This window comes from Dermochelys coriacea, chromosome 9 (assembly GCF_009764565.3).
Source record: "Dermochelys coriacea isolate rDerCor1 chromosome 9, rDerCor1.pri.v4, whole genome shotgun sequence".
In the NCBI taxonomy this organism is placed as follows: Eukaryota; Metazoa; Chordata; order Testudines; family Dermochelyidae; genus Dermochelys; species Dermochelys coriacea.
This window is the reverse complement of record NC_050076.1, coordinates 59,449,470-59,513,409: the sequence shown is the minus strand read 5'-3', so window position 1 is coordinate 59,513,409 and position 63,940 is coordinate 59,449,470. Positions and strand designations below refer to the sequence as shown.

The following is a 63,940-nucleotide window of genomic DNA, read 5'->3' as shown; positions in this document are numbered from 1 at the left end:
TCCCTCCACTCCCTCTCCCCTTTAGAAAGAACCAAAGGGCAGGAAAGCTTCCTACACCCTCCCCACTATAGGACACCTCTAAAGGTGGGGCATCATTTGGCTGACCACCTCCAACTTCCAGGGGACTCCTTCAATACGAGACACCATTATTAGCACAGTAATACCCACTCATCTCTGCTCTTATTCAAAGAGTTCAAGGAGCTTCCCAGAGTAGTATTAATGGTACCGGATTTATTGGCATCGTTACAGGACCATAAACCATAGCTTGATTACCGTACCCTGAGGGCAAGCAGCCTCCTCAGTTTGCATCTAAAAACCTTGCCAGTTTCACAATGAGAATTTGCACTAATGCTTTGGGATCCTTCCGTATAGTCCTGACTTTCAAACCAATAAGTATGATTTTTTTAAAAATTGAGTTACTACAGCCTTGAAAACTTGTCATGAAAACTTATGAGCCCACATATTTAAAATGATGACTTGTATGGGGGGGGGGGGGACTGTTTCACTGGCCTTGGGGTAGAATTTTGCAGAGGTATCACAATATCTGCCTTGTCTAGGGGTTTTCTGTTGAGGTCATTAAACAATGGCATGATTTTTCTACAATAGGTGGAACAAGCAGAACCCAAGAAGTTTCTATTGTGAGACTCTGTGCCCCAAAGCAATAGCCTGGTACCCCCATATTCAGCACTGTCATGTAATTAGGATATGTTCTGTACAAAGTATGTCTTGTGGGGTATCATTCTAAAAGTTTTGATCTGCTAAACAATTTCTCATTGACTTGTATGTGTTATCATTGTATATGAAGTTATGAAGTTTTGCTGTGCGTGTGTGATGGGTTCGGTTACAGAGATCCCCTTGGGACTGTCACCTGATGTGCTGAAATTACTTCTAGGCCCATTTTCTGTGCCAGCTTGGGACTCCAGAACCCTGCCTTGTTGAGCCAGACACGTTAGCCTGCTGCAACACAGACCCAGGTCTGGTCCATGCCTCCAAAGCTGCAGACTTTAACCAAAAACAGCTCACCAGGTTACCTCTCCAGCACCCAAACACCCAGTTCCCAATGGGATCCAAACCCCAAATAAATCAGTTTTACTCAGTATAAAGCTCATACAGGGTAAACTCATAAACTGTCCGCCCTCTATAAGACTCAGAGAGAGGGGCACAGCTGTTTGCTCCCCCAGGTACTAATCATTTACTCTGGGCTCATTAACAAACAAAAATGATTTTATTAAATATAAAAAGTATGATTTAAGTGGTTTCAAGTAATAACAGACAGAACAAAGTAAGTCACCAAGCAAAATAAAGCAAACACACACAACTCTAAGCCTTATACATTAAGAAACTGATTACAGGTAATATTTCACCATCAGAGATGTTCCAATAAGCTTTTTTCACAGACTAGACTCCTTCCTAGTCTGCGCCCAATCCTTTCCCCTGGTACAGTCCTTGTTAGTTCCAGCAGACATCTCAGGTGGTAAGTAGGGGTTTTCTCATGACTGGCAGACTCTTTGTCCTGCTCCACCCCCTTTCATAGCTTTGGCACAAGGTGAGGATCTTTTGCCCCCCACCCCTCCTTCTAAATGGAAAAGTACAAGATTTAAGATGGATTTCAGTATCAGGTGACATGGTGAGACCTCATTCTTCATTACCCATGGGCTGGCCCACACGTACACAGGAAGGCTTGCAGGTAAATAAACCCATTCACAGTTCATTGATTCTGAAGCATCCTTAATGGCTTCCACTTAATATGTTTACATCAGTAATACAAGTTTATATCTTATTTTTCTTAATTTCAGACATATAATACATGCAAACAAATAGATTGAACACACTCAGTAGATTACAAGCTTTCTAATGATACCTTAGAATGGGTATTTAGCGTAAAGCATATTCCAGTTATGTCACATTCACATTCATAAGCATATTTTCATAAACATATGGAGTGCAACATTAGTGTGTGTGTTAATGAAAGTTGTTGTGAAGTTGGAAACACCAACAACAAGCCTTTCAGGTACAACAATGAAGAAGCTAGACCGGGGTGGGAAAACTATGGCCCATGGGCCGGATCCGGGGGGGCCCCAATGGCGCCACAGCCAATGAGAGCTTCGGGGGAGGTACCAACAGGCAAAGGCAGCACGCGGAGCCCTCTCCACCCGGGGCCGCAGGGATGTAGTGCCAGCCGATTCCCGGAGCGGCGCAGGGCTGGGACCAGGGCAGGCAGGGAGCCTGCCCTACCCTGGTGTGCACCACTGCCACCCTGGAGCCACTCCAGGTAAGTGGCACCGGGGCAGAGCCCGCACCCCGAACTCCTCCTGCACCCCATACCCCAATTCCCTGCCCTGAGCTCCCACCACACCCTGCCCTCCCACCACACCACATCCTCCTCCTGCACCCCAAACCCCTGGTGCACCCCACACTCCTCCTGCACCCCAACCTCTTGCCCTGAGCCCCCTGCTGCACCCTGCACCCCCTTCCCTGAGCTCCCTCCCACATGCTGCATCCCTCCTGCGCTTCAACTTCCTGCCCTGAGCCCCCTCCCATACTCCGCACCCCTCCCTGCATCACTGCCCTGAGCCACCTCCTGCACTCTGCACTCCCACCCCCTTCCCTGAGCCCCCTTGTAAACCTCACACCCCTCCTCTGCCCCAACCCTTTGCCCTAAGCCCCTTCCTGCACCTGCACTCCCTCCCGCACCCTAACCCCGTGCCCCAGCCCTACATTCATGGCCCTGCATGCAATTTCATCACCCCGATGTGGCTCTCAGGCCAAAAAGTTTGCCCACCCCTGAGCTAGACAGTGCTAATGGCTCATCAGCAAAGACAATGAACCATGGAAAAGGTTTGTCCTCACCCGAGTACCCTTCAGCCAGCCTATGAATAATGGCTGCTATGACTCAACAAGGCATACAAGGGCATGTGACCAGACCACATGACACTGAACTCCATTTTGGTACCTGTATTTTTCCACAAACTGGCTGGGAACTTAGCTTGGACAAAGGGTTACTGCCATAGAGAGCGACTATATAAGGTGGGGAGTGACATCATGATTTGTCTTCACTCCCGAGCAACTCAGCACCCGGAAGAACCTCTAAAAGACAAAGGACTTGGAATGGGCTAGGGGAACCCAGGCTGCACCGCAAAGGCAACCTATGCCTCAAGAATTTGCAAGCCTGCTTGCATCATTAGTCAGGGTGAGATATTGCTAATTCAAATCCTATCTGTCTAGTATATTAGGCTTAGTTTGTGGTTTTGTTTATTTCCTAGGTAATCTGCTTTGATCTGTTTGCTATCACTTATAATCACTTTAAATCTATCTTTCTGTAGTTAATAAACTTGTTTTATCTTAACCAGTGTGTTTTTGAGTGAAGTGTCTGGGAAAATCTCAGCTTGTTCCACATCAAGGGGGAAGTAGATTAATTTAATGAGCTTGCATACAGATCCCTGTGCAGTGCAAGGCAGTATAATTCTGGGTTTATACTCCAGTAGGGGTGCAAGGCTGGGGAGCTGGTGCTTCCATAGTTGATCCTTAAATGGCTTCGGTAAAGCCCCCAGGTAACTCAGTTGGATGTTTGGCACCACCTGCTGTTGCGTTGGGTGATAACAGGGCATGGAGAGGCTGGCTGGTAGCAGAGCAGTGTGAGAGGCCAACCCAGATGAATTGTTAGGGCGCACAGTGGTTCCAACAGTTCCCAGACTGCACCCTGGGGGTAACAACACGTCACATCTAAGTGTAGCTAAGTAGCTGGGTATGACCAAAATTAGGGCATTGGGTTAAATAAAAAGTGAAGAGTATGTGCACAGAGTACATGATCTGCAACATTTACAAATTTGGCCTCTCAAACAAATAGATACTGCTGACTTGTGACTGAATCTAAACATGGTAACCGTCAAATACCAGAAGCAAGATTTTAAAATGTTCTGTTCAATAACAAGGGGAATAACTAAAGGAGACACTCATCAGGGAGTGTTGGCTGATTTTAGTTTGTTTTTTCACAACTTAGAAAGATAACCAATTTTTTTTTCTACCACTGAAATGCTGCCACCTCTGGAGTAGTGGGTGATAACTGTACTCCACAAACACCACAATAGAACAAGGGTTAAAAAGAAGACATAATGAAAAACATGGACTGAGTTCACACACTGATGTGATTGTACGTGCTGGAATTTGGATAAGCTAGACCACAACTGGAAACGGCTTCAATTGACATCTCATGTGAAATATAGCACACCACCATGATGCTGGGACATGGGTCAGGGGAACAGCGTCCTCAGTTTTCTTTGGAGTCTCCTGTGCAGGAACATACTCAGCGCAAGCCATTTAGTTGGTGACATCCAGTGAAACCACAAAACCTGGGACCATATGGCAACAATTGCAAGCTTTCAACAATGAGACACAGTTATGCCATGAACTGGAGGGATGCAATCTCTTTAATACCAGCTGAGTTATTTACATTTGATAAACATACACCACTGCTCAAAAGAGATAGCTGGTAGCCCGCAGTGCTTGTGCGCACCCTCTTGGGGGCCATATGAAATTAGGGCCCAGAGCCAAGGGAGGACAAAATTCTACATCTAGCAGTACTGTTACACTTTTCTGAAGGGGGATGACGGAAAAGACTTACGCAGCTTAGTCACAATCTACTGTCCCAATGGAGTGGAAAAGAAAGGAAAAGCTGGAGAAGCCATCTCATGACTCTAGGAGAAACGTCTTCTCCCCTTTTCTGGTGCAATACTGATCCCAGCAGAGCAGGTCTCTTACAGCAACAGTTTACTCTGAGCCCAAATGGTTTCAGCCCCATGGCTGGCAGTGTGCAGGTCAAAGGCCAATGCTTCCTTTGCCCTGAAGGAGCAATTGTGCATGAAGGACTGGAGGTGGTGCTACCAGGCTGGGCGCCCTGCCTTTGGCGCTAACTGCTTTAAAGCAGAAACACGCCACATGTAACCCCTTTCCCTTCTGCAATTAGTGGGGGAAGTACAAAACCCATTCACTTGGACTCAGCTCAGCTGGGCTGCAGGTAACCAGTGACTCTGTTGTTCATGGACAGTTAAGTTAGGCAGTGAATGAGAAAGCAGAGCATCCCAGCTGCACAGCAAGCAAGTTTACACATTCATGGGAGTTTTGAACATTGCTCTTCAGCAGGCACCATGCTGGAAGATTATTCCCTAAATAACCCTTTAGTACCCACGGTCCAGCCTGCCCCTTCTCCCTGTCCCTTTCCTTTGTCTTTAAGAGGCAAACATAACAGAGAAAGAAAATAACTGAAAATAAAAAGTAGTGGTCTCACAATGGCAGCCCACCTAATCTGGGCACATGCTACCACCTCCCCCAGCAAGGTCATGAGCCTTCCATTCAGAATCCATGAGAACTCTGAGGTTCCTACTGAAAGAAGCTGGCAGGGGATACTCACTCGCTCTTCTCCCATCATCGTCTGCCGGAAGATGAGAAAATTCCAGTTGAAAACATGAGCTCGAGCAGTAGCACCTGGCCACTGACTGGAGGAGAATGAGCACTTGGTCCTGGCTGGGTTAGCCTGCCCACGCTGCTCCAAAAAGGAGCTTGGATTGTGTGGGAGGGAGCATTACTGTTCTGATCCATTACTGTTCTGATCCAAACAGGCACCGATGCCCATTGCTAGCTTTTGGGAAAAGGATTGTCTCCGTGTTCCTGCCATGAGGGGGTCCTAGGAATTCAGCGTTATGATTTTCCAGGGCAAACCCAGCCGCCAAAAGTCTTCTCCAGGTATCGAGCCATAGCCAGTGTCAGATGGTCATTGTGCAGGCCTGCCACCACCTGAATTCCCAAAGGAAGTCCCTCACTGCTCAAGCCCAGTGGGCACTGGGTGACAGGCAAGCCCAGGACATTGAAAACAGCTGAAAGAAAGAGAAGGGCAGATCAGAATAGACACAAAGTGCTCCATCCTTGGTCCTCACCCAAGTCACTTGCTGTGGCCTCTGGAGAGTTCACAGGGTAAGCAGTGAGTTTGACCCAGTACAGACTGCAAAGACAGTTCGAAAATATTTAAATCAAGATGGATGTTTTTTCTAGAAGATCTGATTTAATTCCAGTTTGAACTAATGTAGGGAAGTTCTCTATACTGTGTTACACAGCAGGTCAGAATGATGATCACAATGGTCCCTTCTGGCCTTAGAATCTAGGAATCTGCCCATTTTAATGATAAATCTGCATATTGGAGCCTCCAACTAGCAGTGGATCTACAAGTGCCACTAAACTGTTTGTCTCACAAGGTCAAACTACTGCATCACATGAGATGACAACAGTCGCGCAACATCACCACAGTGCATCAAAAGATCATGACCTCGAGAGGCCTTTTTCATGATGATGTTCTATACAGTGTCATGTTATTCCAAAACCACACTGCATCATAGTGCACCACTGAGACAAAGGGACTCAAGACTTGAGAAAGCCATGCAAAGCATATCAATGGGGCAAATCCTGGAAATCTCAGGATGGGTGGCAACCCCTGGATGTTCACTAGAAAGGGGCACATGTGATACAGCTTTAACACCCATCCTGTAAAGAGGATGAAGGTGATCAGTTAGGTTCCCTGATATGAGGATTCCCATGCTATTGCAATCACACTTCAGTCAAATGGCCATCACCAATAGGAGGCCCAAAAATACCACATGGATTTAAAGTGTGGTTGTAGACACTGTCCATCACTTACAGGGTGGTGAGAAGCACCTGTCATAGGCTACAACTCCATTAGCATGGTAACTGCCCCAAATTAAAACGTCCTGTAGGGTCATCCACACTGCTATCTCCACCCATGTCAACCTGGATATAGTGTTGTGTTCAGATAGCACTTACATGGCTCCTTTGACACAGAAGCAAGAACTCAAGAGTTCATCCCAAACATAAGTGGGTTTCTGCTCCCACTCTTCTAAAAGTTTACTCTTCAATTAATGGGCAGATGCAAGGGAAATGCTCCTGCAGAGCATCTGCATAAGTCTCCTGATGCGTAACCAGAAAAATCACATCTCAGAATGAACACTGCAGTAGCACTACTGTAGCCCCTAGAGGTTCTGAGCAGGCCCAAAGCAGCACACAAAGGAGTAAAATGAAAACAGACCTGCTCCAGAGAGCTCCCCATCTAGGATTATGGGCCAAGAGACCACCAACACAACCACTGCTTGGAAGCAACTGCTTTGCAGCACAAGTGAGAGGCGCAGCGCATCCCGCTAGAGGCTATGATTGCCATCTCTCACATTCTCCAGGGTGAGACAGCATATGGCTAGACTGCTCTCTCGAACCTGTGAATACATTTCCCCAATTTTTAAAAGGAAAGATTCTCATGAGACCCACCCCACATTTTGATATGCTTTCACTACTGGGAACAGGCCTTTTGAAATAGTGCTACGCTATCCGATTACTTCTGGCACAGCTGAGATTGCCAGCTTGTCTCCCATCACTCAAGGGCTGCTCACCTGTATACGCGAAGTTGAAAGGCATCCCCAAGGGAGAGTAGTGCTTAGGTGCCACTATGGGGTGGGAAGGGTACAAAAGCATCCCATCAGTCCCCAGCAAGTTCATCATCTCAGTCCGCAGGCTGTGTCCCATGCTCACCAGCTTGGCATTCCCACCAGGGTTGAGTTTCATCAGCTTCTCTGTCAGCGCCAGGGCTATAGAGCAAAAGCAAACATATATGCGGTATTCCAGAGAGGCAAACAAGAGACAGCATATCACACAGTGTAGTCTCTTTTACAAAGCACCGTGGGAAAATATCCCCTTCTTAGCGAGACTAGACATGGGAGCATGGGAATTGCTCCAGGAGCAGGTGGGAGGAGACTGTTTCCCTCCTGGCTTGCATATGGCTAGAGCAAGTGCTGCCCATACATGCAGGATGATTGCATGCGACATTCCTCTCCACATTGACCAAAGAAGCTGGGAAGATTAATATTAACTCTTTGATGTCTAAGAACCACATTTGTTACATGTAATAGCAAAGAATTCAAGGTTGAAGGGGTTCAAACAGCTCTATGTAAGGCACCTGAAGAGTTTGTTTGTTTTAAAGAGAAACATTCTAAGTTGGAGTCAGAAAGAAAATACTCCTGTCTTCTCACAGTGTCATCAGGAGCATGTCATCCCCTGCCCATTGAGATGTGTTCCCAGAAGCATGGACTGACTCAGATGAGAAACTAGAACCACCAGATCTTTTCGTTGTACAATTTCTAGAAGGTTATTGATATATTCTTCCCTGTGCTTCCCACAAAATCTGCCAGTATGAGACTACACCCTACAATACACTGTCCAATGTTTTATCTGATATAGTTTTAAATGACTCAAGCAACGAGGTTTCTGCCATTTCCCTCAGGAGATTATTCCATAGCCAGATAACCTCATGACCTCAGCATTCAGAAGTTTTTCCTAATATGCCACTTACATTTTCCTTTGCAAAGAATCACCCTAAATAATTTCTCTTCATCTTTGGCATATGCATACTTCTAATAATATACAGCAAGTGTCTGCAGAGATTTGAAATAATTTTACCTGCCTTGAGCCCAGAGAAAACCCAAACCAAAACTGGAACGAAGAGGGAACATTCCAGTAAAAAGCTCAAGGGCCAGAAAACAGAACTCCCACCTAACTCTATACCATAGCTCCCAATATTTTCTATTCAGTCATATGCCACAAACATACATATATTTTACCCCCTTCAAGTGCTACATCACTTCTAACACTGTATATGCTATAATATGTGTACAATCACTCATGCCCTGTTAAATGCAGCAATCTTTTGGGTGGAATGTGGCAACTGTGTATAACAGCACATAGCTATTGTTTAGGATAGGATGTGAAGAATACCTTTTCCAACTGGAAGAGCTGGGTAGGAATTTAAGGAGGCAGAATGTATTTACCCAAGTTGGAATCTGACCAAACACTGGCCAAACTATCATAATCTTACAAAGAGAGCTTGTTTCATAGCCACAGGCTGTAAATTAGGATTATAAACAACTGCAGATTCATTTTAACTTGGATTTATTTATGTTTTAAAACAGAAAGCCCCATTAAATGAGATGGCTTGACTTTACCAATGGCTGGGATGGTGTGCAAAGACATCCCCAGGAACCATTTCATCAGCTCCCACAGCGGCCATACAGGCTTCCCATGATCCCCAAGCAGGTCTGTGAACAGCTGTGCTTCCTGCAATTAACACACACATCACATCAATGCTGGCAGGGGGTTGTAGTTAATATGCAGTGAGTGGCAGGATAAGAGAAAGCTCTGAACCCCTCATTACCAGCAGCATGATCACAGTCACCAGATTATCTGCATTCTCTGCTGAGCAGGGTGAGGAGACCACATACTGCACCAAAAGTGACCAATCCCCATCCATAGCTGAACAGAAAAGTATTGTTAAATACAAGACTCACATGGGGCATTGGCAGGTTTCCCACGCACTGCTAAACCAACTGACGGGCCCACCACATCCGGGAGAAAGGAGGAACTGAGGAGGTATATTTTCAGCTGGCAGGGAGATTTTATACTGGTTGTGGGGAAATCCTCATCAGCAAGGAGGGTGCTCAACCACTGGCACTGTCTACTTCTGATGCTGTACCCCGGATGATGCAATAAGAGGGGCAGAAGTAAATATTTTTTATGGATGTTCACTGTTTTTACATGAATGTTAGTGCTTTTCTCTTTGGATCTGGAGAAGAGGAAGATTGATGGAATGGGGACATGGCAGGGCTGCTTGGGATTGTATCTTTCAGGGAGATGAGCCTTTTTGCTATTTGCATATGTAGCCCATTAAGTATGCTATGGGATGTTGACATGAAATACTGTTGTACAGTGCTTGGAGCTCAGGACAAACACCAAGAAGATTCAGAAGTAATAAAATAAAATGAGTGAGAGAGAAGAGGGACACCAGCAATTTAAGCAAACCACAGAGCAGGTAGGTATTATAATACAAAAGCTGTATAACACAGACCTGCCAATGAAAATTAACACTAACTTGCAGCACTGTTGACCACTATATGCTGGCTAGTACATACATCATCCACACCATATATACACATGAGTATGCATTAAGCACAAATAGCATTAAGAACAAATATCATAGCAGTTATATAACCTAACTTGGTTTATACCTATACTATAATCCTGTTCACTTACGGTAAGTATCCCATAACACCTTGCATTACCTGACATAAACCTTAGCTTAGGTAGATAGGAAAGCTGTCAGGATCAGTATCTATGAGGATTTTACCATAGCAACTGATAGGGAGTTATTCTCATGGACAAGTACTGGAATGTGCCAAAGGAAGAGGACAACACATATGATTGTTCTACCCAGGTGCAAACCAAGAAGGTACTTTCACGGACCAGAACCTGGAATGCTAGTATCCAAAACAAAGATAACGAAAGGAACAGAACAAGTTAAGGAACTGCGACAAACTGGTGGGTTGAATTTTAGTGACATCTAAAGGAATATGCAACTTGTAAAATCATCCTATAGATACTAACCAGCATGTAACTCTGGGAGCAGACTTTCTGCGTAAGGTGACTGTAACAACGCTGCACGGGTATGCTCCTGGAGACCAGCATCACATAAAACCCTTTTCCTGTACTGTATTATTATTGGCTCACAGCAATAAACCTGACTGACATTGGTTATTTGGTCTCAAGTATAATTCATATTATGCAAAGTGTGTCAAGCAATTGACTATAGAATTTATCAACAGCATCTTTAGTTTCAGTCCTGCCCATCTCCACTTCCAAGCAGTGTTAATGCACCTCAGTCCTGACCTGCATCACCCCGCTGCTGCTGACAGCGAAAAGAGTGAAAAGAAAGCAAACTAGTGAATTACAAAACCATCTGCTTAGCTGAGTCTGTAAGGACTTGCACAGAAAAGGCCACAGCAAGAATGCTAAAAGGGATTCCTCACCTGCTAGATCACTGGATTTACAGTCACCTCACAAGCGGCTGACAAGTGAATAATGCTTAAAGTTACAGGAAGATAGAGGTAGAAGTGGGGAGCGAGACAGTAGAAGGAGAGGGGAGACATGCAGCTGGGTCCAAAACCTATCCAGCATGTACATGTCCCCCTCTCTGTCTACTGACAAATGACAGGTTTCAGAGTAGCAGCCGTGTTAGTTTGTATTCGCAAAAAAAGAAAAAGGAGTACTTGTGGCACCTTAGAGACTAACAAATTTATTTGAGCATAAGCTTTCGTGAGCTTTCGGTGCATCCATGAGCTGTAGCTCACGAAAGCTTATGCTCAAATAAATTTGTTAGTCTCTAAGGTGCCACAAGTACTCCTTTTCTTTTTTGACAAATGACCTCCTCTCTGCTGCAGTATGCTTGTGTCCTGGTCAGAATTGGACGCACCTGCCCATCACTGTCCCGGGAAGACATCATAGCAGACCAGATCTGGAAAGCATACTTCATCTTGTGGATTGTTACATGCTGAACTTGGATCCCAAACCGAGTCTCCAGGTGCTCCACCACCTTATGGAAATACAAGGGGAAGAGCGTATCCATCATGTTATGTGATATTTCACTACTTTCAGAAGCAACGAGAAATTGGTGGGTCTGGATAAAGCTAAGGTAGCTAAGGCCAGTGGGCCAAACACAGCCCACAGAGTTGTCACACATGATGGGGACCCCCCCCATTTCTAGTATGTAGCTGGGTACTACAAGTCCAAGGCATGCAAGTCTCCATATTTCAAGGCCAACAGGTAGAGTCTGCTCCATTTTATGAAGATCAGATGTTCCCTAGAAAATTCCCATTGCAGCTGTCAACTGAACAAAGTCAGGGTACCAAAGCTAGCATCAAGGGGACCAGAATAGAACAGGACTTTTTTAAATATAGCATCTTTCATCATCAGGTACAGCGGTAGAACACTCTACTGAGCAAAGACTGTGAGAGCAAAAGGGGAAAGGCATTCTACACAGAGCTGTGGCCCATATCTACCCTTGGATTTTATAAACATTACATTTTTATGACTAGTATTATGGCTCTTTCTCTTCTAAAAAAAAAATCCCAAAGAATCTCCACAATATAAACAAGGAGACTTTTATGCAGGCAAAATATAATTATCCAAACTGGAATTTGGCAGGAACATTGAACAACCTATTCTTGTGTAAAGAACTCATGGCTCACTCTGCATGTATGACTTGTCCAAAAGCTAGACATTAGAACTGTTAGATCTTTAAGATTCCACATAAACTGGTACTAGAAATAAGTAAAAAGACCTTAGTTTAACATCTCATCTGAAGGACAGGACCTAAGCAGCAGTGTCCTAGCTCTGTGCTACTGGCTCACCATTAGGTCAGATCCCATCTCTTAATGATGTATGCAATAAGTGTCAAGTTTCCTGTATACAACTCTGACAATGCACTACAATCTCAATTTGTAATATGCCCTGGCTATTTCAGTCCTGCTCTCCTCTGTGCAGATATTGACAATGATACAAATTATTTGGTAGGTTTTATAATTTAATTAACTCCTGGGGGAAATCTGTGCCAAAAAATTAAAATTTCTGCACACAATATTTTAAAATTCCTCAAAATTCTGCATATTTTATTTGTCAAAATAACACAATATAATCATACCAGTATCAATTATTTTGGTAATTTATTTCAAAATACCTGTCAGCAAGTATGTCTGTAACAATACAGACCAAAAAAAAAATCTCAATTTTTTTGACAATTAGATTCCTTACTAGGCATATTAATGCAGAACTTTGAGTAATTCATTTAAATTACAATACAGAACTGTCAGAGAGTGTCGGGGTAACGGAAGAGCTGAGGGAGAGGGAAGGAGCCTGGTGTGAAACAGGAGGGTTGTTGGGTGTGGTTGGGAGAAGTATGGAATGGATTTTTTTTTCAGGGGGCAGGGGCAGGATTGTTAGAAAGTTGGGCAGCCTTCCACATGCAGACCCTGGCTGATCCCAAGCCTCTCCCAGTCTGTCAGGCACATCTGCCCCCGTCCCCACACCCCATATCCCGATGGGTCTCTGCAGTCCCCCATTCCCATTCAGCTCCTGGCTCAACGCTGTCACCCAACTAGCTCTTGAGCCCACGCCCCAGTCTGTCCCCCCGACTAGCCATTCTGAACTCTAGTCTGTGACCCCCCTAGCAGCCCCATATGCCCCACTCTGTCCTAACAGGCCAGGTGCTGTGATGAACTTGTACTCCTGGAGGAATTTTGTGCCACTGCGCGCACACAGAAATTTTTTTCTTCACAGAAAGTGCTGTAGTTCCTCCTTTTGCCCACCAGAGGCCACTGTGGCACCAGAACAGCCCACTGCATTCATACTGTTGGCTGTTCTGGTGCCACAGTTGCCTCTGGTGGGTGAAAGACCGAATTGCAGTATTTCTGGAGCAGAATGTATTTTCTGCAGAAAAAAAAATAAAATTCTGCTGGACACATGAATTCTGCACATGTGCAATGGTGCAGAATTCCTCCAGGAGTATATAATGTGAACAAACTTCCACTGGAGATTAGACAGTCAACCAAATTCATCTGGTTTATGACTTACATCATAGCTAAAACTGCTAGTTGGTCATGGAAATCACGGATTCCGTGACTTTCTGGGACCTCCCTGACTTCTGCAGTGACTGGTGCGGCTGGCTTGGGGGCCGCCTGAGCAGCTTGGACAGCCCCTGGACCAGCTGTACCAGCCACTGCTGGGGCAGTCTCGGGCCACTGCGCCACTGCCCCCACAGCAGCAGCAGGAATTTGGGTGTGGGAGGAGGTTCAGGGTTAGGGCAGGGGCACGGGAGAGGGTGAGGGCTCCGGGTAGCACTTACCTTGCGGGGCTCCCCGGGAGCGGCAACATGTCCCTCCCTCAGCTCCTAGGTTCCCGGCCAATGGGAGCTGTGGAGCCGGCGCTTGGGGCAGAGGCAGCGCGCGGAGCCCCCTGACTGCGCCTCCGCCTAGAAGCCAAGGGACATGTCGCCGATTCCGGGGAGGCACACAGAACAGGTAGGGAACCTGCCAGCCCCAACCCCTCCCCCAAGCACCAGTGGGGGTTCTGTGGCACACCACCCCCCCCCCGAGAACCCGTGATGCCCTCCCGCCAGAGCCCTCAAGATTTAGTCATGGGTAAAAGCCATGGACAGGTCATGGGCTGTGAATTTTGTTTACCACCCGTGACCGGTCCATGGCTTTTACTAAAAATACCTGTGACTAAAATGTAGCCTTAATCATAGCTAATCTCAGGCTTCCTACCAGCATGCTCTTGATTTAACTGATTAGCATCCCATTCAAAAGCACTAACATATAAGGGCCATGATAAACAAGAGATAGAACAGACATAAGTAGAGCAGGTCATCTCTTATCCAACTGACTCTCTGAACCTCTCCCTCCAGGTTTGTCTACCATGCTTCTCACCATGGTATTGAATGCCTGAATAACCAAGTCCCTCTTACCTTTCTCTGGGCCTGAAGAATTTCCCTGTCCACAGGGAACACGAAAACTGAACCCCCATCATGCTCCATGCAGTAGAATTTTACTTTCTCCAGTGACACCTTTTCATCCAGCTTCAGCCTGCAGTGGAAGGAACATTACCTGGGTCACAAGTCTCCATCTCCTGCTGTTCCCTAGATGGAAACACTGCTCACACACTTGCTAAAGTTCCTCAGGATGTTATACAATATCTGTCATGTTAGAAAGGAGACAGTTGCTACGGACATACAAATACATAGGTGTTGGCACTAAATATTTCTGGCTGCTTGCCTCAGTGTCACACAATCACTGGGTCAGCAGTTTCCACATTTCTTTTTTGTTTTAAGAAAATCTTCGCCTCCCAAGATGCCCCTTCATATTAGATCGCTCAACCAACAGCAAGCATTAGGAACAGCATTCAGCATGTGCATTGGACAGCCAGTGCGGACACAAAGCTGAACACAGACATGTAAAGGACCATGTGCAGCAATGAGCCGCTAAAGGGGCAGAAGCAGGGTAGAGGAACCTACAAGATTTCCCTGTTTTCACCACTAGTGCCTCTGCAGAAATAATTGTGGTCAGCTGGAAGTCTGTGCTTGTGTGCTGTCAAACTTTCAGTCTCTTCTCTTCCATACAGGATAGGGAGGCCTCAGGGAGCAAAAGCACAGACCCCCAACTGGCTAGTGTGCTTTTGTCTTCTGGAATTAAAGGACTACACCTGAATGTGCTGACGTAAGGGCAAGGGGAGGGATCCAAGAGCAGCCAGTAAGGGTCATGATGGCTGGGATGAGGTGGAGCGGCTGTAAGAATCTGGCCAGGAAGGAGGGAGAAGTAACCTATAAGATACTGTACAGTGACTTTGCATTTATTTTAAGCCATTTCCCACGTTCTGGGCCCTGTGAGGAGAGCTATTCAATCAGTATTTTTCACTCCCACCAAAACTCTGCAGTAGAGGACTCCCTGTGTGAAGCTTCAAATAGACAGAATGTATACCACTCACAAGGGGGAGGGATGACTGCCTGTGGGGAGTCAATGCCTATGGCACCTGCACACAGGAGATCCGATACAGAGACTAACCCCAGTGTCAGGTGCCAAGCTGGCACCGCTGCTGAAGAAGCAAATCTGTCGTGCAAGATGCTGCACATTTGTGTCCCTGAGTTTCCCTGTGAAGACTTAAAGATTTCTGCAACCTGAATTCTAAGATATCCTCTCTTGATAGACTAGTTTTGAGTCATCAACCAGGTTGGACCAGTTACTTAACATATGGCACATGAAAGGAGTAATCAGAATAATCAAATATTATGCCTTGCTGGCCAGAAAGTGAAGAATGGACTGAAGAATTTATGGATCTAAAGGTAGAAGAGGCCTGGGATTACTTTAAATCAAAACTGCAGAAGCTATCGGAAGCCTGTATCCCAAGAAAGGGGAAAAAATTCATAGGCAGGAGTTGTAAACCAAGCTGGATGAGCAAGCATCTTAGAGAGGTGATTAAGAAGAAGCAGAAAGCATACAGGGAGTGGAAGACGGGAGGGATTAGCAAGTAAAGCTACCTTATTGAGGTCAGAACATGTAGGGATAAAGTGAGACAGGCTAAAAGTCGAGTCGGACCTTGCAAAGGTAATTAAAACCAATAGTAAAAAGTTCTATAGCCATATAAATAAGAAGAAAACTAAGAAAGAAGTAGTGGGGCCGCTAAACACTGAGGATGGAGTGGAGGTTAAAGATAATCTAGGCATGGCCCAATATCTAAACAAATACTTTGCCTCAGTCTTTAATAAGCCTAAAAAGGATCTTAGGGATAATGGCAGGATGACAAATGGGAATGAGGATATGGAGGTAGATATTACCATATCTGAGGTAAAAGGGAAACTCAAACATCTTAATGGGACTAAATCGGGGGGCCCAGATAATCTTCATCCAAGAATATTAAAGGAATTGGCACCTGAAATTGCAAGCCCATTAGCAAGAATTTTTATTGAATCTGTAAACTCAGGAGTTGTACCGAACGATTGGAGAATTGCTAACATAGTTCCTATTTTTAAGAAAGGAAAAAAAAGTGATCCAGATAACTATAGGCCAGTTAGTTTGACATCTGTAGTATGCAAGGTCCTGGAAAAAATTTTGAAGGAGAAATTAGTTAAGGACATTGAAGTCAATGGTAAATGGGACAAAATACAACATGGTTTTACAAAAGGTAGATCGTGCCAAACCAACCTGATCTCCTTCTTTGAGAAATTAACAGATTTTTTTAGACACAGGAAAGGCAGTGGATCTAATTTACCTTGATTTCAGTAAGGCGTTTGATACCATGCCACATGGGGAATTATTAGTTAAATTGGAGAAGATGGGGATCAATATGAACATCAAAACGTGGATAAGGAATTGGTTAAAGGGAAGACTGCAACGGGTCCTACTGAAAGGCGAACTGTCAGGCTGGAGGGAGGTTACCAGTGGAGTTCCTCAGGGATCGGTTTTGGGATCAATCTTTTTATTACTGACCTTGGCACAAAAAGTTGGAGTGTGCTAATAAAGTTGGCAGATGATACAAAGCTGGGAGGTATTGCCAATTCGGAGAAGGATTGGGATATTATACAGGAGGATCTGGATGACCTTGTAAACTGGAGTAATAGTAATAGGATGAAATTTAATAGTGAGAAGTGTAAGGTTATGCATTTAGGGATTAATAACAAGAATTTTAGTTATAAGTTGGGGATGCATCAATTAGAAGTAATGGAAGAGGAGAAGGACCTTGGAGTATTGGTTGATCATAGGATGACTATGAGCTGCCAATGTGATATGGCTGTGAAAAAAGCTAATGCGGTTTTGCGATGCATCAGGAGAGGCATTTCCAGTAGGGATAAGGAGGTTTTAGTACTGTTATACAAGGCACTGGTGAGACCTCATCTGGAATACTGTGTGCAGTTCTGGTCTCCCATGTTTAAAAAGGATGAATTCAAACTGGAGCAGGTACAGAGAAGGGCTACTAGGATGATCCGAGGAATGGAAAACTTGTCTTATGAAAGGAGACTTAAGGAGCTTGGCTTGTTTAGCCTAACTAAAAGAAGGTTGAGGGGAGATATGATTGCTCTCTATAAATATATCAGAGGGATAAATACAGGAGAGGGAGAGGAATTATTTAAGCTCAGCACCAATGTGGACACAAGAACAAATGGGTATAAACTGGCCACCAGGAAGTTTAGACTTGAAATTAGACGAAGGTTTCTAACCATCAGAGGAGTGAAGTTTTGGAATAGCCTTCCAAGGGAAGCAGTGGGGGCAAAAGATCTATCTGGCTTTAAGATTCTACTCGATAAGTTTATGGAGGAGATGGTATGATGGGATAATGTGATTTTGGTAATTAATTGATCTTTAAATATTCAGGGTAAATAGGCCTAATCCCCTGAGATTGGACATTAGATGGATGGGATCTGAGTTACCCAGGAAAGAATTTTCTGTAATATCTGGCTGGTGAATCTTGCCCATATGCTCAGGGTTTAGCGGATCACCATATTTGGGGTCGGGAAGGAATTTTCCTCCAGGGCAGATTGGAGTGGCCCTGGAGGTTTTTCGCCTTCCTCTGTAGCATTGGTCACGGGTCTCTTGAGGGAGGATTCTCTGCTCCTTGAAGTCTTTAAACCACGATTTGAGGACTTCAATAGCTCAGACATAGGTGAGGTTTTTCGTAGGAGTGGGTGGGTGAGATTCTGTGGCCTGCGTTGTACAAGAGGTCGAACTAGATGATCAGAATGGTCACTTCTGACCTTAGTATCTATGAAAGTGGTTGAGATCAACGATGAGTTTCACAAAGTGATAACCTACTTTCTGATTCCAGGACCAGCCATGACCCTCAACATGGGCTCCAGGTCCTCAGCATAGCGACACATGGGACCCGTGCACAGGAACTCCGTTCGCACCCCCCGAGCATTGGGAAACTGACCATCATTGGGGACCACCCCTAGAAGCACAAAGGCACATGAGTTAGTCATTACATGGCAAAGTGCATCCTTGCAAACACAACTTCAGCCAAGGTGATTGTCACAGAGGAGCTGCCCTTTGGATTCCCCCATATGAGAGCGCCATTCACATGTTCATATGATTCACATGCCACTTGGGGGAAAAAAAGTGCTCAGGTGAAACAGACCAGAGCAGCATGCCGCTTGGCTGCCTACAGTCCAGCCACACTAGGTCATCCAGCCAGTAAGTTACATGGTAATGAGAGGCTCACAGAATAATGACAGGCTGCAGCTACAAGAACACCCAGCCATTTTGTTGCTGAGTCAGAAACACTGATTCTGTCAGTGTCCTATTGCAAGGACTTGGTATCTAGTGTGTCAGGTCTGATGTCACCACACTTTCCCTGAGTTTAACTCATAAGAACTGCCACACTGGGTCAGACCAATGGTCCGTTTAGCTCAGTATCCTGTCTTCCTACAGTGGCCAATGCCAGATACATCAGAGCAAATGAACAGAACAGGGCAAACATCGAGTGATCCAACCCCTGTTGTCCAGTCTCAGCTTCTGGTTCCTAAAATAAAGGAGACAAGGTCAGCTTCTCTAACTTCTCAGGCCAAATTCATCTCTGGTGTAACTCCACTAGCTTCCAGGGACTTACACTGGGGAGAAATTTGATTTCCAGCATCCAGCAATAAGCTAGTACTGAAAATCCTCTCTCAAAGATACACATATGTCACAAGGGGGCACACAGAACACCTCCCCCCACACACCCACACTGATGCCTGTGGTTACTCTGCCAGTGGGAAAACATCCAATGTCATGTCTGACTCGGGGGGAGAGAAGATGCAAATTGTCAATCCTGGACACTTGGTACCTGTGGTAGGTTTATGTCCAAAGATTCCATTGAAAAAAGCAGGCATACGAATGCTGCCACCGATATCTGAGCCCACCCCGATTACGGAACAGGCAGCTCCCAGGACGCAGCCCTCACCACCTGCATGAAAACAAAAACCAGAGACTTATCACTTTTCCCTATGTCCACTGCATAATGTGGCAGCCAGCTAGCCTGTGACAGAACAAAGGAGCTCTGCTTGCTCTCCCTGCAGAAAGTCACAGAGTTTAAGACCACAAGGGACCATTTGATCTGGCTTCCTGCTTATCACAGGCTGCTAACTTTGACCCAGAAATCTCCATGCTGAGCCCTATTACTTTTCTTATTTCAGTCCTCAGGAGACTAAAGTGCTGGTGCCACAGGCAAAGACCAGGAGAGACCAAGGTGCCACCAATGCCCAAGGCCCATGTGAGGGCAAGGAATTGATTAGGTGAGATACTCTCAGATGAGCCTAGCAAGTGATCCACACCTCATGCTGCAGCAGCAGGATAAACCTCCCATGGTCCCTGCCAATCTGACCTGGGGGAAAATTTCTCCATGACCCCAAATCTGCTGATCAATATGACCCTGAGCATTTGGGCAAGACGCTCCGACCAGGCATCTAAAAAAGCCGATTCTCTAAACTTTACGGCACTGTCCCACTAGCATGGCACCAACGAGCCGCTACAGAGGCAGAAGCAATATAGGAGAACCTGCAGCTTTCCCCCCCTCCAAACACACACACCCCTGTTCCACCCTGGTGCCTGGGCAAAAATAATTGGTCAGTTGACCGTCTGTGCTTGTGTGCTGCCAGACTTTCACCCTCTTCTCCTCCATGAAGCATAGAGAGTCCACCCAGTCCAGGTGGTCCATTTCAAACAAGTACTCCTTTTCTTCTTTCAACCTAGGAAGAATCTCTGATGCTTCAGAAGGGGAAAAAAAACCCAAACAAAACTAGAATGTACCAACTGCACATTGGAGGAAAAAGTCCCTCCTGATCCATAAAGGCAACTGGCTGAAGCCCTGAAGCTTGAGACTGGATTATAGTTATTTAAATGCAAAACTGTGAGTGTTATGAGTATGCTGAGGGCAATGCAGGCAATCCTGTTCTCCTCAGGAAGAAGGGAATTAACATGGAGACCCAGATTACCAAGCCAGAAGGGACCACAACTGTCCACCACAAATCCCATGAACCTAGCTGCAGAACATCTCCCAGCAGCTGAATTAAAGCATATCTTTTAGAAAGACAGCTAATATTGTTTTAAAGACTCCAAGCACTGAGGAGTCCACCACTCCCACCAATCAGCTGTTCTAACAACCCTCACTGGTATAGGAAACTGCGTCCTATTTCAAGGTTGAATTGGTTTAATTTCATCTTCCAGATGCTGGGTCTTGTTATGCCTTTGTCAGTGTGGTTGAAAAGTCCCCCATTCTCAGACTTCTTTTCCATGTGTAAGTACCTATGCACAGTGAGCAAGCCACCCCACTAACTTGTCTTTGGGAAGCAGAATAGACTGAGTATCTTAAGCCTCATATGGTAAAGTTTGTTTTCCAGCCCCTGGATCACCTTTTGTGCCCTCCTTTGAACTCTCTCCAGTATTTCCACAGCCTTCTTGCAGTTAGGATCCTAGAACACTGTTCTATTCTATTCTAGCAGCAGTCTTACCAATGCTGCGTACAGAGGCAAGATCTTTACTTCTACGTCATGTTTGCCTTTTTATACATCTCTAGATCACTTTGGTCCTTTCTGCACAGCACTGCATGGAGAGCTCATGTTGAGGTGATTATCTACGATGACCCCTAAGTCATTCCCTGAGTCACTACTTCCAAGACAGTCTCCCATCCTGTAGATGTAACTTGCATTCTTGGTAGCCAGATGTATTATGGTGCATGTGGCTGTTCTGCATCCCCATCTTCTCCCATAAGTCAGCCACACATTCATCCTTGGCTCCACCACTCTGACAAGCCTTACGTGTGATTTTTCTGCCCCAGCCTCACCTCCAAAAGAGCCCTGAAGACGAGGATTTCTGGGGTTATCATTACCGTTGTTTACATATATTACAGCAGTGCGTATCTGCCCCAACCGAGGACAGGCTCTATTGTGCTAGGCGCTGTACATACACAGAGTAAGAGACACTGCTTCTGCTCATAACAGCTTCTCCTTCTCTCTTCCACTCAGTGACTTTCTCTTCACTCTTTGCCGACATCTCCTTCCTGCCAGCCAGCACTCCCCCATCTTCCATCTTAATTCACTGCCCTCAAAACTAGACACTAGCTGATCCTGATTTCATGCCCTAAGCTGTTGAAGGCTAGAAATTCTTTCTGTTGAGGCAGCATGTTTTTCCCCCAGAGACATGAGGAGTTCCCCTGAAAGACATTGCATCACTCAACACAACCCCTCTGGTCACTTCTGAATGGCACTGATCACGCTCCAAATACAGTCTTGTCTACACCTGCTCAGCCAGAATGAGGGGGGCCTGAGTGTGGGCCAGAGGAGTGAAAGATAATAAGGTGATCTCTCAGGACTCTGCTAGAACCTTTCTGGCAGTGATAACCAACCATCCGAGTGGGGAGCAATCGCACACAGATGGAACAGGAGCCTCCAGCTACACACGCACAAGGGTACCAGTAGGAGAAGAGCAGCTTCTTGCCCATGTGATTTGCCCAATTTGTGTAAATATGTCAGAACTACTCAGTGATGTCAGCATGAAGCTACTCCAGCAAGGAAGCCCTGAAGTGACGCTAGATAAGAAGCAGAGGAGATATCCGTCATCGTTCAGTGCAACAGCACCTGTATCTCCCCTCAGTTGTGCAGAAGGGGACACACTCTCAGGCTTTCAGCTCCCTGTTTCCTTACATAACCCTTAATTTGAGTTGAAACATCAGCACAGGTCATGTCCCCTTTTTTCTGAACTCCCTGAAACCTTCTCCTACACACTGCAGGGGTCAGCTCAAACCTTTGCAACAAAACTTGCTTACAACGATCATAATCTCTATAGTCCTTCCTTCCCATAAGAGTAAAAGTGTCCAAGGCCTTGTCCTGGACAGCAGAGGAGCCAGGTGCCATGTCCGCCTTCCCCACCTTATTCAATTCACACCCCTTTTCAAAAGGATGTAGGATCCACATCACCACACTCCCTATGTCGAGCAAGTAATTTGGAGACTACACCACCAATGGGGACAGGTAACTGGGGACTAGCTTCACCTACTGGATTATGGTTCTGCTGGAGCAGTTTCTCCAACTCGATCTGATATTGGTGCTCCCTGACCTCTTCTCTCACCTCATGCTGACACTGCTTCTCCCTCTTTTCTCTCTCACACTGACGCTGCTGCTACCAGTCTGCAAGCTGCTGGTTTCCAGACACACTCAATCCCTCTCTAGCTGGAGCTTGCCTGGCTCCAGATGTTGGGCTGTCCACCATTCCTGTTGCAGTGGTGTTCTTGGTCTGGATGGAACACAGTTGCTGTATCTGTCAGTCTCATCCCTGCTTCTCTCCAAGGTGTTGGCTCCAAGACTCTCCCTATCTGCTAGGCCCTCCGCCAGCAGGCTGGAGGTTCTCTTTGAACTTGGCATCATTTCTTGACTGGTCATGAGAATAGAGCAAATCAGATATAGGTGAGAGGTTTTTCGCAGGAGTGGGTGGGTGAGATTTTGTGGCCTGCATTGTGCAGGAGGTCAGACTAGATGATCAGAATGGTCCCTTCTGACCTTAGTATCTATGAAAACTCACTAAGAGTTTGTTTTGTCTTCAGGCTGATCTCCCTTTCTCTTCATCGCTGAATCAGCCGATTTGTCTACAGCTGTTGACAATTCATTTTCCCATCTCTCTTTTCACTATTCCTTTTCCCTAAAAGACTTTTTTCCCTCTCTGTGCTTTTCCTTCTATAGAACTTGCTTTTACTGAACTTAAGCAAGTCACACTGTTACAGTTTCCATCACTGCCACCACAGATGTCACGGGACAGGGCAAATGTCCCTGTATTTCCCCTCTGGGCTCGTGAGGGCATCCATTCTCAAGCTTTCAGCTCCCTAGAAGTTGCACGTCTCCACTGAAGAGAGGCATCTCCCTCCCTCCTGACTGGGGCATCCAGGGTGAACAGTTCCCTGTCTCCACTGTGTATTTCCCAGCACAGTCAACCTAAAAAAAACCTGCTTGCTTTCTCTTCAGAGACTGATAACTGAGGTACTACTAAAGATGTAAGTTAGGACACAGCCCTTCCTATGCAAATCTACTTTATTCTTAAGGCAAAAAGCATTACAGAGAAAACATTACAATCAATAAAAGAACCTTCAGGCCTACTAATAAGCTTACCAGTGACCACCCCACCCTCTGGGTTTCTTTGTGGTTACAAGTTCACCAGAGCTTCAGCACAGAGCAAGCACACATTCTTATGAGGCCTCAAAAGAACAGGTCCTTCCAATCCTCCCTTAAGGGTCCTGGCCATTTGTTGATCAGGCAGAAGGCCCTGAGTCATTTAAAAATCAGGCTTTTATACAGAAATCTTTTCTTTGTCTGTTCATCTCTGCAGAATCCAGTTTGAACCACTATACAGGGAGTCCTCGGACTTACAACACAATTTGTTTCTCAGAATTGCGTTGCAAGTCGAAACCGCTTTTCCCAAAGGAATCAATAGTATAAAGGGGGATTAGTTCCTGAACCAAGGGTTGATACACTATTTTCACCACAATAACGCAGGTTTTTGTACTAAATGAATTATAGATGACTAATGTATTTATTTGGTAAACAGCATTCAAATAAATGTATAAAATCACATATGCTTTGACTTTCCAGAACTTTTTGAAGGGCTCTTGGCTGGGGGCTTCTCTGAAGTCTGGGCTGCAGGTTTCTCTGGAATCTTAAAGAAAGTGTCTCAGGAAGTTTGGACAGATGTTCTCCTCGTCTCCTTGTAAATTTCTCTGTAGCAGCTGTACATGTTGGATATGTCCCTATTCACAGACGAACTGCGTTCAATGATGGGAGACAGGCCATGCAGACAGCCAGGGAGGCAGGCAGCTGCTCAGAATGCTGGCAACATACTTTGCAGAACCAGGCTTGCTTTTTACAGAATTGTTTGTAAATAACTTTGTGGTCATATTATAATGAATGGAGCTGGAAGGAGGTCCTTGCAGTCGCTTGTCTGATTGGCTTCCCCGGCCAGGGTAGCTTGTTGCCGGGTAGCCTTGCTGCTTGTTTTTGTTTGGCTCCTAGCCCCAGGCTCAGCCAATCGGAAAGCCTGAATAGTGAAACTGGGATTGGCTGAGGCTCAGCATGTGAGGTGTGCTGTTCTCCATGCTGGCTTTCATCATAGGAGTGAAACAGACTGAAAGTGAAAAGCTTTGTAAGTGGTGTCCAACATAAGTCCGGCATCGTAAATCCAAGGACTCCCTGTATGCATATCCCCCCCCCCCCAGGGGCGGGGGTGTTCTTCAAGGGCTGATGCCAAAGGAAGTTCATTAGCATACCCTCTCCCTACTAGGGAAGGTACATATAATGCCACACACCACATACACGGTTGCATTTTTAATACAATATACTTGAAAGTTATTAACCCTAATTCAATATGGTTTAACTTAATTCAATAAACTTATCTTATACCCTGAACAAACATTATGGAATTTACAGAATATCATCAGCCCGTCACAATGCCCAACAGCCAAAATGTTCTCCTTTGAATTCCCATTGTATCAGATTGCCCACATGCTATATGACAGCTATGCGTGTGGCTAACCAGTTAACCATCTGCAGAGCTTTTAAAGTACAAAGTGATCAACAAGAGGAATTTGGCAAACTCATCTGTGCACTGCAGTATTGGCTTCCTGCCAGGAGGCACTGGCTCACCTGAGCTGCCACCCACGATCCTTTGTAGGTCATATGGGTTGTTCGTTCTGCCGTAGACATTGTTGCTAGATTCATACCACATGCACAGCTCACTGCAATTGGTCACACCCAGTGGAATTGCACCAGCTTGCTTTAACCGCGACACCACCAGAGCATCTGACGTGGAGATCAAGTTGCAACGGCTAACCAGGCCAGAGGTATTGGGCATCCCTATGGTGACAAGATAAAAACCAGATATAGTGGGTCAGAGATGCAATAACAATCCCCTTGAGATTACAAACTATGCCAGTGCGAGATCCTATGGATGAGTGATCATTCCATATGCTGCCAAGATCCAGAAGGAGGTCTCATCCTCAAGAAATAACAAATGCCTCATCCTGCTTCCATCCCCAACAGACCAATAATGATTTCTAGGCAAGATCACCAATTCCCCAAACCCAGAGAGAGCATGCCTGGTACTCCCAAATCCCGTAACAGTGATGCTTGGATCTACATCCTCCCACCCCAGGCAGAGGAAACCTTTCAAAAATCCGACCTTGGCGGTCCACTGGGAATAAAACTGCTATGCAATTTGTGTCATAATCCTGATGCAATTGGGAGAGCATATAGAAGTACATCTCCTTCCTATGAAGGGCTTATCAGCAATAAGATAACCTTTCAGAACACTATCAGGACACCAGATAGTAACCTTCAGGGAATGTCTTTGCTACTTATTTTGATTAGTAAAAGGGCACCTAACCCTGAGCTCTTACATTTCAAACAAAACAACTATAAAAATATGTAAAGATCAGAATGAAAAACAAAATCTAACTAATCGGCAGCCTACAGAATGTAAACAACAAGACAGCTAAGCACACTTTTAACAAAAATATGCCACTCCCGCACCATAACATTGCGCTTCTATCCAGTGAAGAAACTAGTTAATAATCCGCCAGACAATCTGCACTTCAAAGGGGTTCTGATCTCCTTACATATAATTGGGGTGCTCTGCGCACTTCCAGGTTCCACGCATGGAAGGAGAGCAGAATGGCCTGGAAGACATCTACTGTAGGCACACTGGAAAGGATAAATGCAGTAACTCTTAGAAAAGCAAGTGAGCTCATTTGTGAAGTTCAGCTACATCGGTATTTTACAGTTATTTACAGAACACCTGTAAAACCAAAGTGCCGGGCAAGGGATACTATCCACTGATCTCAAGTATTTTTAATGTGCCCATCTAGTATTAAAAAGAAACAAAGTAAGAGACCAATGATCAACAGCAATGACACAGACCTGACCTGAGCAGCCAATGACTAGCAAATGAGAAATTAGGCTACAACCTCAATGCAGCTGAGCAGGAGGTATTGAGATGGCACTGAAAGCGATGGAAAAAGAGGAAATGAAGTGTGTTCCAGGACGTGGTCCATGGAAGCTCATGATAGGAGAGAGAAAGCAAATATTTAGGGAGCAATGACTTAACTTCAATGGATTAGTTAACATTCCCACACAAAGAAAAGGAGTACTTGTGGCACCTTAGAGACTAACGAATTTATTTGAGCATAAGCTTTCGTGAGCTATAGCTCACTTCATCAGATGCAGACAAGTACTCCTTTTCTTTTTGCAAATACAGACTAACACGGCTGCTACTCTGATTCCCACACAATGAGTCTAATACAGTGCGATGCAAAAGGGAGAGAAAAGAGACTGACAGGAAGAAGTTGTCTGAAGTGCTGTTGAAGCCATACGGGTCCTAGGATATCAGAGAGACAAGGAGGGTGAGGTATTCTCTCTTAGCCCTGGTCTACACTAGACGTTGAGGTCGAATTTAGCAGTGTTAAATCGATTTAACCCTGCACCTGTCCACATGACGAAGCCCTTTTTTTCCCCCGACTTAAAGGGCTCTTAAAATCGATTTCCTTACTCCACCCCCCGACAAGGGGATTAGCGCTGAAATCGGTTTTGCTGGGTCGAATTTGGGGTACTGTGGACGCAATTACATGGTATTGGCCTCTGGGAGCTATCCCAGAGTGCTCCATTGTGACCGCTCTGGACAGTGCTCTGAACTCAGATGCACTGACCAGGTAGACAGGAAAAGGCCCGTGAACTTTTGAATTTCAATTTCCTGTTTGGCCAGTGTGGCAAGCTGCAGGTGAACATGCAGAGCTCATCAGCAGAGGTGACCATGATAGAGTCCCAGAATCGCAAAAGAGCTCCAGCATGGACCAAATGGGAGGTACGGGATCTGATCGCTGTCTGGGGAGAGGAATCCATGCTATCAGAACTACGTTCCAGTTTTCAAAATGCCAAAACATTTGTCAAAATCTCCCAGGGCATGAAGGACAGAGGCCATAACAGTAACCCGAAGCAGTGCCGCGTGAAACTTAAGGAGCTGAGGCAAGCCTACCAGAAAACCAGAGAGGTGAACGGCTGCTCCGGGTCAGAGCCCCAAACATGCCGCTTCTATGATGAGCTGCATGCCATTTTAGGGGGTTCAGCCACCACTACCCCAGCCGTGTTGTTTGACTACTTCAATGGAGATGGAGGCAACACGGAAGCAGGTTTTGGGGACAAAGAAGACGATGATGATGAGGTTGTAGATAGCTCACAGCAAACAAATGGAGAAACCGGTTTTCCCGACAGCCAGAAACTGTTTCTCACCCTGGACCTGGAGCCTGTACCCAGTGAACCCACCCAAGGCTGCCTCCCAGACCCGCCAGGCGAAGAAGGGACCTCTGGTGAGTGTACCTTTTAAAATACTATACAAGGTTTAAAAGCAAGCATGTTTAATGATTAATTTGCCCTGGCATTCGTGGCTCTCCTGGATATACTCCCAAAGCCTTTGCAAAAGGTTTCTAGGGAGGGCAGCCTTATTCCATCCACCATGGTAGGACACTTTACCACTCCATGCCAGTAGCACATACTCAGGAATCACTGTAGAACGAAGCATTGCAGCGTATGTTTGCTGGCGTTCAAACAACATCCGTTCTTTATCTCTCTGTGTTATCCTCAGGAGAGTGATATCATTCATGGTCACCTAGTTGAAATAGGGTGCTTTTCTTAAGGGGACATTCAGAGGTGCCCGTTCCTGCTGGGCTGTTTGCCTATGGCTGAACAGAAATGTTCCCCGCTGTTCGCCACGTGGTGGGGGGAGGCAAAATGCGACCTTGTAACGAAAGCACATGTGCTATGTATGTAATGTTAACAGCAAGGTTTACCGTGAAAGAGTGTACCCATTGTTCTATAAAATGTGTCTTTTTAAATACCACTGTCCCTTTTTTTTTTTCCTCCACCAGCTGCATGTGTTTCAAGGATCACAGGATCTTCTCCTTCCCAGAGGCTAGCGAAGATTAGAAGGCGAAAAAAAACACACTCATGATGAAATGTTCTCTGAGCTCATGCTGTCTTCCCACGCTGACAGAGCACAGACGAATGTGTGGAGGCAGACAATGTCAGAGTGCAGGAAAGCACAAAATGACCAGGAGGAGAGGTGGTGGGCTGAAGAGAGGGCTGAAGCTGAAAGGTGGCGGCAGCATGATGAGAGGAGGCAGGATTCAATGCTGAGGCTGCTGGAGGATCAAACTAATATGCTCCAGCGTATGATTGAGCTGCAGGAAAGGCAGCAGGAGCACAGACCGCCGCTACAGCCCCTGTGTAACCAACCGCCCTCCTCCCCAAGTTCCATAGCCTCCTCACCCAGACGCCTAAGAACGCGGTGGGGGGGCCTCCAGCCACTCCACCCCAGAGGACTGCCCAAGTAACAGAAGGCTGGCATTCAGTAAGTTTTAAACTTTTAAAGTGCCGTGTAGCCTTGTCCTTCCCTCCTCCACCACCCCTTCTGGGCTACCTTGTTAATTATCCCCCTATTTGTGTGATGAATTAATAAAGAATGCATGAATGTGAAGCAACAATGACTTTATTGCCTCTGCAAACAGTGATCTAAGGGAGGTGGGGAGGGTGGTTAGTTTACAGAGAAGTAGAGTGAACCAAGGGGGGGGGGGTTCATCAAGGAGAAACAAACAGAACTTTCACACCGTAGCCTGGCCAGTCATGAAACTGGTTTTCAAAGCTTCTCTGATGCGCACCGCACCCTCCTGTGCTCTTCTAACTGCCCTGGTGTCTGGCTGTGCGTAATCAGCGGCCAGGGGATTTGCCTCAACCTCCCACCCTGCCATAAATGTCTCCCCCTTACTCTCACAGATATTGTGGAGCGCACAGCAAGCAGTAATAACAATGGAAATATTGGTTTCGCTAGGTCTAAGCGAGTCAGTAAACTGCGCCAGTGCGCTCTTAAATGTCCAAATGCACATTCTACCACCATTCTGCACTTGCTCAGCCTATAGTTGAACAGCTCCTGACTACTGTCCAGGCTGCCTATGTATGGCTTCATGAGCCATGACATTAAGGGGTAGGCTGGGTCCCCAAGGATAACTATAGGCATTTCAACATTCCCAATGGTTATTTTCTGGTCTGGGAAGAAAGTCCCTTCTTGCAGCTTTTGAAACAGAGTTCCTGAATATGCGAGTGTCATGTACCTTTCCCGGCCATCCCACATTGATGTTGGTGAAACGTCCCTTGTGATCCATCAGTGCTTGCAGCACTATTGAAAAGTACCCCTTGCGGTTTATGTACTCGCTGGCTTGGTGCTCCGGTGCCAAGATAGGGATATGGGTACTTTCTATCACCCAATCACAGTTAAGGAATGCCATTGCAGCAAAGCCATCCACTATGACCTACACATTTCCCAGACTCACTACCCTTGATATCAGCAGATCTTTGATTGCGTTAGCTACTTGCATCACAGAAGCCCCTACAGTAGATTTGCCCACTCCAAATTGATTCCCGACTGACTGGTTAGCTGTTTGGCGTTGCAAACTTCCACAGGGCTATTTCCACTCGCTTCTCAACTGCGAGGGCTGCTCTCATCTTGGTATTCTTGCACCTCAGGGCAGGGGAAAGCAAGTCAAAGTTCCATGAAAGTGCCCTTACGCATGCAAAAGTTTCGCAGCCACTGGGAATCGTCCCAGACCTGCAACACTATGCGGTCCCACCAGTCTGTGCTTGTTTCCCAGGCCCAGAATCGGCGTTCCACCGCATGAGCCTGCCCCATTAGCACCATGATGCCCACATTGCCAGGGCCCGTGCTTTGAGAGAAGTCTGTGTCCATGTCCTCATCACTCTCGTAACCATGCTGACGTTGCCTACTCGCCCGGTTTCGCTTTGCCAGGTTCTGGTGCTGCATATACTGCTGGATAATGCGTGTGGTGTTTAATGTGCTCCTAATTGCCAAAGTGATCTGAGCGGGCTCCATGCTTGCTGTGGTATGCCGTCTGCACAGAAAAAAGGCGCAGAACGATTGTCTGCTGTTGCCCTGATGGGGGGAGGGGCGACTGACGACATGGTTTACAGGGTTGGCTTACAGGGAATTAAAATCAACCAAGGGGGTGGCTTTGCGAGAAACTGAATGGCCGCCTCAAGGATAGAACTCAAAACCGGGTGTAGCAGGCTGTTGATTTCACAGAGGGAGGGAGGGAGGAGAAAATGAATACAAAACAAATCTGGTCTATTTCTTGTTTTGAGCCACTTCATCTATCTTTATACATCTTGCTGGCAGCAGACTGTGCAGTACGATCGCTAGCCATCGTCACCTCCTGGGTGCTCGGCAGAAGACTATGCAGTATGACAGCTGGCCATCATCTTCTGCTGGCTGCAGATTAAAAGACAGTGCACTGCCGGTAGGACTCAATCGCCATGAGACGAAACAAGGGAAATGACCTGGCTGAGTCACTCCCAGGTTTGCCCAGGCACCCGGTTAAAAGAGCACCCAGGACTACGTCGATGATGGCTACCAGTCATACTGCACTGTCTGCTGCCAAAAGGCAATAACCTGCTGCTATGTAGCAATGCAGTATCACATCTGCCAGCACCCAGGAGACATACGGTGACGGTTAGCTGAGCAGGCTCCATGCTTGCCGTGGTATGGCATCTGCACAGGTAACTCAAGAAAAAAAAAAAAGGCCCAAAACAACTGTCTGCCCTTGCTTTTACAGAGGGAGGGAGGGAACGGGGGCCTGACGATATATACCCAGAACCACCCGCGACAATGTTTTAGCCCCATCAGGCACTGGGATTTCTACCCAGAATTCAAATGGGCAGACTGTGGAGACAAGTGGAGACTGCTGGAACTGTGGGATAGCTATCCACAGTGCAAACCTCCGGAAGTCGACAGTTGCCTCGGTACTGTGGACACAGTCCGCTGACTACGTGCCCTTAGAGCATTTGTGTGGGGACACAAACACTCGACTATATAAAAATGCTTTCTACAAAACCGACTTCTATAAATTTGAATTAATTTCGTAGCGTAAACATACCCTTATTGGACCAACATCGGTGTAAGCTCGAACAACAGAAGTGGGTCTAACTAGAGATATTACCTCCCCCACCCTGTCTCTCTCCAGAGGCAGTTGGATTCAGTTTAGTCAGCTCCACCACTTGGCCTCCCTGCAAAAGCCATGACTCTTGTGAGAAAGGAGCAAACTGACAACAGGCTGCAGAGTAAATCCAAACAGCGCCTGGTAAAGCCTGTGTGTAAACGTACCATGCAGCGCAAAGGCCTCCTTGACGGTGAAAGGAACCCCCAGGAAGGGAAATTTTTCCTGCAGGGAATCTTCATCTCCATGGCCTTCCGAGAGCAGCTTGTCAACGTGGTGGGCCTCCTGAAGGGCTGCATCAAACCTGAGGGGAATGGTTGGAAAGGAGTGGGAGGGGAGAGAACACTGGTCAGTCTCCGACTGGACTCAAATAAAACCCCAGTCCATCTCTAACCAAATCCCAACCAACATCTGAGTGGGCTGAAAAGTCCTTTGGATGGGGGTGGTCAAACAAAGAGAAGGACTTGGTGAAAAATAAGTAGGTTAATGTGTTAAAAGCAGATAGGTTGTAAAGGAAACAACACGAAGCAACCCATTACTCATTTTCCTACCCCCATCACTGTCCCTTCACCATGGTGAGCCTTTCTCTGGCCAGCTCCTGAACAAGGGAGGGGGGTGGGGAGTGAAGACAGGACCGGGAATCAGGAAATCTGGGCTCCATTCCCAGCTCTGCCACACACTCACGTGTGAGCTCGACTGAGTCCCTCATCTGTAAGGACAGAGGAGTTGGGGCATTAAGTTTATTAATATTCATATAATGCCTTGTGATTCTCAGAAGAAAAGAGGTATATGAAGTACAAGGCAGACTGCCAACTTATTTCAATACTTTTACGGTTATAGATCAGGCTGCTCCCACACAATGAATGACAGACACACACCAGAAATTGGTAACCTAACCAATTCTACTTTTTTCTGAAAATAATTAAACACTGTGTATGTCCTATCTACGCAACATCTTTATGGCAGACAGACCTGCAATTAAATGCATTCACCACTAGGTGTGACTGGTCCCCAAATACCATAACATCCATTCATCAATAGCTAGCGATGGATTAACCCAAATTTCTGTGTTTCTTCTGCATGCGAGTCTGAAAAGGGATGAATGAACTAGTCCCAACAAGTAAAAACCAGCTTGAACACAGACTCAAATCCTGAAATGAATCAGCTGCCTCTGTTTCCTAAAGCCACTCAGAAGCAGCAGAATACCCGGGAGACATGCCACGTTCATGGCATTTCCAGCCTCACGGGAATTAGAAAGTACAATATTCTCATCTAGAAGCTTGTGTTTCCAGGACTTCTGTGACTCAAGTGACATAGAAAAGTTCTGTCCATCAATACTGTAATGTAAGTAATCAACAGTATTCTTGCCAGCAAGTTAAAGAAGTATGGGCAGGAAGAATAGACTGTAAGGTGCTCCTTGAAGTCTTTAAACCACGATTTGAGGACTTCAATAGCTCAGACATCGGTGAGGTTTTTTGTAGGAGTGGGTGGGTGAGATTCTGTGGCCTGCATTGTGCAGGAGGTCAGACTAGATGATCAAAATGGTCCCTTCTGACCTTAGTATCTATGAATCTATTCAATTAGAATAGAAAATTAAGATAATTTACCAAAAAACACACACACACACGTGTCACAAATTTTAAAATGATTAGATTGATTTTGAACTATTCTGGATTCTGCCTGTGAAAGGCAAGAAAAAGTTATTCATATTTTTAGCCTCTTCCTTGTTGCAAAGGAGTACAGGGGAAATGGAGCAGATATAAATAGCTGCAAGAGGCTCAGTGAATTCAGGGCTGGAATAAAAAGATATACGGTTGATAGCCCTGAATCCTCTATTTATCCATGGAAACAGCGAGAACATGTTGTGAACATTAATTGTTTAAACAGTTCTCACTGTGTTTTATGAACAGAATGGGCTCTGTCTTGTATTCCAACACTTTTGATCTGGAGAATGATCATTGATAGTTACATATTACTGAAATATGCATGATTCATTAAAGGCACAGTCACTTGGTCAAGTTAATTACTTGCTAGATGTATATTGCTTATAGTTACAGAAGATGTCAGCAAAGAAAGTATGTACTATGAGCAAGAAGAACAGAGCTCCTCCACCTATCACAGACTCCCCAGGAGTCAGTGACAATTACTTTCACCTAAACTATGGGTTAATCTTGCAATTCTATCAGATGGTTGAGGCATTCAGCACTGATTCGTTACATAAGTCATGTCTGTTTGACAAGTCACTCAGTCCTGACATACCCCCTCCCCCAGCAAGCATGACATGGGGGGGGAGGGGGTGATCACATTTGGAAAGGTTGAGAACCTCGCATGGAGACTGGTTATCTTACCTTGTTGCCAATGATGGCTTTTAACAGCTGCTAAACTGGACTATAGAAAAGTCCATTTCCCACCTTTCCCCTGGCTCACCTGTCCTTGACAACTGCATTGACAAGTGGGTTTATCTCCTCGATCCTCTTGATATAAGCCTGAACAACATCAGTGCATTTTACCTGCAAAAGACAACAACAACAGATACTAACTAGGACCGGGTGGCTGGACATAGGGCGAGTGGGAGGCTGCTGGTCACCAGGATGTTTGGGCAATTAGAGATTTGAGAAAAAGAGAAGAGGGAACCTAAATTACTGCTCTCCTGGGACTGCCTTTCAGCTCCCTTGAGCTCCTATATATCATAGTTCACTGGGTGGCAGTCACTTACCTCCCTGACCACTTCACTTCCCCCAAAACATCCATATACCCCAGTAGCCATTTCCCTGGAATTCCCATTCAAATGAATGGAAAGTCAGGATCTCTCCATTGCAAATTCAATACATAGGGATCAGCTAGCCATTACAGAAATGCAGCCACCACAATCCCACAATACAGATCACTTAGCAACCCTGCACCACAGATGAGGATAAGAAGCATGTCCAGCGTAAAATGGCATGGGGAATTGGTAGAATGCAGTGACAAGAGCTGGAATTTAGCCAAGACTCTTGTGTAATCTGTGCCACAGAATCTTTCATAAAAACTAATTATGTTTCCACAGCACGCTTCCCACACCTTTGCCCAAAGGCTCCCTAAGCACATTACAGATTGCGAATAGACAGATCACTTGACCGCCATGCAAATGCAACCATCTCTGGGGCGCAATGTGATAACCATACTGCACCAGCCACATTTGCAAAACAGTTTAGGACAAGAAATGGAAAACACCTTCACTTAATGACAGCCACAGTTCACAGCCTCAGTTTGATATTTCATCTGACTGACAGCACGTCCAGTTGCACAACACCCCTGTTGTTGTTTAATGACAGGTTTCAGAGTAGCAGCCGTGTTAGTCTGTATTCGCAAAAAGAAAAGGAGTACTTGTGACACCTTAGAGACTAACAAATTTATTAGAGCATAAGCTTTCGTGAGCTACAGCTCACTTCATCGGATGCATTTGGTGGAAAAAACAGAGGAGAGATTTATATACACACACACAGAGAACATGAAACAATGGGTTTATCATACACACGTAAGGAGAGTGATCACTTAAGATAAGCCATCACCAACAGCGGGGGGGGGGGGGGGGGGAGAGGAGGAAAACCTTTCATGGTGACAAGCAGGTAGGCTAATTCCAGCAGTTAACAAGAATATCAGAGGAACAGTGGGGGGTGGGGTGGGAGGGAGAAATACCATGGGGAAATAGTTTTACTTTGTGTAATGACTCATCCATTCCCAGTCTCTATTCAAGCCTAAGTTAATTGTATCCAGTTTGCAAATTAATTCCAATTAATTCCCACCCCACCCCCCACTGTTCCTCTGATATTCTTGTTAACTGCTGGAATTAGCCTACCTGCTTGTCACCATGAAAGGTTTTCCTCCTTTCCCCCCCCTGCTGTTGGTGATGGCTTATCTTAAGTGATCACTCTCCTTACAGTGTGTATGATAAACCCATTGTTTCATGTTCTCTCTGTGTGTGTGTATATAAATCTCTCCTCTGTTTTTTCCACCAAATGCATCCGATGAAGTGAGCTGTAGCTCACGAAAGCTTATGCTCTAATAAATTTGTTAGTCTCTAAGGTGCCACAAGTACTCCTTTTCTTTTTGCGAATATTGAATAAGGATGAGAACGCCCCCTACTGATTCACCACTACCAAAAATACGTAGCTTTGCATTATTAGGGGTTACTCAGTTAAAATTTAAAGAGGCCCTGACCAGAGATTTATCTGATACTAGAGCAGAGCAGGCAACTTGATTTTATCCTACCAAATAAGACTATTCTATAGTTTGGCCACCCTTTTTCATATGTGATTATGCCATTCATGTTTTCATACACGTTATAAAAGTTTTGGTACAAGGAAGATTATGACCTATGGTGATTTTGTAGGAAGAAAAATGAAACAATGACATTTTTTAAATATATGGAACATTATTCCCTATAAGTGTTGTTGACTTAATTTTCAGTTATGCAAGTACTGTATTTAGATTGTAGGCTTTTTATGGCAAGAATCTGTCTTTTCAATTGTCTGTGAAGTGTCATGCAAAAATTTATAGTACTATAAATGCACAGAGAATATACATTCAGTTGGATATTAGGTAAGATACACAAACCATTACATGGACTCCTTGCTCCAAAGACTTTTCACTTTGAAGGCAAAAAGGTGCAGTACAGATAATAGAAAAGGAGTGACAAGTCACTTCCGTGCCTAGATAAAATCTATCATGTACCAATGTTGGTACAAAAAGGTAGCCATATTCTTCTTCAGCACTGGCTAATTTCAGTATAGGCAAGTAATCTAATCCCTGCACAAGCAGCTCATAAAGTACTTCAGGACGACAGGCATAAATGTAGTATGTAAATCTAAATGTGCTGTGACTTTACAATACACCTACTATCTCCTTAGGCAATCACATAACACTGTTATACATATCTATCCAAGTATTTCTCCTCATAAACCTGAATGACTGCTTCACAAAGTACACATAGAAATAAATAGGACTAGTTACACAGGAAACCAATTAGCCAAATGCTCTGCTCTCTCACAAACACATATACAACTTAAATTTTTTTTTGAAAAGATTGGAGTTTGCTGTGTCTGAGGAATTTAGACTCCCCAAAAGAATATTACTGCCATAGAATAGACATTCTGACCTCTGCGCAGGCTCTGGACTTCCACTTTCAAAAGCACAGAAGCAACTATGCTCAAGATCAACTACACAATTTTTTACTAATGGGAACAGGACAGTTTTGTTCTTCATCAGATATTACACAACATGCTGCTAGATCTCTAACTGCACCTATTGCTACAGGGATCATAGTGTGTGAAAGAGACGCAGCACAGATTGTATTAATGACTGGAAATTTCTAAAGTCTAATCCTAGCTCTGCGGAACGGGACAAGTCACTTAGCCTGTCCAGATCTGAGTTTCCCCAAATGAAAAACATTTACTCACCTACCCGGCAGGAGTGTTGGCATAATTAATGTTTCAACTGTGCTTCGAAAGAATAGTGTTATACAGGTACTCTTAATAAATATTATATTATTACTGGCAGGTCTGTACCTTGGGAGATTATAGCTATATTGCAGGAACACAGCAATGGATCAGCCAGTGTATGCACTGTTTAAGATTGCATGACTCCTTACCTAGCACAAGTTGAAAACACATGCATTCAATGCTTAATTTGTGTCAGTGCCGAGCCCCAGGACCTCCAGGCTTGGCAACTCATAGCCCCAGCACCTCTGGGCTTGCCACATCAGTTATGAAAGTAAAAAAACTGCTTGATCTCCGTTACCTCTTTCATTACAAATTAAGCACTGCATGCATCACTATTTCATCTTAGGATAGTGGAAAAACATCTCCCTCTGAAACAATATACTGATCATCCACCTCAGTATAAAGCGCTAAAACCTTCATCTCACCCACAGCCTAGTGAATGACATCAGAAATGTAGGTTTCAGAGTAGCAGCCGTGTTAGTCTGTATTCGCAAAAAGAAAAGGAGTACTTGTGGCACCTTAGAGACTAACAAATTTATTAGAGCATAAGCTTTCGTGAGCTACAGCTCACTTCATCGGATGCATTTGGTGGAAAAAACAGAGGAGAGATTTATATACACACACACATTTATATACACACACACGCACAGAGAACATGAAACAATGGGTTTATCATACACACTGTAGTTTCCTCAGGAAATCGGTGGTGTCTCGAAGATAGCTGGGAGTGCTGGTAACGAAGGGCCTAAGGAGGGAGTCTACATAGCCAGACAATCCTGCTGTCAGGGTGCCAATGCCTGAGATGATGGGGCGTCCAGGATTTCCAGGTTTATGGATCTTGGGTAGCAGATAGAATACCCCAGGTCCTGGCTCCAGGGGTGTGTCTGTGCGGATTTGTTCTTGTGCTTTTTCAGGGAGTTTCTTGAGCAAATGCTGTAGTTTCTTTTGGTAACTCTCAGTGGGATCAGAGGGTAATGGCTTGTAGAAAGTGGTGTTGGAGAGCTGCCTAGTAGCCTCTTGTTCATACTCTGACCTATTCATGATGACGACAGCACCTCCTTTGTCAGCCTTTTTGATTATGATGTCAGAGTTGTTTCTGAGGCTGTGGATGGCACTGTGTTCTGCATGGCTGAGGTTAGACAGAGACAAACACCTACAAGATCTCTATCATGCATTCCTACAACTACAGTACCCACCTGCTGAAGTGAAGAAACAGATTGACAGAGCCAGAAGAGTACCCAGAAGTCACCTACTACAGGACAGGCCCAACAAAGAAAACAACAGAACGCCACTAGCCATCACCTTCAGCCCCCAACTAAAACCCCTCCAACACATCATCAAGGATCTACAACCTATCCTGAAGGACGAGCCATCGCTCTCTCAGATCTTGGGAGACAGACCAGTCCTTGCTTACAGACAGCCCCCCAATCTGAAGCAAATACTCACCAGCAACCACACACCACACAACAGAACCACTAACCCAGGAACCTATCCTTGCAACAAAGCCCGTTGCCAACTCTGTCCACATATCTATTCAGGGGATACCATCATAGGGCCTAATCACATCAGCCACACTATCAGAGGCTCGTTCACCTGCGCATCTACCAATGTGATATATGCCATCATGTGCCAGCAATGCCCCTCTGCCATGTACATTGGCCAAACTGGACAGTCTCTACGTAAAAGAATGAATGGACACAAATCAGACGTCAAGAATTATAACATTCAAAAACCAGTTGGAGAACACTTCAATCTCTCTGGTCACTCGATCACAGACCTAAGAGTGGCTATCCTTCAACAAAAAAGCTTCAAAAACAGACTCCAACGAGAGACTGCTGAATTGGAATTAATTTGCAAACTGGATACAATTAACTTAGGCTTGAATAGAGACTGGGAATGGATGAGTCATTACACAAAGTAAAACTATTTCCCCATGGTATTTCTCCCTCCCACCCCACCCCCCACTGTTCCTCTGATATTCTTGTTAACTGCTGGAATTAGCCTACCTGCTTGTCACCATGAAAGGTTTTCCTCCTTCCCCCCCCTGCTGTTGGTGATGGCTTATCTTAAGTGATCACTCTCCTTACAGTGTGTATGATAAACCCATTGTTTCATGTTCTCTGTGCGTGTGTGTATATAAATCTCTCCTCTGTTTTTTCCACCAAATGCATCCGATGAAGTGAGCTGTAGCTCACGAAAGCTTATGCTCTAATAAATTTGTTAGTCTCTAAGGTGCCACAAGTACTCCTTTTCTTTTATCAGAAATGTAAAATCTCAGAACTGTGTACAGACAACTTTTCACATGTTAGGAAAATCAGACATTTGTTACACACCAACTGTTACTGACATGGGTTTTGTCATGCATTAATAAGGCATCCAGTGCTCAGTGTCACAACCTTCCTAGAGGATTGAGAAACATGAAACTGATCATAAAAATGAGGAGAGATGATTAGGGCTTCTTTCACACCAGATTGTGACCCATGGCAACTTTAATATAGAGGTGTGGCCTACACCAACTCCCAGAAAACAATGCTGCATAAAGATTAATCTTGAACCAAGTGGAAGTCATATTAATGTAGATTAATACCCATTAATTGCAATGTAGACATTCCCATTGCCTCACTAGGTATGACTACAATGCAATTAAACACCTGTGATTCTTGCTTGCAGGGCTAGGGTTGCAGGGCTATAAGATGGCAATATATACATTAGGGATCACACATGAGCTTGAGCTCCAGGACCCCATAAAGGGGCTGGTCTCAGAGCTCAGGCTCCAGTCCGTGTGTAGGCAGAATCTTCACAAAGTGCTACAGCTGCACCGCTGCAGGACTGTAAGCATATACCAGAGTTTTTCAACATAGGCAGACTATGTCTAAGGGTTTTGTGAAAGATGACTATGAAAGTAAAGTTTCAGCTCCCAGAAAAGACATTCCGTATGTGAATACCCTGACCTACATGTAAGCGGGGGAATAGTCCCGCTCTTGTGGGGAACTTTCCTGGCTTCTGCACTTCCCCGGTGAAGTGGGCTAGTGAAAGGATCTGAGTCCTCGCTCCCACTTCCTTTACCTAGTGGTCTCCCTGCCTTGAGGACTCCCCTTCCACTCTCCTGTCTGGCAGAGTCCTCGTAACCCCAACAAGGCTGGGCCGAGGATTCTTGGGGGGCTCGACCCCCAACCCTGCTGTGGTCACCTAGGACAGGGTGTCCCCATTCCGGACTACTCTCTCTGCACTGGGCACTTCTCTGACCCACTGACCATTACATACAAGTTAAAGCAAATGCAAGTTATTTAATCAACAATTAATTTTAAAAAGAATAAAGGAAAAATGGGAAAGGTTAAAGGAAACACATCAACCTGCTCTGTGACAGGGAACATCACCAACAGTGTCTCTGCAATGTCAGGGCAGTTCACAGTCTGTTCCTTGTAAGTCCCAGGCCTTCTTCTCAGGCCCTGGCTGTGCTGTAGGGATGCTGTGAGTTGGACACTCGCTCTGGTGGTGGCTGCACGCTCTCAGGCTCTAAGTGGTAGGACCCTTCTTCCCAGTATCGCTCCCGACCTGTTGGGGTTATGATCCAAGCCTGGCCTGCAGAGCCCCTTGGCTGAGGCGTCTCACTGTGCTGGGCCCGCTGCCCAGGGTCCCCCCCCGTCTCTCCAGCTGCTCACCACACCCAGCTCCAGACTGCTCCAGCCCCAGCTGCACCACTCTGTCTCTGCACTGCTGCTGCTGCTCTGCCTCCAGCTCCTTGGGCTGCTTCTTTGGCCCCTCTGGTTCTGGTTGCTGCAGCTCTGCTCCCAGGACAGGTCTGCTCTGCAGGCTGCTTCTGTGACTCTGCTCCCAGCACTGACCTGCTTCCTGGGCTGTTTTTCTGGCCCCTCTGGCTCTGGTTGCTGCAGCTCTCCTCCCAGGGCAAGTCTGCTCTCTCTGGGCTGTGCCTCTGACTTTGGGGCTGCAACTCTGCTCCCAGGACAGGGTCTGCTCTCTCTGGATCTGGCACAGCTCTGCTCCCCAGCTTAGCTTGGGCCCTTGCTTTCTCCTCAGCTCAGCCCCACTCTGTCTGACCCAGGCAAATCCAGGTCACACGGGGGACGGGACCTCCCTAGCTTCCTGACTCTCTGATTAGCCTGCCCACCCTGTCATTCAGGCTGACCTGGAGCATTGGCCTCTCCCCATTGTTCCTGGGGACTATCAATCTCAGGGTCCTGATTTCCCACAGACCTTTCCCCTTTTATTACTGGGAGCTAGCCAACCAAAACACCCCCACTGAATGTTAGTAAGTGGGCAACAGTCCCCTTACATACAGCAGTGTTGTCATTACTGTAGAAGCCCGCAGTTTAGCGCCCTTTCTCACGCTGCATCAAATGCCATGCCGAGCAACGCAACATTTATAGATGAATTCTGTTCAGTCAGTTTTCAGTCTAAGATTTCTATGATAGTGATCCACAGACCACAGGTTGAATTTCCAAAGGGGTCCGCACCTCCGTTCAAAATTTGTTAGGGGTCCACAAATCAAAAAGAGGTTGAAAACCACTGGTGTAAACAAGCCCTTGGATCAATTTAGAATATATGCCAGGAGCTGCAGTCTCTGGAAGTTGCACTGCTTGTTACGGTGGACCTGTCATTTCTGCATTGTATGTTGACACATTCCCCCATCAAGGCATGCCTCCACTGAGAATTATATGACAGGTACTTCCTCTATACAGAATTCCCAAAAGTCCCCCGTCTCTCAGAACTGCCTGTATTTCAAGGAATATTATGCCCAAATAGGATTACATAGTGTCCTGACCAGGAGAAAGCGATGGCTTGTTTTGCCAAGGCTAATCAGCTCATTACTAGGGGAAAGGAGAGGTCTAGCTGGGAGTTTATGGAATTCATATGTTCCACAAGATCAGCTCTCCAGACATCCACTCCTCCCATAGTATTGAGCCAACAGACTCTGGTAATGTCAGCCAGGTCTCCCTCTCCCCAGCAGATGCTCAGGATGATCTATCAGACAAGAGGAAGAAGAGAGAACTAGTCCTTTCCCATAGGAGAGTGCACTTAGAGTGCCTCTGGATGGCTCCTGGCCAAGGCAGCCTGATCGGAGACCTGGCGCCCCTTGGGTCTATATCTTCTGGTGCTGAGAGAAGCCCAGCAAAGGAATGAAATGGGGCTGCCCTCACCCCGCACACATATACCCCATCCCACCGCACACAGCTGGCACTGGGACTCCCCCTGCTACCCACAAAGTGCAGCACCAGGTATATAGAGGGTGCCCCCCACCCCAGGCAGGCACGATGTCAAGCTATAGAGAGGATGTCCCCCATTTCTGGGGGCAGGAGGGTGCAGCAATGAGTGTACGTAGCGGGTCCCCCACACGCCCGGGGGGCGGGGCGCAAGGGAGGGCGGGGCGCACAGCGGGTCCTCCACGCGGGTACGCAGAGCGGGGCCCCCTTCACTGCGGCGCACAAAGCTAGGCAGGGAACCCAGGAGTCCTGCCCTAAGGGCGCCCCTCCCGGGAGGCGAACTACAAATCCCAGCAGCCCCCGCCCCCTGCTCTTACCTCCCGGCGGCGGATGCGCCGAGCCAGCTGACCCGCCGACAGCTGCAGCAGCGGCTGGGCCGGCGGTGGCACGCAGCGGGTGGGGGGCGCCCCGGCCGGCCGGGGCAACGCGCGGGCGTCGGAGGCAAGCGCCGCGGAAGCGCGCGCCGCCACGCTTAGCAGCATGAGGAACGCGCGCGACAGGAGCCGCAGCAGCAGCACGAGGCAGCGCTCCGCGCGCGACAACGCCATAGTGGGGGAGGGGGAGGGGACCCACAGTGCAGCTCGCGGAGCCGCCGCCTCTATAGTCCGCAGGCTCCCTCCTCCCCACGGCCGAGGGAGCTGGAAATGGCAGCGCCCCGCGGGGCGGGGCAATCGGAAGCTCGCCCCCTAGGGCGGGGCGAGCGCTGGGGCACTGCGGGGAGGGCGTGTCAGAGGCTGGTCGAGGGAGGGAATCCCAAGCCCTGGGCAGCGCTCACTGGGGAGCTCGTGGCCAGCGACACCCCCCCCCCGCAGCCAGGGACAGCGCTGCCAGGGCAACCCCCCCTCGCCCACCAGAGACAGCACTGCTGGGGCAACCCCCCCAGCTAGGGTGATCATATGTCCTGTTTTTATACAATCTACCTTGTACTTGCTTACAGCCGCATGAGATACAAGGAGCATATTTCAGAGTAGCAGCCGTGTTAGTCTGTATTGGTAAAAAGAAAAGGAGGACTTGTGGCACCTTAGAGACTAACACATTTATTTGAGCATAAGCTTTCGTGAGCTACAGCTCACTTCATCGGACGCATTTGGTGGAAATACAGTGGGGAGATTGATATACACACACAGAGAACATGAAACAATGGGTTTTATCATACACACTGTAAGGAGAGTGATGATAAAACCCATTGTTTCATGTTCTCTGTGTGTGTATATCAATCTCCCCACTGTATTTCCACCAAATGCGTCCGATGAAGTGAGCTGTAGCTCACGAAAGCTTATGCTCAGATAAATTTTTAGTCGCTAAGGTGCCACAAGTCCTCCTTTTCTTTTTGCGAATACAGACTAACACAGCTGCTACTCTGAAACGAGCATATTAACGTTACAGAAAGATAATCAGTGACTTCTGCCTGCTGCTGACAGGGAAAGCTTGTCCCAAGTTCTTGTGGGCACAGGAGTTAGAGCTCCTGTTCAGATACCTGTTTTAGAGCTACCTTCCCACCCTGTGGTCATCAGCAGAGTTTAAACCCAAAACCTTCTGCACTAAAGCTTAGAACAGTACCACTTGATCTCAAAGAGCAACTCCAGTAGCAGCTAGCAGTGGTTGGTTATTGTCTTTTGGAGTAGCTACTGGAGAGCAGACAGGGTTTAATTTATAAGCATGTTGCACAAGAGACTATGAAGAGACACATTCAGCAGTTTCCTACTTCTACCCAGTGGGATAGTCACGGTGGAGACTGCATGCTGTGGCCAGTCCAACTTTCCCCATGGCTGTGTATCTGCTGAGGGTCTAAGCAAGTGACAAGCATACTGGCTGGGCAGTGATGGAGACAAGCTTGTGAATGTCACCAAACTTTGAGAAAATGAGATAGGGAACTCTGCACACAGCATCCAGCCTTAGAGCAGAACAGATGGAAGTGCTGAGAAGCTGAAGCTAAATGTGCCTCAGCACATCTCATATGGCAATTTCTCTCTTGTACAAAGGGGTTTTCCTCCCTCAAGGATGCTGAAGGAGACAGTTTCTCATTTTGAAAGCTCCCTGGGTGCAGTAAGCCACCTGTAGGAGATCTGGCTAGTCAAGGCGTTTATCTAAAGCCAAAAGAAAAGGAGTACTTGTGGCACCTTAGAGACTAACAAATTTTAGTGTCCTTTTTCTTTTGTAGAGAATCAAAGTGTGTTTTGTAAATGGCTTGTCTAGTTTTTGTAAAGTCCAGCCACGAGGAAGTTTGTGTGGAAGGTGGGTTCTTTATGAGAGTATCCAGTTTTGAGAGCTCATTCTTAATCTTTCCCTGTTTGCTGTAGAGGATGTTGATCAGGTGGTTCCGCAGTTTCCTTGAGAGTGTGTGGCACAAGCTGTCAGCATAGTCTGTGTGGTATGTAGATTGTAATGGATTTTTTACCTTCAGTCCTTTCGGTATGATGTCCATCTGTTTGCATTTGGAGAGGAAGATGATGTCTGTCTGTATCTGTGCGAGTTTTTTCATGAAGTTGACAGATTTCCACTCTATACGGCTAAATTCAGTGCCTTGCATAATCACAGGTTTCAGAGTAGCAGCCGTGTTAGTCTGTATTCGCAAAAAGAAAAGGAGTACTTGTGGCACCTTGGAGACTAACAAATTTGTTAGTCTCTAAGGTGCCACAAGTACTCCTTTTCTTTTTGCGAATACAGACTAACACGGCTGCTACTCTGAAACCTATCTAAAGCTAGTAACAGTAACCACCTGAGTCAGTAGGCACAGTCCCTCATCATATGCCGCTGGTGTAAAACATCAATGAGCTGGTATGTACTGTCCCAATGGATAATGTTACAGCACCAGTCACTATAGTATCTAGGCATCAAGCCTTCCTCCCTTATTTCACTCCATACAAGTAGAGTTTGTCTCCTCCCCATGACATTTTAAACATGACAACACAGGCTTTTCCCTGATCAGATTGTACAACTCACCCAGATAATCTGGTACCTGTCTTCATCAGGGGCCAATACCTGATGCTTTTTATGTAGGCTGTTCTTGTGCAGATTCTCGGGCACCTGGTCAAACATGCAGTGCAGTATATGGGGTGATGAGAAATTCCTTCCTGATCCCAGAAGGTAGTTGCCCTGAAACATGAGAGTGGATTCTCTCATTATATTAGCTCATGCGTCAGTGAATGGTATTACGCATAATGCAAACTCAGTCAAAATCTCTAGTGTTGATAGATCCATAGTTTGATCTCAGTCTGGCTTCTGTTGAGCAAATTTCCACACCACATTTGGCCCTCCTGTTAACCATCCCAACAGCCAAGCTAAGGACTGCATGAGCCATGGAGACTGACTGCCTCATCCCTAGAGGGGACTCCTCCAAGGTAGCCCTAAACCCAGTGGAAGTTTGCACCATCACAGCCTAGGTTGCTCTGTGCAATAAGGGTGCCAGTGTCCAGGGCTGTCATTCTAGCACCTTCCATCAGCTAGAAACCAACACAGTAAAAAACCTGACCCATTGTAAACAGCCCCCCCCTTTCCTTTTCCCTCTGTTAGCTGTAATGTAATAGGTGCATTCATTTTTAGCATAGCTGGTGCACTGCCCATTAGAAACCTTTAAACAATCTTTGGATGCCCACAGAAAACAAGTGGGCTGCAGTGAGCAACATGGGGGCTTGTTCTATTCACAGGGTCTGTGAGCTCAGCTTCACCCAGACAGTTTATGATGTAATCAGGGACCTCCTATTCTATGGATCTTCCATTGTGCTATTCTCCCTGCACTTCTAAGCGCAGGAAGAGCAGGGCCGGGCCCACCATATGTGGCCTGCCAGCTACCTGAGCTCTGATTGCTTTCAGACAGGGGGTAGCTAACAGCCCCCACCTCAATGAAACCAGGATAGTCAGACTTAAGGTGGGGTGGGGGGCTTGATTTGTGCTGCTGAGTCCCAACAGAGTAACACAATCGGTCTCTGGCCAGATAAGTGAACAATCCAGGGAGAGAGAGAGAGCAAAAGGATCAGCTGACCGTGCACAAAAGCCCAGGTTCAGGCAGGCTGGGACAGGTAGCTGTGTTTTGCTTCTTATCGGTGGAGTGGTTGATGAGTCCTGAATACCAGTCCAAGACCCCAAATTGCACCCTTAACTCTGAGAAGTGACAGCATCATGTCAGGAGCTCCTCGCAGAGCCTTGAGGGTTGAGGGGAAGTAGGAACCTCACCATGCATAGCACTGGTCACAGCTACAGAGTGAGTTTTCCAGCAGAGGGGTCTCTCTTCATCAGGGCTGTACAGTGTCACCCGGCCCTCAGCTGTTTATATATGGCTTGGATTTATCTGGGACCTTTCATCCCGAAGGGGCCCAAAACACTTCACAAATGAGACAGCTCATCAAGATCTAATAGGTGGCCACCTTTCCTCTGAGCCTGGTTTGTGGTTAAGACACTGAACTGGAAGTCAGAAGACTTCTGTTCAATTCCTGCCTCTGCCACAGACTGTGTAGGTTACCTGGGGCAAGTCACTGTATCCATGTCGCCACACCCCATCTGTAAGATACCGCCTCACTTGTCATGTCTCTTTAGATCAGGGGTTTCAGACTCAGTTTAACTTAGGGCCAATACCACTCCTCAAATCCTCCCAGGGGGCCAATAATATCACTGAAGATCGTGTTCAGAAAATAAAACATTTATATTGTATTTTTTATTTTGAATTTCTTAGAAATAATAAAACTGTCATACAACTGTATACAATTCTTCACCTGCCAGAGTTTTTAGTGTTTGCCAGACACCTGGCAACACTTCAGTTCTGTCAATTTGTTGATGTATGGCCTCAGCGACTGAGCAGTTGAAACCTTCAGGATTGCAGCAAGGTGTGCATCAAATAGTTGTGTTCGGTATTTTGACTTGTTTATATTCATTGTGGAAAAAAGTTTCTCACAAATGTAAGGACATGATTTTTCTGAAGGTTTTGCAAAGATTTGGGAAAGATGGTGGTAGCTGTCTGAAGAACTCTGTGATATCCTCGGTTCCTCTGAATTTAGTCTTTAAAGATGTGTTACACTGCATATCAATGAGTTCCACTTATAAATCTCATGGTGCTGTTTCCACACCAACAGAAAATGGATTAGCAAACATATCAAAGCTTTCTTTGTGCTTTCTGAAATCTGCAAACCGCTGATCAAATTTTTGCAAAAGCAAGTCAAGCTTACTAGTGTATTCAGAACCACTGAACTGTATTTCAGAGCCGAGCTCTTCCACAAGTGACTTCCATATGGGAAATGAGTAACTTGCATGCTGGGAAATGAGTGAGATTCCCCTGAGAAATCTGATTTTTCCACCATTTTAGTTTAGTTGTGAATGCTCTCACGTTAACCTACACTGCTGTCACCAGCTGGCCTGGACCTTGCAGCTTCAGGTTTAGGATATTCAGCTCTTGTGTTACATCAACAAAGAAAGCAAGATCTGTCATCTATTTGTGATCTCCAAATTGTGGTACAGGTGTTTTAATTTCTCCCATGAATCTTTTCACCTCTGTTTTCAATTCAAAGAATCTCTTTAAAGTAGAACCCCTGTTTAGCCACCGCATGTCAGTGAAGTAGAGCAAGTCACCATAATTAGATTCAGTTTTCTCCAAGAAAGCACGAAACTGTTTGTGCTGCAAGCCCCTTGAGCGAATATAATTCACACATTTCACAACAACTGACATGACATTGTCAGATTTCAAAGATTTACTGCACAGTGCTTGTTGGTGAATGATGAAGTGTAATACTATTGGTTGCTCCGTGTTTTGTTCAGCCCTCTTTCTTTGTACTAGTGCTACCAATCCGTTTTTTTGACCAATCGTTGCTGGAGCCCCATCAGTGGTTAAGCCTGCGAACAAGTGCTATGGCAGACTGAGTTGTTCCAGTGCTTCTGTGAAGCAGTGAAAAATTTCACTGGCTCTTGTTCTACCGCGTATTGTTTACAAGCTGAGCAGTTCTTCAGTTACTGCAAAGTTTTCATCAACGCCTCTCACAAATATGGCAAGCTGCACACTGTCAACCAAATCGGTGCTCTCATCAATTGTGATTGAATAATGGGCGGAAAGCTGTGCTTTTCTTGACCAGCTGCCCATTGATATCTTTAGAAAGCTCAAGAATATGCTCTGCTACTGTATTTGGAGATAGGAGAGATGTTTTCAGCAATATCAGCCTATCGGGATATACGATCTCACTGACTTTAATAAAGCATTGTTTAATAAATTCACCACCAGTAAATGGCTTCCCACACTTAGCAATCATTTTACTCATGACATAACTTGCCAAAACTGCTGACTCTGACTCTTTTCTCGCTTTCTGAAAAAGCTGTTGCTGCTTCGCTAATTCTTTTTTCAATTGTAAGACCATCTTCTCTCTCTCTTCTCCCTGACATTTATCATATTGCTGTGCATGTTTGTTGTGTAATGTCCTTTGATATTGTAGTCTTTTAAAACAGAAACTTTGTCTTTGCAGATCAAGCATGAAGCAGTCTGTTTGTACTCAATGATAAAATAATCAACAGTCCACTTATCTTGGAGTTGGCAGTGTTCGTCATCAATTTTCCTTTTTTTAGGTCGAGACATCTCTCTGTAAGGCTGTTTACAAGCAACCCGTGTGTGTGAGAGAGAGATGGGTTATTATTATCCCTGCACAATGGGTTATTATTATCCCTGTGTGATAGCTGGGGAATTGAGGCCTTGCCCAAGGTCACACAGGACATCGCTGGCAGAGGCAGCACCAAGAATAGAAACCTGGTCTCTCAGGGACCACCAAGCACCTTCACCAAGACCATCCTACCACGAGGCAGTTCCTGCTCCACTTTCCCACACTCCACACTCTGCTGACAGCAGGACCTTGCTGGGCTGGGCCTCCTTGGGCACAAAAGCAGCTGAGGAGGAGGCACAGTCATGGTCTGCCCACATGTAAGATGCAGGGGGTAAGGAGCATGGCAGTGGGGTGGGTGATGGGGCAGTGGGTGGTTCTAACCCTCCCTGCGTGTCTGGGATTATGCTCCCATCAGGTCCAGTGCCTCCTGATGCTCCTGCTGAGATGGCCCTCTCCTACATAACCTACCAACATTACATGGGACAGTGGGTAAAAAATTAAATCAAGGCCCCATTTCATTACACAGACCTGCAATGCCAACACCTAGAAAGAACCTCTTTCCTTTCTTCTTATCTTATCTGCAGGCACCAGGCACATTGCCTTCATGCAGCGCCATCCCCCGGAGCTCCCATTGGCCATGGAGTCAGCGCTTGGGGAGGGGGGACGGAAGCAGCGTGACCCCTCGCGCTGTAATTGGAGCCTCACGAGTCACGCCACCTCCCAACCTGTTTCTCACCCTTTTCCCTCTCTCCCATGGCTTCATGCCGCCCCAGCTGACTCTGCCCGGTGACTAGTGAAACTACCTCCATGGCGGACTCTGTCTGGCGACTAGTGATGGTATCTCTGTCCCTCTCCCACAGCCAATGGGAGCTGAGGGGGGCAGCGCCTGCAGCAGAGCCGACAGTGTGGCTGCATGGGTCTCTCCTCTGCAGCTCCACCAGCAACAGCAAGGACAGGGAACTGCTTGCAGGGAGCCAAGTTACCCGAGCTGAATGTCCCCCAGGCCACAGACCTCAAAAGTTTTATGAATGACATGTTGCCGAGGGTCCCAGGAGCAGCAGGATGGAGCAACGTTGGGGGGAGGGGCATGTGAATCTCTCTGCCTGCTCCACTCCGCCCCACTACTTGGCCGGCAGCCACGAGGGCCGAATGAAAGAACTTTTTAAACAATTTCCGTGGGCTGCAGTGGGGAGGTTCTCGGGCCGCAGATGGCCCGTGGGCCGGGACTTTGAGACCCCTGACCTATATAGAGTAGAACAGAGCCCCAAGCATTCAAAAATCATGATGGGTTTAAAAATAATGAATATGAGGTTCTTTTTATTGGTCTTTCGGTGTCATTGTGACGCACTCTATGTGACTTTGTGAAGGTATGCTGATGAGCGTGAATGTGGTTGGAATATGCTTCATGCAGGGGGTCTCTTGTGGGGTATCATTGTGGAGCTTGTAGTCTACTGAGTGTGGTCATCCTATTTGTGTGGATGTATCACACTTGTATCTGTGACTGGAGATATGTAGTGTGGCTCTGAGGGCCTATTGTAATTATGCAAGGTGTGGGCCATTGGTGGTGGTTTGGAACCTTGATGGCTCCCATTCACCAGGACAGTTGACTGTGGTCAGCTCTGTTAGCAGGCAGGCCTTCCTGTGAGTCAGGCTGGGAGGAATGAAGGCTTGGGGTCTCACAGGACATGTGGTCATATTGCCTGAACTGTAATCCACCTTTAACCTGGTGTTTTTCCATTGAGAAGGAGGGATGGGAACCCAGAGGGACAAAGGATTCCGGCCTTGTGCAAAAGATATATAAGTGGGTGGAACAGACCAAGGGGGAGTCATCATGAGGAATCCCCTAGCTACCACCTGAACTGGAACAAGGGCTGTACCAGGGGAAAGGATTGTGCCCAGACTAGGAAGGTGTCCAGTCTGTGAAAGAAACTTATTGAAACATCTCTAAGGGTGAGATTAAATCTATATTCAGTTTTTATTACTGTACTAGACTTAGACTTGCGTGTTTTATTTTGTTTTGCTCGGTAATTCACTGGTTCTGTCTGTTACTACTTGGAACCACTTAAACCCTACTTTCTGTATTTAATAAAATCACTTTTTACTTATTAATTAACCCAGAGTATGTATTAATGGGGGGGGGAGGGCAAACAGCTGTGCATACCTCTCTATCAGTGTTATAGAGGGTGAACAATTTATGAGTTTACCCTGTATAAGCTTTATAAAGGGTAAAACAGATTTATTTAGGGTTTGGACCCCATTGGGAGTTGGGCATCTGAGCGTTAAAAACAGGCACTCTTCTATAAGCTGCTTTCAGTTAAGCCTACAGCTGTTAGGGGATATGGTTCGGACCTGGGTCTGGGTTTGCAGCAGGCTAGCGGGTCTGGCTCAAACCAGAGAGGGTACTGAAGTCCTAAGCTGACTGGGCAGAAGAGCAGGAGCAGAAGTAGTCTTGGCACATCAGTTGGCAGATCCCAGGGGGTTTCTGTGATCCAACCCGTCACAGTCATATCCACTAGAGATCACATCTTTAAGCTTTTCTCCACAATGATGAGGGCTAGGAACATTTTTAAGTGCAAGCTGAGATTCTCACATAATCACCTGAATCCAGGACCTGGGACTTTGAGCATCAAATATCATAAAACACATGGAAAAAATCACAAGATTTGGCACCAAGGCAAAGAGGTCCTGCCTTCAAGTATTTGTTTTGTATTTGCATCGACCAGTTGTATCTCTTCACTCTGCTTGTGTCTGTGGCAGAAGATTGGGAGTCAAAGGATAAAATTCTCAAATAGTGCTTACAGAGCCAAGGGAAAAGCTTGAAATGAAGGGGAATTCATTTCCTTATCAAGCTATTTTTATGGCTGCAAACTTCATAAGTCAGCATTTGTACAACCAGTAATTCACAGGGAACACACACTGGGAAAACACCAGGGTTTCATGGCACAAATGTAAACCTCAGTCTCCCAGGAGGGATAGTCTTCATCTTGATAAGAGTCTGCTAAAATGTATCTTAGAGACAAAAGCCTTGCCAAAGGTTTTGAGATATGTGATGCTGTGGAATGCTTTGGAAACAGGATATCCAAAGACTATAGTATCAGCTTTATAAATGTGATATGTTGCTTTAGTGGCCCGCTAGGGATTGTAGTCCTGGCACATTGGATGAGCTTTAGGGTGTGACATTATCTGATTAAAATATGACCACATACATCATTGTTACTACCACTGCTATATAATTGCAACAAATCTTGTACAAAATGAGCCATGTAAGATGTCTATGGAAAGGTTATGATTCGCTGAATATGATTATGCTATTTGTATGCATGTATCATTTTTGTACTTCAAGTTATGAGTATTGCTCTATATCTAGATTTCAAATGTTTGCTCCTGGGGTAACACCCACAAAGTATTTCAAAAATTAAATGGCTCATCAGGGAACACTTAACTCACAATGGACCATGGGAGATGCCTATTGTGATGGGGAAAGGCCAAATGGCTATAGAAAAGTAGTCTTATTGGGATCCGGGAAGTGGGCGGGAGAAGCCCATCCACCGCTAAAGGATCCCCCCCAGCCTAAAAGGGGGATCCACAGGACCTAGATACCCAAAAAATTCTGGGGGACAACTAATGAAATAACAGGGACAGTGTGGTCAAAGGGTCAAACGAAGGTAACCGGATGGGGACACCGAGCAGAGAGCCCTGGACAGCACCCACTGCTCCTCAAAGGTGTCAAGGGAGTCAGAGGATGCCGCTCAGAGGAACTCTTCCCGGATACGTGAATGGACTGAGGATTGGAAATAGGCCCCACAGTCACAGGAGACTCCATTGGCCAACCTCCTCACAGGGGTTGGTTGGGTCCACGTGGCAGGGGTCCAATTAAAAGGTCCGGCGGGCCTGGGGTAGGAGGTGGGTGGGGCGTGCCCTCGTGCAGAACGCGGTCGAGATAAATCCGAGCAGCGGGCGGCAAAGCAGCCTTCACCTCCTGAAGTATGCACCGGGGAGTACAAGGTCTGGAGAGCCCCATGCGCTGAGCGAGCATCAGGGGATCCAGCCAGTCTCCCCGGTCATAGTCCAGAAGGTCTCCGACTCTTGTGACTTCTGCCAGGACCAACCTCTGGAGCACCGAGCGGGACTCCGCCACCTGCACACGAAGCTGGGGTTGTATAGCAGGGGCTCCGCGAGGAGATCTGCCCCCTTGGTGGCCGCCACAGACCTGGTCGTTGTAAAGAGTTTCCAGGTCCGGAGGAGGTCTTAGTAGAAGACCAGCAGCTCAGAGAGGTCTCGCGGAAGACCTCTCGGATGGAGATAAAGGAGCTGCCAGTCGTATCGGAGCCCTCGGAAGCGGCGCAGGAAGGCGTGCGCCAGTATGCTCCACGCCGGACTACCTGCACCATAAAGGAGCCTCTGCAGGGCCTGGAGGCGGAAGATATGGATCTGAGTAAGCAGACATTTCAGGCCTTGCCCTCCCTCCTCCAGGGGTAGATGGAGAAGCCCTGCAGGGACCCAGTGCAGTCCTGACCAAAAGAATTCCAGAATTGATGGCCGGAGGTTGGCCAGGAAACCTGGGGCCGGGACCAGGGTGTTGACCCAATACCAGAGCATGGACAGGACTAGTTGATAAAGCACCAGCGCTCTCCCTCGAAGGGAGAGGCAGCGGAGTAGTCCTGCCCATTTCCGGAGCCGCTCTATCACCCCGCCATCTAAATTCTGCCAGTTCTCCGGCGGAGAGGGATGCATGGCAGAAAGGTAAACGCCGAGATAGAGCTGCGGACCTGTGCTCCATCGGATGGCCTGAAGCACGGGTGGGAGGGAGCTCGCCTGCTGCCAGTCCCCTACCACCAAGCCAGAGCTCTTGACCCAGTTGACCCGCACGGAGGAGGGTGCCGAATAGATGGCCTGGCAAGCCTCCCCCCGTGATAGGTCGCCCGGGTCCTGGACCACAAGGAGCACGTCATCAGCGTACGCCGACAGGACCAGCCGCAGTTCTGGCTCCCGCAGCACCAACCCTGTCAAATTCCTTCGGAGGAGACAGAGGAAGGGCTTGATCACCAGAGCGTACAGCTGGACCAAGAGGGGGCACCCCTGCTGTACTCTTCGCCCGAAGCTGACCAGTTCGGTCAGGGTCCAGTTGAGTCTGACCAAACACTCTGCGGAGAAGTACAGCGTCCGGAGAAAACCCACAAACTGGGGTCCGAATCCAAACGCTTGCAGAGTGCTCAGGAGATACCCGTGATCCACCCTGTCGAACGCCTTCTCCTGATCTAAGGACAGGAGGGTGAACGAGAGACCATCCCTACACCCGAGTTCCAATAGGTCCCGGACTAGATATAGGTTGTCGAAGATGCTGCGGCCTGGGACGGTGTAGGTCTGGTCTGGGTGGACCATGTCCGCCAGCACGGACCCTAGCCGCAGCGAGATGGCTTTTGCCACGACTTTGTAGTCCGTGCTGAGGAGCGAGACGGGATGCCAATTTCGTAAATCGTGGAGGTCCCCCTTCTTCAGCAATAAGGCGAGCACGGCTCGCCTGCACGAAAGAGGGAGGACCCCGCTCTGCAAAGACTCAGTCCAGACGGTGACTAGGTCTTGGCCGAGGACATCCCAGAACACACGGTAGAACTCCACGGTCAGCCCGTCCATGCTCGGAGATTTATTGGTGGGCATGCGACGGAGGGCTTCCGAGAACTCGGCCAGAGTGAGAGGCAGCTCTAGCCAGTCTCGGTCGCCCGCGCTGACCGTTGGGAGCTCCTCCCAGAGCACTCTGCAAGCGTTAGGATCAGTCGGATCCGGGGAGAAAAGGCTTGCGTAGAAGGCTCTCGCCATCCTGCACATCTCCACTGGATCCGTGAGGGGGGTGCCATCTTCTGCCAGTAGGCAGATGACATGTTTTTTATCCCCCCTCTTTTTCTCCAGGGCGTAGAAGAAGTGGGAGCCGCGATCCATCTCCCGAAGGAGACGGATGCGGGATCGAACAAAGGCACCCCGGGCCTGATGGTCCTCGAGGGTCCGGAGCTCCTCCCACTTCTCCCGGCACGCTCCGCAGAGGGGTGGATCCTCGGGGCTGGCAGCCAGACGCCTCTCCAGCTCTAAGACCTCCCGTTCCAACTGCTCTATCACCGCATCCCTCCGTCGGCTGGCGCCCCGGGTGTAGTCGCGGCAGAAGAGCTTGGTGCGCACCTTCCCTAGGTCCCACCACTGCCGTGCCAAGGGAAAGGCACGCCACTGCCCTCGCCAGGCCAGCCAGAACTCCTGGAAGGACGCCACGAAGCCCGCATCCTCCAGCAAGCTGTTGTTAATATGGCAATAGGCCGGCCCCGGCCTCTCTGCGCAGAGGGAGGCTGTCATGGTGGCTATATGATGGTCAGAAAATGGGGCCGGCCGGATGCTGGAGGAGTGAGCTCATGAAAGATGAAAGCGTGATAAATAAATGCGGTCCAACCGGGAGTGGCGCGACCGATGGGCCTCCACCCGGACAAAGGTGAACGTGGAAGTGTCATCCGGGTGGTGGTCACGCCAGACGTCCACCAGGGAGTGGTGTTCGACTATCTCCTGGAGGACAGCGACAGCGGCCGGGCTCTGCTCGGTCCCCGGGCGATCCCACTCCTCGAGGGTGATGTTAAAGTCCCCTCCCAGGACCAGGCACTCCTGAGGATCCAAGGTGCCAAGGAAGGCAGACGCCTGCTGATAGAATTGCAGCCGCTCCGGGCTCGCTGCTGTGGCATAGATGTTGACAAGGTTGACTACGAGCCCCTCCATGCGGACCCGGAGGTGCAGCAGGCGACCCGGCACAGCCTCGGTGACCCCCAGCACCTCGGGCTGTAGGTCGGGGGAGAACAGGGTCACCACTCCTGCCGTATGAATTGTGAGGTGGCTAAAGTAGACCCTGTCCCCCCAATCCAGCTGCCAGCTGTCTTCGGCGGTCGGATCCGTATGGGTCTCCTGCAGGAAAACCACAGAGTACCTCCCCTCCCGAAGGAAGGAGAGCACCTGGGACCTGCGGAGACCCATCCTACAGCCGCGGGTGTTCAATGTTGCGATGGTAAAGGGTGCCATGAGGAGGGCTGGGGGGGGATCCTCGCCAGCAGGGACGCTCGCGGCTTCCGACGGGCCGCACAGTAGTCCATGACCCACCCCGTAGGTGAGTAAGGAGTCACGGAAGAGGCGGACCCGCTGGTAGGCTGCGGCGCCCTGCCTCCCGGTCCTTTTACCCTCCCCCATGAGGGCCCTTGCGGCCCGGAGGATTTGATTAAAGTCCCCCCATCGCTGGAGGGCAAGCTGGACTTTGTTGCGGGAACCACGGACGTCTTCTAGGAACTCCTGCAACTCCTCTCGCAGCGCATGGGGGACTGGGGTTACGGTCTCCTGATTACTCCCTGACGGGGCCCTTGCTACAGCCCTGTGGCCCACCGAGACGGGCAGACAAGGTACGGAACCCCGACGGGGCTCCTGATGGGTTGACCTGAATGCTGGGGTGATAGGGGGCGGCGGAGGGAGGATAGCAGCCCCTGGTGGGTCGGGACGGGTAAACACAAAGGCCGCTCCCTGGTGGTCATCTGTTGGCAAGGGGAAGGAGACAGCCCCAGGGGCGGCAAAAACATCTCGGGATGTGGACGGGATAGGGACAGGGGCAGGGGCAAGGATAGAGGTGAGATTCTGGGCGGGGAGAGGGCTCTCAGTGATGCCGGGTGCAAGCTCTATGCTGGATTTGGCAGCCACGGCATGAGTAGGTGGACTCTCTCCTGTAGGGCCCTCTCCCGGGAAGGAGGTCAAATGCTCCTTGCCAACGAGGGGTGCCCCTGGTGGCTCAGGTCCCGGCCACGTGGCACTGGCCGTCCCCTCAACAGGTTCGGCGGCCCTCAGTGGGGTGCCCTCTCCAGCCGGGTTGATGGAGGAGTCCAGGGGCTCCTTGGAGGTGGGAGCGGAAGCAACGGTTGGGGGAGGGAACATGGGGAAAGGGGGGCTGGAGTTAAGTCGCCTATATCGAGGCCCGTTGGCATAGGGTCGTCCTCCCCCTGGGTGACCGGGGTCAGACCCAGGGCCTCGATCTCCTCGTATATTGATGGGAGATCAGTTTCCGCCACCCCGGGATTCTCCCCGCTGCCACCTGACGCGATGGTTGCTTCGGGGCACACTAGGGTTTCAGATGGCGCCTCGGGGGTCTTGGAGGGGAGGGACTCCCGTGGAGGGGAGATACTGCCTTCCAGTGCTGCCACGTCATCCCCAGCCGGCTCTGGTGGATGGAACACACCCGTGGGTAAAGCGGGAGGCTCGGCATCAGTGCCCCCCTTCCTGGTCTTCCGGGGGGCCTCCGCATCAAATGGGAGGAGCGGAGCTCGAGCCTTCCGCTTGCCCCGCTTCCCCTGGACTAGGGCCCAGCCCTCCATGGCATCATCTGGGGGCTGGCTAGCAGGGGTTGTGTCAGGGGGCAGAGGTGATAGTTCAGGGACTCGAGGGGGTAACGGTGGGGCAGCCCAAGGGAGGGAAGATTCCCCTTGGGGCGGGCCCTCTCCCATGCCCGGCAGTGTCCCTGCCGCACCCTCCTCCATAGGCCCCGCCAGATTGCAAGCAGCGGGGGCGGGGCTCTCCTGCTCGTCTGGGCATAGTTGTGGAGGTGCCCCTTGGGCCCGAGCGGGAGCAATGGTGGACTGGGAAGGAGGAGGGGTGGTTTCGGGTGCCGGGCAGCCAGGGGTGCCAGCGATGATGGGGCCGGTGCCCTGCCGGGGCTCGGGGGTCCCGGATGCCCTTCCTTGCCGGGCCAGGGGGTGGTCCCTCCGGACATGCCCCATCGCCCGGCAGAGGTAGCACCGGGCCTCCCCCGTGGAATAATGCACCCGGTAACGGGCCCCTTGGTGGGGGACTAGGAATGACCCCTCCAGCGCCTCTCCGTTACGCGCCGCCGATGGCAGTAGAAGCTGCACTTGCCAGCGGAACGAGAGGACGTGACGGAGGGCGGGGTCTTTGCAGCCCAACGGGAGAGGGCTGATGGCAGAGATGGGCTTCCCCAGGGTAGAGAGGGCGGGTAACAGGGCGGCATTGGGGAGAAAGGGAGGGACGGAGGTCAGGACCAGGCGGACGCCCAGGTCCTCTAGCGGCTCTAAGGGGACAAACACGCCCCCTACTGCCAGGCCCTTCTCCACCGCCTCCTGGGCGGCGGCCTCCGATGTCAAGAAAAAGACGACCTTGCCATACATTTTGGAGGCCGCCACAATGGCCATGGGCCCCACCACCCTTGCCAACGCCCGCACATAGGTCTCCACGTGAGGCGAGGCGGGCACCAGGAGGCAATGGACGCCGTGCTTCCTGGTCATGGTGGGAAAGGGGCCCCGGCCGCTATAGATGGTAGTGGAGGCGGTGGGCAGGAGAGATGACGTAGCGGCGGGGGGGGGCTGCCACCAGCTGGGCGTACACCCTTGGGGGGCCGGGGAAGGGACACACGCAGAGCTGGTAGAGGGAACAGCGGGGAGGGACGCCCCAGCCGGCGATGGAGCCGGGGCATTGGGGGCAGCCCCTGCCATGGAGGGCCTGGTCTTCTTAGCGGGGCCCTTCCCCTTCTTCTTCCCCTGGCCCTTCCCGCCGGCTGGGGGGGCTCCCCCTGAATCTGAGGGGGTGAGAGACGTGGCAGCAGTGGAGGTCACTCCGGTGCCCGTCGCTGCTGGTGCCTCAGCGGGGGCAGTGGCAGATGGTTCGGCAGCGGAGGTAGAAGCTTAGGGGGGTGACGGAGGGGCAGGTGGGGGAGGGGCAGCTCAGGCTGCTGGAGGGGCCCCACCCGTCTCATCCCCCTCCATCATGAGCAGGGAGGGAAGGAGAGACACCAGAAGGAGGAGGGGAAAGGGGAAGCAGGTCAACCACTCCTCCCCGCTAGGCTGCAGGCAGGGGAGGAGGGCGCCAAAAGGGGTGGGTTGGACAGGGGGCAATCAGGGGTTGCACAAGTCTTTTTTAAGCTGGCTGCTGCTTCTGGCCCAAAGGGTGGAAATAGGGCATGGTAAACCAAGCAAGCAGCTGAGTCCAGAGGCAGGAGCTGAGGCAGATGGTAAACAGCCAGTGGGGGTGGTGGAGGGGGCAGCAGTGGTGGTGGTAGTGGTGGGGGTTGGGGGGGACACACAGATGGATCGGGGGGGAAGCTCTACGCCACACCCGCTGTGTCCCTACAAACACAGTCAAAACCCCCACCACAAAAGCACAGTTTGAAAATTACTCAGTCTTAGGCCCCCTCCACGGTGGTCTGCAAAGTCTGTAGGTGCTCCCCCACTGGTAGATGGTCCTCTTTTTCTCTTCCTTGGGCTTCAGCAGCTCCAGCCAGCAGACTCCACAGAAGCAGCAGCAGCTGCTCCAGGAACTCCAGGTGGTGGTCCAGGCAGGCAGAAAGGACCCCTCTCAAGTGGTGGTATCCACAACAGCACTGGCTGGGGTCCCTCACTCCTCCTCTCTGGGGAGTGGGCTAGCATCACCCCCCCCCCCCGGGGCTGCAGGTGCAGCAGTAGCAGCACCCGAGAGTGGGGGGTCCAGCAACCAGGTAGCAGAGAACGAGGGGGCGGGTGTCTGGCCCAGCCAGGGGAGCAGCGAGAGCAGCAGGAAGAGCTTAGGGCCTAGCAGCAGCAGGAGTAGCAGCTTCCCACCTCCCTCCAAGCTAGAGGCTATGGAAGAGCAGTCTTATTGGGATCCGGGAAGTGGGCGGGCGAAGCCCGTCCACTGCTAAAGGATCCCCCCCAGCCTAAAAGGGGGATCCACAGGACCTAGATACCCAAAAAATTCAGGGGGACAACTAATAAAATAACAGGGACAGGAGAGCGGTCAAAGGGCCAAACGAAGGGAACCGGACGGGGACATCGAGTAGAGAACCCCGGACAGCGCCCACTGCTCCTCAAAGGCGTCAGGGGAGTCAGAGGACGCTGCCCAGAGGAACTCTGCCTGGATACGTGAAGGGACCGAGGATCGGAAATATGCCCCACAGTCACAGGAGACTCCATCGGCCAACCTCCTCACTCTGGTTTTGTAGATGGCCATTTTAGCTAGGGCCAGGAGGAGGTTGACCAGGAGATCACGTGACTTTGTGGGGCCACGGATAGGGAGTGCATAAATGAGAAGGTGAGGGGAGAAGTGCAACCAAAACCGTAATAAAATATTGGTGAGGAGCCGGAATAGGGGCTGCAGCCTGGCACACTCCAGGTATACATGTGCCAGGGTATCCCTCACACCGCAAAAGGGGCAGGTGTCTGGGATTGAAGTGAACCGCGCCAAGTACACGCCCGTGCTCACGGCTGCGTGAAGGAGCCACCAACTGACATCCCCGGCGGGCCTTGGGACTAAGGTGGAATATAGGCTGGCCCACCGGGGCTCCTCACCCTCCAAAGGTGGCAGGAGGTCCCGCCATTTTGTATCGGGGCGGGACACGAGGGTGTGGGCGTGAAGGGTGTGGAGCACGAGCGTGTAGAGATGTTTCCTTGGCGCGGTTTGAAAGCAGACCGGCTGCATCTCGTGCAGCCGGCTTCCGGTGAAGGGGTGAAGGGGTCGTGGCAGCAGTGGAGGTCACCCCGGTGCCCGTTGCTGCTGGTGCCCCAGCGGGGGCGATGGCAGATGGTTCGGCAGCGGAGGTAGAGGCTTGGGGGGGTGACAGAGGGGCAGGTGGGGGAGAGGAGGAGCCCCACCCGTCTCATCCCCCTTCATCATGAGCAGAGAGGGAAGGAGAGACACCAGAAGGAGGAGGAGGGAGGGGAAGCAGGTCGACCACTCCTCCCCGCTAGGCTGCAGGCAGGGGAGGAGGGCGCCAAAAGGGGTGGGCTGGACGGGGGGCAATCAGGGGTTAGGGGTCAGTCATCGACACAAGGTGGAATTCCAGCTCCTCTTGGTGCACTAGGGTGGGGGGGATACAACAACATTCGGGGTGCAGTAAAAGGGGTTGAAACTAAAATGGGGAGTTGCACAAGCGCATGGGAGGGGGCATGGGCTCACGGAACGAGGGGCTAAGCGGTCTGGGGGTAGAACAGGGAAACCAAGGGGCTAGCTTCAGAGGCTGGGGCGGGGCAAACAAACAAAGGCTGCAGAAGGAAATGGGCGGGGCAGGCAAACAAACTGAAGCTAATAAGGGGGGCTGGGTCAAAAGAGGGGGCAAAGCTACAAGTGGCAAATGGGGCAGTAGTAAAAGGCAAAGCTGGGGGGTAGGCAGTCCAGGGGGGGGCACATGTGCCCACGTGCACTTGCACAAGTCTTTTTTAAGCTGGCTGCTGCTTCTGGCCCAAAGGGTGGAAATAGGGCGTGGTAAACCAAGCAAGCAGCTGAGTCCAGAGGCAGGAGCTGAGGCAGATGGTATAAAGCCAGTGGGGGTGGTGGAGGGGGCAGCGGTGGTGGTAGTAGTGGTGGGGGTTGGGGGGACACACAGATGGATTGGAAGGCAGCTCCACGCCACACCCCCTGTGTCCCTACAAACACAGTCAAAACTCCCACCACAAGAGCACAGTTTGAAAATTACTCAGTCTTAGGGCCCCCTCCACGGTGGTCTGCAAAGTCTCTAGGTGCTCCCCCACTGGCAGATGATCCTCTTCTTCTCCTCCTCAGGGCTTCAGCAGCTCCAGGAAACAGACTCCACAGCAGCAGCAGCTCCAGGAACTCCAGGTGGTGGTCCAGGCAGGCAGAAAGGACCCCTCTCAGGTGGTGGTGATGGTGGTGGTGTCCACAACAGCAGTGGCTGGGGTCCTTCACTCCTCCTCTCTGGAGAGTGGGCTAGCAGGTCCCCCCTCCCCCCGGGGCTGCAGTTGGAGCAGTAACAGCACCCAAGAGTGGGGGGTCCAGCAACCAGGTAGCAGAGAACGGGGGGGCGGGTGTCTGGCCCAGCCAGGGGAGCAGCTGGAGCAACAGGGAGAGCTTAGGGCCTAGCAGCAGCAGGAGTAGCAGCTTTCCACCTCCCTCCAATCTAGAAGGCTATGGGAGAGCAGTGGGGGGGAGAGAGAGAGAGAGAGATTCACTCCAGGCTAAACAAATCCCTGGTCTTATTGGGATCCGGGAAGTGGGCGGGCGAAGCCCGTCCACTGCTAAAGGGTCCCCCCCAGCCTAAAAGGGGGATCCACAGGACCTAGATACCCAAAAAATTCCGGGGGACAACTAATAAAATAACAGGGACAGGAGTGCGGTCAAAGGGTCAAAAGAAGGGAACCGGACGGGGACACCGAGCAGAGAACCCCGGACAGAGCCCACTGCTCCTCAAAGGCGTCAAGGGAGTCAGAGGACGCCGCCCAGAGGAACTCTGCCCGGATACGTGAACGGACCAAGGATCGGAAATAGGCCCTACAGTCACAGGAGACTCCATCGGCCAACCTCCTCACTCTGGTTTTGTAGATGGCCATTTTAGCTAGGGCCAGGAGGAGGTTGACCAGGAGATCCCGGGACTTTGTGGGGCCACGGATAGGGAGTGCATAAATGAGAAGATGAGGGGAGAAGTGCAACCAAAAACGTAATAAGATATTGGTGAGGAGCCGGAATAGGGGCTGCAGCCTGGCACACTCCAGGTAGACATGTGCCAGGGTATCCCTCATGCCGCAAAAGGGGCAGGTGTCTGGGATTGTGGTGAACCGCGCCAAATACACGCCCGTGCTCACGGCTCCGTGAAGGAGCCGCCAACTGACATCCCCGGCGGGCTTTGGGACTAAGATGGAATATAGGCCGGCCCACCGGGGCTCTTCACCTTCCAAAGGTGGCAGGAGGTCCCGCCATTTTGTATCGGGGCGGGACACAAGGGTGCGGGCGTGAAGGGTGTGGAACACGAGCGTGTAGAGATGTTTTCTTGGCGCGGTTTGAAAACAGACCGGCTGCATCTCGTGCAGCCGGCTTCTAGTGAAGGGGTGAAGGGATCGGTTGGGTCCACGGGGGAGGGGTCCAATTAAAAGGTCCGGTGGGCCTGGGGTAGTGGGTGGGCGGGGCGTGCCCTCGTGCAGGACCCGGTCGAGATAAACCCGAGCAGCGGGCGGCAAAGCGGCCTTCACCTCCTGAAGTATGCGTTGGGGAGTACAAGGTCTGGAAAGCCCCATGCGCTGAGCGAAGGTTAGGGGATCCAGCCAGTCTCCCCGGTCATAGTCCAGGAGGTCTCCGACTCTTGTGACCTCTGCCAGGACCAACCTCTGGCGCACCGAGCGGGTCTCCTCCACCTGCAAACGGAGCTGGGGGTTGTGTAGCAGGGGCTCCGCGAGGAGATCTGCCCCCTCGGTGGCCGCAACGGACCTGCTCGTTGTAAAGAGTTTCCAGGTCTGGAGGAGGTCCTGGTAGAAGACCGGCAGCCCGGAGAGGTCTCGCGGAAGACCTCTCGGATGGAGATAAAGGAGCTGCCGGTCGTATCGGAGCCCTCGGAAGCGGCGCAGGAAGGCGTGCGCCAGTATGCTCCACGCCGGACTACCTGCACCATAAAGGAGCCTCTGCAGGGTCTGGAGGCGGAAGACATGGACCTGAGTAAGCAGACATTTGAGGCCCTGCCCTCCCTCCTCCACAGGTAGATGGAGAACCCCTGCAGGGACCCAGTGCAGTCCTGACCAAAAGAACTCCAGAATCGATGTCCGCAGGTTGGTCAGGAAAGCCGGGGCAGGGACCAGGGTGTTGAGCCGGTACCAAAGCATGGACAGGACTAGTTGATTAAGCACTAACGCTCTCCCTCGAAGGGAGAGGCACCGGAGCAATCCTGTCCATTTCCGGAGCCGCTCTATCACCCCGCCCTCTAAATTCTGCCAGTTTTCCGGCGGAGAGGGATGCGTGGCAGAAAGGTAAACGCCCAGATAGAGCAGCGGACCCGTGCTCCACCGGATGGCTTGAAGCGCGGGTGGGCGGGGGCTCGCCTGCCGCCAGTCCCCTACCACCAAGCCAGAGCTCTTGACCCAGTTGACCCGCGCAGAGGAGGCTGCTGAATAGATGGCCTGGCAGGCCTCCACTCGCACCAAGTCGCCCGGGTCCTGGACCATGAGGAGCACGTCATCAGCGTACGCCGACAGGACCAGCCGCAGCTCCGGCTCCCTCAGCACCAACCCTGTCAACCTCCTTCGGAGGAGACAGAGGAAGGGCTCGATCGCCAGAGCGTAGAGCTGGCCTGAGAGGGGGCACCCCTGCCGTACTCCTCGCCCGAAGTTGACCGGTTCGGTCAGGGTCCAGTTGAGTCTTACCAGACACTCTGCGGAAGCGTACAGCACCCAGAGAAAGTTCACAAACCTGGGTC

General features: G+C 48.9%; 1 protein-coding gene across 4 annotated transcripts; it reads right to left on the bottom strand.

Moving 5' to 3' along the window:
- Positions 1–4,027: 4,027 nt before the first annotated feature.
- On the bottom strand, positions 4,028–42,801 carry FAAH2 (fatty acid amide hydrolase 2). Of its 4 annotated transcripts, XR_005294974.2 has the most exons (12): positions 42,505–42,801; positions 33,913–33,995; positions 31,653–31,789; positions 25,079–25,288; positions 19,243–19,362; positions 18,234–18,369; positions 14,399–14,516; positions 11,351–11,470; positions 9,051–9,162; positions 7,446–7,640; positions 7,091–7,271; positions 5,739–5,870 (listed from the first exon to the last, which is right to left on the bottom strand). XR_005294974.2 is itself a non-coding variant. In XM_038417017.2 (11 exons), the coding sequence occupies exons 1-11, from the start codon at positions 42,733–42,735 to the stop codon at positions 5,695–5,697; spliced, it is 1,638 nt and encodes a 545-aa protein (XP_038272945.1). In that variant the 5' UTR covers positions 42,736–42,800; the 3' UTR covers positions 4,028–5,694. The 4 variants fall into 4 exon arrangements, 3 of the variants coding, with proteins under 3 accessions (XP_038272945.1, XP_038272946.1, XP_043348936.1); XM_038417017.2 differs by lacking the exon at positions 7,091–7,271 and having other exon boundaries at positions 4,028–5,870; positions 42,505–42,800; XM_043493001.1 differs by lacking the exons at positions 7,091–7,271; positions 42,505–42,801 and adding an exon at positions 40,319–40,354 and having other exon boundaries at positions 4,400–5,870.
- Between the last annotated feature and the right edge of the window lie 21,139 nt (positions 42,802–63,940).

What these genes read in the sequence shown, in the direction of transcription:
- FAAH2 (XM_038417017.2), bottom strand. Translation starts at nt 42,735, where the DNA reads ATGGCGTTGTCGCGCGCGGAGCGCTGCCTCGTGCTGCTGCTGCGGCTC. An exon ending in CCCGGGACAGTGATGGGCAG is followed by an intron (nt 9,163 to 11,350) that starts GTGCGTCCAATT and finishes TGTTAATTGCAG; the next exon opens with GAAGCACAGCTGTTCACAGA. An exon ending in GCACACCATCCCAGCCATTG is followed by an intron (nt 7,641 to 9,050) that starts GTAAAGTCAAGC and finishes TTTGCTCTATAG; the next exon opens with CCCTGGCGCTGACAGAGAAG.